Source organism: Protopterus annectens, chromosome 8.part0 (genome assembly GCF_019279795.1).
Source record: "Protopterus annectens isolate FY-2018-M chromosome 8.part0, PAN1.0, whole genome shotgun sequence".
NCBI lineage: Eukaryota > Metazoa > Chordata > Ceratodontiformes > Protopteridae > Protopterus > Protopterus annectens.
This window is the reverse complement of record NC_056741.1, coordinates 635,351,139-635,423,227: the sequence shown is the minus strand read 5'-3', so window position 1 is coordinate 635,423,227 and position 72,089 is coordinate 635,351,139.

Sequence of the window (72,089 nt, the reverse complement as noted above, 5' to 3'; positions counted from 1 at the left end):
ATGGCAGTGTGGTATACGTATATATGCATATGTATCACTATCTGTATATGTGTAGACATATAATGCTCTGTATATGCATATATCTGGGTGTATATATGCATATCTATGTACATATACATACCCATCTATATATGTCAATATGTACATATGTAATTATCTATATAGATATCTGGATAATCATATGTACATATATTTTCACCATATGTTCTGAACATGGATTGCAGCCCTACCTCAGCCCCTATAGTCCCAACTTCATAGTGCAAGGTGATGTCAGGTATGTATAGCAGGTATATTTGTAGACTATTGCTGCTGTAATAGGGATTGTCATCACAGACATGGTGTGTGTGGGAGGTCACATCTTTTCACATGTGCACCATTGGTTATTGACAGACATCCTAAGGACATCATAGTACAGTACCGCTGCAAGCATGTAATACTCCTGTGGAGCACAGCAGAGATTTTGGCCAATATATGTGGACATTCTGACACACTCTGGACACAGTCCAGATGTATACACAGAACCCCTTAGTGCAGAACATGTGGACTAAGCCTGACAATATGGATGTTAACAGCCATGTAGATGGGTATAACACATAATGACTAGTATACATTCGCCCCATAGGTTATGCACTCACACACCCCTGTCTGTCCTGACACATAATAACTGCTGGTACAGAGGTGCCATGGCCACATACTACCCAGTAGATATTGACATACATCTGTACAGCATCCCACTGCTCTGTGTGACATACATGACTGTTAAAGGAGGCTTGGCAGCAGTACATCTGGCAAGTATCTGGACATGACATCTCACTGGGTAAGTACACTAAGCTGCTAGGCATGTAACAAAGCACTGTGCAGGCTGCAGGCAGACTGGCTCAACACTGGCCTACATCTCCTATGAGGGAATGCACATGTACCTGCATATATAGCAGGCTCTACAGGCATGTCACAGCACAGGGTAAGATACGCCTGTGCGAAAGTGCATAACCACAACCAATGTGAACACAGCCACAGCCACATATGGTAAGGTAGCATAATATTACAGTATATGGACTATCTGTTCAACACCATCCTCATATGTGTCACTCACACACTAACCCTACATATATTGGGCCGCGACACGGTATGGTCTAATGCCTGTCTGTGGTATGGGACATGTGTGTGTATGGTCCAACAAACATGTAAGCCAATACGGTAACATACAGTTGAGCAGCATATAACATCAGATAGAATGGGACCTAGAATGATGACATCTACCACAGTCTGTACACAGGCCAAAGTACATATTAACAATACACATACTGTCGACATTCACCATAAGTACACAGATCTCAGTACTGTACAAACAAGCACAGAATGTCCAGGTTATGTCATCAAATATAATCCCTACTGTACATAACATGTGTAGCAGTCTGCTACCTCACTGGCTTGCTATCAGATATGATGACACTAATTATGGTGTACAGCACATATGCACCTCTTAATGCATGGCATATGTACAACGGTTGACAGAGTTGTGGCTGGAAGTACATAAACAGGGCCAGTATTGACATGTTGCTGTGATAACCTCATACATTTACTGTTGTAACAGGGGTTGTTGCAATATATGTCCTATGAGGGATATGAAGTCAGTAACTGTCACGGCTTTCACCATCTACAGACTGCAATCCTCACACTACCTTCTTCACTTCACAGATAGATGTTCTGTGGGCAACACATGACACCAAAGGCACCACACACTGCTCAGTCTGCAGATGACCCTACAGGTGGGGAGCCCTCATAAACATGGAACTGAAATGGCAGGTATTAAAACATGTAGGACGGCCATATCCGCACACACCCTGCTAAACCAACATAAGTCCAAATGCAGTATAGCAGCACTTACAGTCTGTAGTCAGGTCAGGCACATCCCCCTCCTGTGTGTTGGTCTGTTTCCACAGTATTTGTTGTCAGAGGTAAATCCCCAATCTATCTGAGATGCTGTTTGCCAAACAACAGATCGAGTTCCTGCTCACAGTGAATGAAAAGGCCCAACACCAACATGATGTTCCTAGATATTGAAGTGTGTTTCCATGCAATTGGCTATGGGAATGTTACCACAGCTGTTCCACATGCGATCACTTAGGGGAAGGCTGCAATTCATGCAGAGGCCATCAGCTGATCATGAGCATCACTTAAAATACACATGCTTCTGCCTAAGCAAAACAGGTGTAGGTCTCCACATCCACCAGTGAGGGAGTGAGAGAGGCAGACAGAGGCAACGACAAGTCAGGGAGGGGTGGGAGAGTAAAACTTAAGCATGTTTGTGTCACACACCTACCAGCACAGGGTATCAACCCCTGACAACTATGTAGTGCTATCACAGTTCTATGCAGTTATTGGATGCACCACATAGGTTACCTGTTGTGGAACCCTCAGAACATGTATGTGATGGTGAGTGACATCTGCAACAGGGATATGGTAGCTATATGGTAGGTGTAGTACACGTGCCTGTCCACACGAACAGGTGCCAGTGTCAACACAGCCACACTCTCAGAGATGCACACACATTGACACACTTGGCAGGGCCAGGTCTACAACCCATCAATAGTGAGATTGCCACAACACATTACTGTGCAGGTATTACATGCACCACATAGGTCATACAGAGCTTATATGGGCAAAGGGTATGGGGAGGTGTCTGACATCAGACAGCATGCTTCAGTATGCCAATGGGGGTTGTAGTGAGTGTGAATGTGATCATACGCATCATACAACACACACGCACACACACACAAACACACAGGGTGCCAGTACTGGCATGCATGGGTGCATTTCTGCACAGGTGTGTGATGGTCGACTGTGCCAGATGGCTATACAAGGCTAGGTGATGTGTATACCTTGGCATCAGGCCACATGACAATGGTCTGCATTGTGGCTGAGGGATGTGGTTTCTGCATTTGCCCACACAGGTGAGTATTGTATCCACCATCCAGTCACCTGGGTAACTATTGCATGTGGCCAATGCTGTGCATCACTTGCCATGTATGTGTTCCTTAGTCCATGACATGGAAGGTGTCTGGAATGTGCACACCTCCCACATGCATGTACAGTGACATGTGGAGCTGTACCTGGGGTGTCTGGCCCATGTTGTGTACACAGATTATCAGCAGATGTGCCAGACATGGCCACCTGTGGTGGGAACTGGTAATGGACAGCAGGTTTACCTTCCACATACATTGATAGCATGCTAACAGCATTCTCTGGTGTCAGTGGCATCTGTCCATACAGGGCATGTTTTCAGGCATGGTATGTCCTTTGTAGATCACATTTGATGGTACCACAGGTGTTGCAGGTGTCCAGTGGGGAACATGGGGAAGGTGCACTGTCTGCATTTACATGCCTATTGGACAGATGGACAGGGTGCCATGCCATCTGTAGTCCACTGCAGTCACTCCATAGTTACTATTGGTGGCCAGTATGCAGTGTACTACCCACATATTGGCTGTTGCCTAGGCAAGTGTGTGTGTGTGTGTATGAGACATGGGTTGAGAGTGCACTCTGGGTAATACTGGGGTTGCTAACTGCTATTGCCTGGCCTTGATGTCACATGTATGGGTATGGATTTGCACCCCATCCTCTTGGCTATTTCACATCTATTATCCCTGTATGGTGGACATTGTGATATATACTAGGGCCACCATATAAGAAATTTGCAAAACCCACTCCACATTGGACCCAAGTGTCACACATTCACACCCACCTCCACACAGGATACAAGTTACAAACACACACATGCACACACACCTGCCATGTCTGGGATTAGAACCCCTACCTAATTTATTACACTACAGCACTACCCAGTTATAGTACATGCCACAGAGATAACTGGAGTACTCCTTCTGCAAAGGTGCATATCACATTGGATGACATCAGCAGGATTGCCAAAGTAGGACATTCAAATTGTAGTGAGTGTGGCTAGGCTAAAATGCATTGTGTCCTACACAGACAGTGACACACACACAAAACATCCACAACCAACATGTGTGGGTATAGAACCCCTAGCAGAGGTCTATATCACATTACAGCATGGAGTATAGGATGCACCACAGGGATTACTGGAGAACTCCTTCCCCAAAGGTGTATTTCACATTGGATGACATCAGCAGGATTGCCAAAGTAGGGCATTCGAATTGTATGGAGTGTAGCTACCCTAAAAAAGCATTATTCTCTACACAGACAGACACACGCACAAACACACACACAGATAAACACATACTTACCAAGTCTGGGATTAGAACTCCTACCTAACTAATTTATCATACTACAGCAGTACACAGTTATAGGATGTGCTACGGAGATTGCCAGGCTACAACCTTCCCAGAAGTGTATTTCTAGGTGGATGACATCAACAGCCTTTCCAAAATAGAGCATTTCAATTATATGGAGTGTGACCACCATAAAAAGCAATGCTCTCTACACACACACACACACACACACACACACACACACACACACACACACACACACACACACACACACACACACACACACACACACACACACACACACACACACACACACACACACACACACACACACAGTTGCCAAGGCTGGGATTAGAACTCCTACCTAACTATTTTATCACACTACAGCAGTAAGTAGTTATGGCATGCACTACAGAGATTACTGGGCTACAACCTTCCCAGAGATGTATTTCTAGGTGGATGGCATCAGCAGCCTTACCAAAGTAGAGCATTTCAATTGTAGGGAGTGTGACTACCCTAAAAAGCATTGCTCTCTACACAGACAGGGACATACACACACACACACACACACACACACACACACACAGTTGCCAAGGCTTGGATTAGAACTCCTCCCTAACTAGTTTATCACACTACAGCAGTATGCAGTTATGGGATGCGCCACAGAAATTACTGGGCTACAACTCTCCCAAAGGTGTATTTCACAGTGGATGACCTCGACAAGCTTGTCATAGTAGGGCTATGGGGAGGGCAGCGTGTGTGTATGGGCCATAACCCATTCATCTAGAGGTTGACACGTCACATGCAGGCACACACAGGGTCATATTTCACAGGTACGTGTATACAGCTGCTAGATGACTACTTCCTTGTACAGTCATGTTGCACAGCTAGCACGTGTATCACATAGTCTGTAATGCTGACAGATACTGGTGGCTAGTATCTGCAGTGAGTGACATCTGAACTTCATGTGATTGGGGCCCTTTGGCTGTGTTCTGGCAGGGACAGGCCTGGATAGCTCCTTGTCACAGTCATCCTCTTCCACACATCTATGTACGTCTACCTTTGGCTTATTATAGTGTGTTGTCCTTACATATATGTCTGTATTCCTATCCACTGTGTGTGCAAGGTTTGAGTGGTGCATACTGACGAGTGTCTGCACTAACAACTGCAACTTCCAGATATGTCTGGTCCACTGGTGTTTGCAGACATGGTCTTCATGTGTTCAAGTGTGTGAGCATGCCCAGTGTGCCCATCTGTATTTAATGTGTGGATCAAGTCCAGGTAGTTTGTACTGTAGTGCTGACCTTTGTGTTGTACACCAACAGGTAGCATGCTGTTTCTGCAGGGTATCTATCGAGCATTTGACATTGACTGTTACTCCATTTCTGCATAGGATGGGGGTTCACCTGATTATTTCTACATTTCTACACAGGATTGGTGGGGCACACCTGACTGTTACTACATTTCTACATAGGATGGGGGGCACACCTGACTATTTCTACATTTCTACACAGGATTGGGGGGGGCACACCTGACTGTTATTACAGTACTACGTAGGATGGTGGGGGCACACTTGTCAATTTCTAAATTTATACACCTGACTGTTATTATGTTACTATGTAGGGTGGGGGGGCACACCTGTCTATTTCTAGATTTCTACACAGAATTGGGGGGCACACCTGACTGTTCTTATAGGTTCATAGGTTCATAGGTTCATACTAGGCTATCTGCCCTAGGGCATTTATAAGCCTAGCCAGAGTTGTGTGGCTTTCACCACCCCTTAGGTTGAAGAATACTATACCCATTAGTTTGCCGTGAATCTGTCCAGCAGTGATACAGAGATGATCCCCGAGGTAAACCTACGATCTCCCATCCACTGGTCAAGATTCCTCTTGAACAGAGCCAGCGAGGTGCTCTGTCTCACATGGACCGGGATTCTGTTCCACAGCATAGGGAGTCTCTGGGTGATGAATCTGTCCCTCCAGCACGTCCTATTTATATCCGTGTTGAGGTTTAAGTCTCTTGCTCTTGTGGCTCTGGTGGATTTGGATTTTTTGAGGTGGAGCATGTCCAATAATTTCGGGTTGGACATGGCCTTGTATGTCAGGCACAGGTCACCTCTGAGCAGACGGTATGCGACTGAATAGAGCTGGAGTTTCTTCAGTCGGGCAGCATATGGCATATTTTGAGCCTTTATCCTTTTGGTGAGGAACTTTTGGGGTCTTTCCAATTGCTGCAGGTGTCGGGTAAGATACATTCGAATGGGGCATTGTACTCAATCATTGGTCTGATAAGTGAAGAGTACAGGGGAACAATGACCTCCCTTGATCTGGATGTGAATCCCTTCATAATCAGGTGGGCAATGTAGAAGGTCCTCCTAACCACTTTGGCAATGTGAGTGTCAAAAAAAAGGTTACTGTCAACTTGGGTCCCCAGGTCCCTGATAACCTCTTCTGTGCTTAATGGATTGCCACCTATGTGGTAACTTGGGGTTACCTTGTTTTTACCAAAGGGTATGACTATACATTTTTTGGCGTTTAGCTTAAGGCCATAGCTCTGGCACCAGTTATCCATTTCTATGAGACCTCTCTGAAGGATATCTGTGTCTGATGGATTTTCAACTATGCAGTCATCTGCAAACTTTGTCAGCCACAATCTTCCTATGTTTGCCTTCACTTCTGAAAAGTAGATGCCGAACAAGAGGGGGCCCAGGACTGAGCCCTGTGGGACACCGCTTGTGACCGGCTTGGAGTCTGACATGGCACCAGCAACTCTAACCCCGTGGGTTCTGTCCTTGAGCCAGTTTGCAACCCATCTTGTGACATATGGGTTTACATTTAAGCTGATGAGCTTTTCTATGATACCCGAGTGGGGTATTGTGTCGAAAGCTTTTGCAAGGTCAAGGTAAGCTGTGTGAACTGCCTTACCCTCATCAATGGCCTTGGTGACTGTTTCAAAAAAGTCGACCAAGTTCAAGAGGCATGATCTGCCCTTGACAATGCCGAATTGGGTAGGATCCAATGTCTGTAGGTCCCCTATGTCTTTATTTATGAGTTTCATTATGATCCTCTCCATAGCTTTGCAGACCAGGCTTGTTAAGCTTATGGGGTAATTACCAGGGTCCGTAGAAGCACCGCCTTTGTGGAGTGGGACCACAGTTGCCATCGCCACTCTTTGGAGTGCGTATCCTGTGGTAAGGCTAAGATTAAACAGCAGCCTTATGTGTGGGTTTAGTTCCTCATTGAGTTCATGTAGCACACAGCCGGGGACACCATCCAGTTCCATTGATGCTGTGTTTTTAGCTTTAGAGAGCAGCTCTCACCTGGGCATTTGAGATGATTGGGAGGCTACACTCTGCTGGGATAGATATTTCTCCTTTTGGGGGAGGGAGGAGAAATTTTCACTGAACCTGTCTGCCAGTATGTTTGCAATGTCTGTGGGTTCAGTGATTTTTGTATCATTTTGGACTAATTCTGAGCATATCTGGGAGTTTCCATCCAGATTTATAACATAGCTAAAGAAGGCCTTATGATTGTCTTTTGAGTCCTTGGCGATTTTTCTCTCAAAGTTGGCCTTGGATGATTTTATGAGTGATCGTAGTTTTTTACTAGTATTGATCAGAGATGTCTTCCCTTTTAGGGATTTTGCTCTATCTTGTAGTAGCTTTCTCCTCTTGTTGTAAAGTTTGTTTATGGCTGGGGTCCACCAGATCGGCTTGCCTTTGGTGGAAAGGGTCTTGATTTTATTTGGGATTGCTTGATCCATGCAATCCTGGAGGTGCTCAGAAAGCATTTGTAAGGGATTCAGCAGCGTGGGTTGTGGTTTCCAATGGCTCAGGGGCCTTGAAGGATACCACACCAGTCTTAAGAAGTGTGAAGTTGGCTTTTGAGAAGTTCTTCACTGTGGTCTTTTGTTGGGGTGGCGGGATGTGGATCTCCAGTGAGATTAGTTTATGGTCTGATCTCACCAATGAGGGATATACTTCGGTGTGGAGCATTTTGTCCCCATGTTTGTGATGATCAGGTCTAGTATATTTTCACCTCTTGTGGGAATGGTGACAAGTTGTTCCATAGCATTTGAGTTTATGAACTCCAGGAACCTTTGGGCTAGGGTATTGGGGCTTGAGTAATGTTCCCAGTCTATGTTTGGGTAGTTGAAGTCACCAAATATGATGGTGTTTGGAGAGACATTTATACTCTCCAGTGTCTTCAGGAAGGCTGTGGGGTTCCTGAGTTTGAGAGGGTGGCCTGTAACATGCTACAAACTGTAGAGCAGTTTTCCCTATGGTTAATTGCACCTGAAAGGTCTCTGATGCTTTGTGAGTTGCCACCAGCCTGGAGGTGTGGGTATCCTTGATGAATATGGATACACCCCCTCCTTTTGTGGTACGGTCCGGGTTTTGGGGCGGAGCATGATATGAGGTAAAACCTGATAGTGCGGGTGCTCTCAGGAGCCTTGAACCAGGTTTCAGTCACAGCACAGACATTGATGTTCTCCATACTGAGGAGGGCTTCGAGGGCGTGCATCTTGAGATTTAGACTTCTGGCATTGAGCAGCATTAACCTTAGTTTTTTTCCATTATTGTTTTCTAAGGCGGTGGGTTTAGAATTTAAGCCTAGTCTAAAAAAGGCACTATGGGGGTGGCAAGAGCCTTTGCCAATATCCGGAAACCCAGGGGTGACAGGTGCAAGCCGTCCCTTGTGAAGCAGTGTGGCTTGTCAAGCATGTCATTCCAGGCAGACAGACATTGGATCCCCTTAGAATGACACCAGAAATTAAGCCAATTATTAAAACTGATCATTTTGTCTCTGTAGTGTGGCATCATTCTTGGCGAAGGTAGGATACTGCTCAGGGTCAGGGTCATACCAGCCTGGGCTACATAATCTGAGAGCTCCTTTATGTCTCTTTTCATGTAGTCCAGGGAGGTACGTCTCAGGTCATTCACACCGGCATGGACAATGACTGAGTCATACTTGTACTTGCTGTGGAGTGACCTGAGTGCTTGTGTTATGTGGCGGATTCTAGCGCCCGACAAGCAGCTTACTGTGACCCTCTCCTTGTTCAGTCTGGTGAGTGGGACGTCAATGTGTCTGACTATGGAGTCACCTATGACAAGTGTGTCTGGCATTGTGTTTGGCCTTAAGGGCTGTGACTGATTTGCACACTGACTTTGTGATCTATGTGTTGCTTGTGTTATGTCATGAGGTGGCAGTTGTTTGGGTGTCTGCTTTGGAGGCCTCTGCTGTTTTGGTAGATTTTTGATCAGTGCCTCCGAGTATGTCTTTGTATGTTTATGTGTTTGATTTGTAGTTGTGATAGTTCTATGTGAGACTGGGTTTATGGTGTGTGTGGTTACCTTCTCCTCCTGTCTGGTTTTGCCAGTCCTGAGTTGAGAGAGCTCAGCCTCCAGTTTGGCTATATAGTTGCATCTCTTGCATGTATTTGTGTTTTGTGGGAGGAGGAGAGGGTTGTCTGTGTACATGAGGCAATTGTAACATTGCCTCAATATTCAGATTCACCAGCTGAGCAGGAGAGGACGCTAGCAACTGACCCTTTGACATGCTAGAAGAAATGAAAAAGTTTGCTGTGTAACTGAGTCAGAAAGGACCTATAGGGAAGTGGGTACTCAAGGGGGTTTTAAGCTAGTGAAGTACTTTGTATAATATAGAAGTGCTTTACCTGACTAAAAAATGCTTTAGGAACAAGTGCTGAGCTTTACAGATAGAGAATAGACTGTTTAGATTACAAGTAGAGCAGTTCTAAGGGAAAAATGAAGAGCAGACTTTACGGAGCCAGAAATAGTTTAACCTTGTTTAACCGGCGCTGCCCAATGGTGCTCGTGCCAACTCCGCGCTAAATGCAGAAAAGGCAATAAGTCAGTAGTACAGGCTAGCACACTTTAGTGGGCAGCCAAACAATTAAATTAAACAGCAAACAAACACTTTTCGACTTGAATTACACTAATTTCGACTAAAATGTACTTTTAAGTGCAGATAATAACAAATGCAGTAAATAACTATGAAAACAGTTAAAGCTTGCTCTAGGTAAGCAGTAGAAGGTAAAACAAATATAAAAAACAGCAGGATACTTAATCAGGAAAGCAGTCGCTTTTTTCAGTTCTCTGTAGCCAGGAAGACTCAACAGGACCACGTGGAGCTGTGTCTGAGCAATATGGCTTCAAAAAAATGCCAGAGGCAGATTTTAACCAGGGAACTTCAAAAGAGCTAGAAATGGTCCAAAATGACCAATTACTACAGCTTCTTGTGCTGAGGTCACTTCCCTCAAGGACAGGTAGGCTATTCAAGGCTATCCATTCCCACTGGTGAGCTAAGAAACATCCTTCTATCCAAGTAAGGCAATGGACAACACAGGAACTACAACACAGCCCAGGATACAGCAAGGCCTGTAAACTGGTCTAACTAGTTTAGGAGAGGCAGGAAACAAGGAATATTTTTTTTTTGTTGTTTTTAAATAGAAACACACAGAAATGCAGAAAAGGCAATAAGTCAGTAGTACAGGCTAGCACACTTTAGTGGGCAGCCAAACAATTAAATTAAACAGCAAACAAACACTTTTCGACTTGAATTAGACTAATTTCGACTAAAATGTACTTTTAAGTGCAGATAATAAAAAATGCAGTAAATAACTATGAAAACAGTTAAAGCTTGCTCTAGGTAAGCAGTAGAAGGTAAAACAAATATAAAACACAGCAGGATACTTAATCAGGAAAGCAGTCTCTTTTTTCAGTTCTCTGTAGCCAGGAAGACTCAACAGGACCACGTGGAGCTGTGTCTGAGCAATATGGCTTCAAAAAAATGCCAGAGGCAGATTTTAACCAGGGAACTTCAAAAGAGCTAGAAATGGTCCAAAACAAAAAAAAAAGGATGGGGGGGCACACCTGACACTTGTACACATTTGCTAGGACTGTACTGGTATGTCGGGTACTCCATTTTATTCTGTAGTCTTACCTATCATGCTGACTAGAGGCATACCAGTGTACTGCAGATCTTAGCTTTTATTTACCTACATATTAATTTCTGACTTCCTACCCTTTAGAACTGACAGCCCACTGCCTGACCTGCTGTAGTCTGTCTGTGTAGGCTTGGGGAAGGAGGTTACCTATAGGCCTAATTCAGAGGTTATAGCACAGCCTTTGTATGTGTTTGTCTACACCTGTCCTGCTGGCTGTGACTGTTGTTGGGTGTGTGAACCCCCCTGACTGGCATGTGTGAGTCACTTACCTTGTGGGTGTCCCAGTACTGAGGGTGGTGCTGCAAGGCTGCCTATGTCGGATGCACATAGTACACTCCCTACACATGGTTAAGCACAGGTAGTGTAATGTTTGGCATCCCTTTTACTGTATGTGAGAGTCAGAGAGAGGTGTTATTCCCTGGGTCTCTCCTGTGTCAGTGTATGTGCTATGAGTTGCCTCTTTGCCAAGTCCAGGGCATACTGGCCATGCATCTTTCTGCCTACTGGGGCAGGCTCAGGTTGTTCCTCCTCTGAGTCATTATGTGCCTGTGCAGGCCTTGGCAATGGTGGAGGGGCTGTGTGGCCCTGCCCCATGCTGTTCCTGCTGCAGCTGTTTCCGCAGGATCATATTGTGTAGCATGGCACATACAAGGACAATTTGGGTACATGTAGCTGGTGAGTACTGCAAGACCCCACATGATGTGTCCAGGCGCCAGAAATGTGACTTGATCATCCCAAAAACATGCTCTACTACAAATTCTGGTCTATGCATGTGCCTCATTATGGAGTTCTTTTTCGGGTGTGTGTGCATTTCTAATGGGTGTCATCAACCACAGCTCCAGTGTGTATCCAGCATCCCTCACTAGGTGACCGTCAGGGATGTCCCCACTGGCAAATCTCTGGTACAGCTGCGTCAGATGCCAGCTGTGGAAATCGTGATAGCTTCCAGGGCAGCCAGCACAAACATTCATTATTATGCCCTGGGCATCACACATGACCTGGTAGTTGATGGAGGGGAAGCCCTTGTGGTTGATGTAGATCCTACCCCGCTCACCAGGTGGTGCTTTAATGCATATGCACATGCAGTCTATAGCACCCACTGCCTTAGGGTATTCTGCTATTTTGTGGAACAGTTGCATATTGCTGGCCAACACCTCACGGGTTTTGGGGAAATATACGTGCTCACCTACATGTGCTGTTATGGCATCCAGGAACTGGTGGAGTACCCTGGATGCTGATGCCTGTGAAATCCCCATCATATCCCCAGTTGGCCTTTGGAAGGTACCTGTAGCTAATATTCATAGGCCTACACATACCTTGGTATCCACTGGGATGGGTTCCTCTCTGTTAGTTTTGTGCGTCAGGTGTGGCCGGCACAGCTCAACAATTTGCTGTAGGAGGTCCCTGTCCACCTTATAGCGCTTTACTATCTCTAGCTCATGTAGCCCCTGGTAGGTTACCCTGGGTCTGTACACTCTTCTTCATCTCCTCACTGTGGGTTGGTCGACAGCATTCACATCCTCACCACCTGCAGCCTCTTCCACAAGTTGTTGTATGATAGCTATTGCAGCCCCTATCATTTTGCTGTTTTGAGTGTTAAAAGTTCCCTGCTTGTTTACACTGGTGGTGGAGAGTGTGGAAAAAACAGAGGGGAAGGTGTTTGCATAGTTTATAGTAGTGTTCTGGTCTGGGCTGGTCTGCTGCCTGTGTAATTGGCTGATTCTGATACATTTCACCTGCCAGATATTCTAGTTCTCCTTGATTACCTTCCTACTGCTGTTTTCCCTTCTCATTGCCTTCCTGTTTAAACCCGGGGGTGCGCCGCGCAAACAGAGTGCACAAATGTGCACACTACTGCTATTTCCTGGTTTAACATATTTTTTCTGCCTTTAAAACCTGGTGCGTGGTGCTCACACATGCTTAGGCAATGTAAAGAGTGCTAGGCAGGATTAGACACAACCCCAAGCTTAGCTGTGCTAAGCTAGGAGCAAACCTGAGCCACAGGGCTCTAATCTGCTTACAATATACCTGACACACACACCGCCCATGATGTCACCTAACTCCTAGGCTTGCACCAAGCTATTCCTACTCTTACACTATTGGGACCTGACTCACATGCTGGGGAAAACTGGAATTCACTCATTCCCCCCAATTGCATAGGATTGCCTGCTAATGCATAGTTACATGTCTCACACTGAGCCTCCCCCCTTGGCAACCACTACTCACTGGCCATGTTGTCTTCTTCCTGCCATTGACTTGCATGGCAGAATACTGATTTTAGTTAGAATGCTTAATTTAGGTTTATTTTGTTATCACCCCGATCCCATTTGCCCGCCACTGTCCTACTTAAACAGCCGAGATTGGCTAAAAAAAAAAGTTGATTTTTGTATTTTTTTTCACTGTCTGTAATGCCAGTGGCCTTATACTTGGCCATCGGCATGCTTACTACATGATATGCATCCTTTATTTGGATTTGTCACAGCTCCATTTTGGATTTTGCAGAAATGTACTTGGTTACTAACCGAGTACATTTCTGCAGATTGCACTAGTCCTGCACGGCCGGTTGCAAGCTTCCTGGATTACAAAATCACCTCATTTGCATAGATTTCTCGTGCAAATGGGGGTGATTTGCATACAGGGGCTTAGTCCGTGCAGGATTAGTGCAGGAGCGCTCGTGCACGCCCCTGCAAGCTGTTCCTGGATCACACGGCAGACATATTGCCTGCTAGAGCTCCTGCACTGATCTTGCACACCATGCAAGGTATAGAGAATCCGGGTCGATGTTTATTAGATTTGCGTTTTTTTAATATTTTGATTATCCCCTACTTTTCAAATTTTTATGAACTGAAATATGTCTTTAATCTAGTTAGAAATTGGAACTTTGCTCACTTATGGTTATAAATTTCAGCTGCTTTACATAGATGTCTGAAATACAGCTTTTACATGTTGCTTGACAAGATGGCAAGGTGATAGTAGGGATGGGATGCAGATGGTCTTTTTAACATTCTAGCCAGTGAATCTTTTTAAGCTAGGTTTAGGCAGGCTTCTTTTAATGTCAGAGGGGTTGAACCATCAGCTTGGAGAGCTAGACCTGAAGCTACTTTTGGGAAATCTTGGAGAATAAGGTGTGCAAGATTCACAAATTAGCAGATGGGTAAGGAGGACAGATGAAATAAATGGGTATAGAAACACTACATGGAGCATAGGAAACTGCTCCCATCCAATAAAAGAAAAAAAAATAATATTCATTAAATCAACAGACTACATTTCACAGGAAATAAGATTGAAAATAATGTGCATAAACTAAAGATGAGAGATTTGCAAGAAATCAGTGCTGACCACAAGGCCTGGGGTGGAATCAGGTAATAGCAATATCACTTCACAGGAAAGTTAATGCTAAAGGAAAGGGGTTATATTGAAACAGCAAACTGAGAATCTTAAGGTGACACTAGAGAACATCTATGTACCAGATGATAATAGCCATATATTCTCCAGAAAATTGTTTGATTCCTGGTGATTTTTTTTCCACAGGAACATATGCATACCCTCAGGGAGATTTTAATGTTACATTAGATACACAGACAGATTGTGTGCTGAAAAATAAAACAGGATAACAAGGCAACAAATGCTGCAGGAGATCAAAGCAGATGGCTGGAAAGGCATATATAGACATTGTATTGTATCTAGTGTTGCATATGTTTTCTCTAGAAATGAGTTACTGGAAGGTAACAAGCTCAGTTATTTTTGATTTCTGAGATGGATATTAGCTTTGATAGAATCATTAATATTCAGGAGCGATATATTTCAAAATGTGCCCCAGTGCAGTCAGACATGGTACTGCACCATGAGGTATGTAAGTTCAGACACTGGAAATGTTAACAGTATAAGTGAACATCAAAACAGAAAGTTCACCTAGAAAATATTAGTAGAGTAATGCAAGATAACAAGCCAGGTACAGAGGAGGCAGGAAATCTATGATGGGCCAGTATGAAGGCAGCACCTGGGGTACAGACAACTGCATAGTAGGGTAAAATGAAACAAGAACCACAAAATCATGTATTGCAGAAAGAATGGATTACCACCTGCTATGCCCTGGTTACAAACACAGTGGTCTGTAAGCTTTCTGCTTATTTGTTCCCCATTTTAAAGCATCCTTCATAAGCAAGCTGAAAAGCAAATAAAATATTTTGGCTTGAGTCTTGTCTTTAAAGGCAGAAATGAAAAGTGCTATCAATATTTTAGAAATAGCATATAAATGAAAAACAGCCTGCAGCGTAAAATAACATTAGCAATTATTTTATTTGGTAGAGCAATCATCATCATCATCACCAACCTCTTTTTTCCCATTTTCTACATGGGGTCTTGGTGTTGTGTCACTTGTTGCCATCTTTCCCTATTCAAAGTCACCCTCCTACCTTCTTCAACACTCATGTCTGACTATTGAAGGTCTTCTCTCAAACAATCTCTCCACTTCTTTGCTGGATGCCCTTGTTTCCTCTTGCCTTCTTCCTGTCTGTCCCAAATCTTCTTCACCAGATTGTATTCTTTCCTGCACATGTGCCAAATGACCATAATCTGTCCTCTTTGACCTTTTCTGCAATTGGAGCTACTTTGCCTTCTGCTTTTATGTCCTCATTTCTCCATCTGTCCCACAGTGTGCATCCTACCACCTGTCTCAGGCACTTCATCTCCATTACCTCTAGCTTCCTCCACTGTTCTGCATTTATTGCCTAGGTTTCTTTACTATACAGTAGTACTGGTTGCACCACTGCTTTTTACACCTTACTTTTAAGCTTCTTTGGCATTCTTCTGTCATATACTACCTCTAACACTCTCTGCCAGTTGTTGTCCCAACTGATATCGCCATTCTAAAGACATGCTTCTGGAGCATTTCTCCCCGGGCCTCCGCTGAAAACAGGATCTGTGGAACCTAGACGGACTTTCCCGGTCAACAAATGTTAAATAAAAAATAAATAAAATAAAAACAGTTGACTACAACCCCTCTGATTCTAGTTTTGACCTGTTTATTCAGATTTCCCTTCTCCTCAACCACCCCTTCCCAATACTTGAAAGTATTAGCCTGCTCCACTGTTTTCCCTTCTATCTCAATTTTCAGCTTCTACTGATTCTCCACATTTGCTGCCATTACAACTGTCTTATCTGTACCCAGTTTCATCCCATGTACCCTCAGTTTTGCATTCCATTCCCCTAACCTTTGCTGAAGATTTTGCTCAGAGTCTGCCTGTAATGTCACAACACTGTCATACAGCAGCTTTGCTGACATGTTCCCTTCTTGCTAATGATGTCCATCACCAGTATGAAGAGCAGTGGGTTCAGAGCTGAACCCTAATGCACACGCATCCCACTGGGAACCCATCTCTGAGACTGTACACTGTTCATACTTGAGTCATTGGATCCTTGTACATAGTCTGCACTAAGTCTACCAATGTTTATGGGAATCTGAACTACCCCAGAACTGCCCAAATCAGCTTTCTTGGGACCTTGTCATATGCTTTCTCCAGTTCTAGGAATGCCCAGGTGTATTTTTTTCTCATTAGTTATGAAAATAAAATCGCCACTGATTCTAAAGACAACCACAAAGCATTCTACAGCTATGTCAAGAATCTCAATGGCAACACTCAGATCTGCTCTGAGTTACAGCATAATGGCACTAGATATACAGAACCAACTGATACCGCCAACATCCTGCCAGATAGATTCAGTGCAAGCTTTACACCCCCCACCCTCCATAGGGCCCATCTCTATATCGGAAGAGTGCAAGGCCCCTGTAATCATGGACGCACAAGTAAAAACTGCACTCTCCAAAGCCAAGAACACACCATCCATGGGACAAGACAACATTCCAGGCTGCATCCTGCATGAACTACAGAACGAACTGGCACCCCACCTAAATACCATGTTCAGTCATAGCCTCACTTCAGGCTTTGTGCCTACTGAATTGCGCACAGCGATGGTTATCCCACTCCACAAAGGGGGTGCCACAACAGACCCTGGGAACTACCACCCCATTAGCCTGATGAGCCTAGTATGCAAGGCCATGGAACATATCATCTTGGAGCTTATAAACAAAGACATAGGTAACCTCCAAACTCTGGACCCCAGTCAGTTTGGGTTTGTAAAAGGTAGATCATGTCTCCTAAACCTGATTGACTTCTTTGAAGCAGTCACCAGAGCCGTGGATGCGGGTAAGGTGGTGCACACAGCCTATCTTGACCTTGCATTGGCTTTTGACACCATCCCCCACTCTGGAATTATAGATATACTCACTAGACTGGGCATAAATACCTATGTCACAAGATGGGTGGCCAACTTGCTTACTGACATAACCCACACAGTGAAAGTAGACAACTCCAAATCCGACTTCAGACCAGTGTCAAGTGGAGTACCACAGGGTTCAGTCCTGGGTCCTTTCCTGTTTGGCATCTGCTTCTCAGAAGTCCAGGCTAATACAGCGGGTCTTTGGCTAATGAAGTTCACAGATGACTGCAAACTAGGTACCATAATAGAATTGCCTAATGATGTGGACATTCTACAAAGGGGCCTCACTGAGACTGATGCTTGGTGTCAAAGTCATGGCCTCAAGCTCAATGCCAAGAAGTGCATTTTCATCCTCTTTGGGAAAACACTGTACCCATGAACTACCACATAGGCGGTAGCCTACTAAACACCAAATGTGTGATAAGACACCTTGGGACACAGGTGGACAGTAGCCTCTCCTTTGATAATCACATCACTACAGTAATCAGGACATCCTTCTACACGGCAAGCCTCATCACAAAGGGGTTCTCCTCCAGAAAAAAAGAGGTCATTGTTCCTCTCTACTCATCCCTCATCAGACCCATTATAGAGTACAATGCCCTGTTTGGCATGTACCTCACAAGACACCTACAACAACTAGAAAGGCCACAAAAATACCTCACTAAGAGGATTACCGGCCTCAAACATATGCCATATGCAGACCGTCTCAAAAAACTCCAGCTCTACTCCATCGCATATTGCCTACTCAGAGACAGTCTCTGTCTAACATACAAAGCCATGTGAAACCAGATCTGTTAGACATGCTACACTTAAAGAAATACTAATTTCTAAGCCACATGCTCCAGGGACCTAAACCTTGTCCACCACAATAAACAGAACATGCTGGAGGGATAGATTCCTGTCCCAGAGACTTCCCATGCTCTGGAACAAACTACCCATTCGTGTCAAACAAAGCTCCTCATTGGCCTTCTTTAAGACAAATCTTGACAATTGGATGGGAAATAGGAAATTCACACCGGGGATCACTTCTGTGGCTCTGCTCCACAGGGGCACAGGAAAATAAATTTCTTGGGTAGCAAAAGCCAGGGAACTTTTTTGGCTAGGCCTATGTAGGCCCTAGGGCCAATAGCCTAGTACCAACCTATGAACCTATTTCTAAATTTTTTTCAAGTATCAGTCTCACAACAAACATCAGGTTGGTTGTGCTGCATCCTGATCTGAATCCAAACTGCTCATTTCCCATCTTACTTCCTACTACTCTGCATATCCATTTATCAGTCATCCTCTCAGGAACTTTCATGCAGTGTGGTAGGAGTTTGATACCTCTGTACTGCCCACAGCTGTGAATGCCCCCTTTGTTCTTTAACACTGGCACTAGAATGCTTATTCTCCAATCATCTGGGATACATCTTTGTCTCCATACTGCTATGAGTACCCTCTGGAGCCATTTTACCACTATCTTAGCAACTATAAATCTGCAATATTTTCACCTGGGAATGTAGCTTGCTTTTATGTGGCTCATTTGAGCAGTATGTAAGATGTTCAGTTCATTTCCACTATGAATGGATGAAGTTCAACTCACTGATGGTAGGAATCTCCGAACTGCATTCCTTTAAAATATTCATCCATTCATCCACAACGTCTTTTTCCTATTTTTCACATGGGGTAGAGGTGTCACCTTAACAGTGACAATCATCTACAGCCAAGGTTCACACTGCCTCGTGTTTAGCTCTGCCATGGTTATTCTTCCATGCCATACACTGACACACACATATATGCCTACTCTATGGTTGCATCAACTCGAACAAATTCAAACTTTCCCCAGAAAAATGCAATTCTACTGGTACAACTCATCAGCAGTGATTTCCTGAGGAGGAGCTTCAATCTTTGGGGGGTCGAATTTCAGGCAAATGATGCTTGAGAAATCAAACGTCATCCACCCATAGGTTAGCCATTCAGGCCCTCACATACAAATTACAAATGTCACAGTGCTATAGTCTTTCTTCTAAGACAGAAATCTTTTAGTGTCATCATGCAGCAGAAGGGCCAAGCAGGTTATAAGGTCAGTGAAAAGAATGCTGGAGTTAAAACATTTGATTTTCATTTATAAAAGCATTTAATGATGCATATTGTAACAACACATATCCTATTATAGTATTTATTATGTATTTAACATTTGCTGACCTGGAAAGTCCACCTAGAGCAGAGCCTATTTTTAGTGGAGGCCTGGGAAGAAATGCTGGATGCATGTTTTTGGAATGTGGGAGAAAACCCATGCAAATGCAGGGAGGGCAAGCAGACTCCACACAGAAGGGACCCCAGCTGAGAATCAAACCAAAGAACCTCTTGCTGTGAGGTGACAACATTATCTGTTGCACCACTGTGCCATCCAGATATATAAAATATAGTATAACATAGATGTATCATATATAGAGCAGGCATGAGTATTTGTTTGTGATGGCATCTGCTCAGTCAAACAAAATATATTGAATAGGTCTGAATTCCTAAAAGAAGTGAAATAGCATTACCTTTCCCTAGAAAGAACGTATGTGAACATCTTCCAAGGAAAGAAATGTTCCTCTGAATTACAAAGCAAGGCATTAAGCCTTTAGTCATATATCTCATTTGCAATGTTATTCTTTTTTAATTTTGTGTTCTTACTTTTCTCATCAAACAAAATGCCAAGGTTGTATACTTTTAACACATTTCACAATCCTTTCTCTGAGAATTTCCCTGTTATACTGCCTGGCTACACACACACACACACACACACACACACACACACACACACACACACACACACACACACACACACACACACACACACACACACACACACACACACACACACATCATCCACAAAACAACATTAACGAAACCCAACAGTGTGGCATTTCACACATTTTGGATTTATTCTGTCTCCAGAAGCCTTCCAATAACCATAGACCCTGATCATAAAAAGCAAAACCCAATTAGGTAGAAAAGCAGAGGTGGCCTGAGAGAAAAGTACAGTTTTGTACCTACCATAAATGTAGATGTTCGAGTGTATACCCTGCTGCAGTCATTACACTTGTGTTATCCTGCCGTCAGGCGGTCCCGCAGTCGGCCTGAATTCCAAAGTCTTGGTCCGGCGTTGGTTGCTGTCGCTTCTTCCCTGACGTCAGTGCACCAGGGGTAAATAAGAGGCATCCAACGCTATTTTCTACAGTTTTTCTTGTCCCAGATGTCAGGTGCCCCCCCAAAAGGTGGTCAGTGGATAGTATCAATAATAAAAAGTTTAGCACAACAAAATATCCCTCCAGCTATAAGCAAATACACCACAAAGGTTGTAACAGATTTTAAGGTATTGAAAGGTTTTAGTTAGGTCAGAGGGGATGGAGGGAGGGTAACCTGGACTGCAGCAGGGTATACACTCGAACATCTACATTTATGGTAGGTACAAAACTGTACTATGTTCATCGTGTTACCCTGCTGCAGTCATCACACCTGGGTAGAATCCCAAAGCTAAACATGGGAGGTGGAGTCAAACAGGGTTAGAGGAGGCTAGAAGGCCCTGCAAAACTGCAGTGGTGAAGGCAGCTCTAGTCTTAGAGTAAAGTGGTAAGTGATAATGTTTGGTGAAGGTGTGTACTGAACTCCAAATTGCAGCTTCCAGAATATCCTTGGTTGGCACCCCCCTGAGGAAGGCTGTAGATGTAGCTGTTGCCCTGGTAGAGTGGGGCCTTATGCTAGCAGGAACTGGTTTTCCATGGTGGGTGTAGCAAAAACGTATGCAATGTCCTATCCATTTGGAAATGGTCTGTTTTGAGATAGCCTTTCCTTGTGATGCTGTAGCATAGGATACAAAAAGCTGGTCAGATTTTCTGAAAACCTTAGTGTTATCCAAATAGTAATGTAGCTGCCTGTGAATGTCCAAGGAATGCAGGAGATTTTTTCTCCTTTGTTCTGTGGATTTGGAAAGAAGGTGGGTAAATGGATGGTTTGATTTAAAGCCACACTGGATACCACCTTAGGCATAAAGGAGGGGTTAGTTCATAGAGAAACTATGTCTTGATGAAAAATGAGGAAAGGCTCTACTGCCATTAGTGCCTGAAGCTCTGAGACTCTTCTCACTGAAGTAATTGCTAGCAGCAGGGCAGTCTTCCATGATATAAACTTTAAGTCAGCTGAGAAAGCTGGCTCAAAAGGAGGTAGCGTAAGTTTTTCCTGAACAAAATTGAGGTCCGAAGTAGGTGTTGGTGCTCTCCTGGGAGGCCTAATGTTTTTGGCCCCTCTGAGAAACTGCCTTAGGAGTGGATGTGAACATAAGGGAGGATCCGTGTTGTAGTGAGCTGAAATAGCTGAGGCGTGGATTTTAATAGATGAAAAAGAAAGCCCTTTGTGTAACATCTCAGTTAAATTTTGCAGAATCTGAGGTATGTCCGGCTGAAGGGTATTTTGGCCTTTAGCTTGGTTCCAGGTACAAAACCTTTTCCATTTGTCTGAGTAGGCTTTCCTGGTGCTGGGCCTCCTGGCCTCCAGAATAACATTCATAACAGCTTGTGAAAAAGGAGCTGGCTGGTTGCTTAGGTGATTTGCCATGCAGCCAAGTTTAAGGTTTTGAGCTGGCTGTGTAGAATATGACTGTCTTGCTGTGTGAGCAGATGAGTAATCTGTGGTAAAATCCATGGTGGGCCCTGGGCCATATTCCTTAATAGTGGGTACCAGTGCTGGCATGGCCAGTCTGGGGCAATGAGTATCATTCGGGGTCTCTCCATCCTGACTTTCAGCAGCACCTTTGTGAGAAGGGGTAATGGAGGGAAGGCATATACTGTCAGCATTTTCCAACTGAATGAGAGTGCGTCCACTTTCCAAGCTTGATGGTGAAAAGTCCTTGTGCAAAATTTTGTTAGCTGATAGTTTTGGGGGCTGGCAAACAGGTCTATGTCTGGGAGCCCCCATTTTTGAGTTATCATTGCAAATACTTGTGGATCCAGTTTCCACTCGTGGGGATCCATGATGTTTCTGCTTAGGTAGTCTGCCAATGTGTTCTTTTTTCCTGGCAGGAATTGAGCTTGCAATTGAACTTGGTAAGCCAGTGCTGTGTTCCACAATATCATTGCTTGCCTGCATAGAGGGTAGGAGTGTGTACCCCCTTGTTTGTTTATGTACCACAATTACTGTGGTGTTCTCTGTCCTTATGATAAGCTGTCCTGAATGTAAGAGGTCCTTGAAGGCTGACAGAGCATTTTGTACAGCTAGCATTTCTTTTTGATTGATGTGCAGATTCCTTTGATCTGCAGTCCATATGCCTTGAACGCACCGTCCTGCCATGTGTGCCCCCCAGGTATAGTCCAATGCATCTGTTGTCATAGTTTGCCTGGCTGGGGGTAAGGTGAAAGGCTGACCCTTGTTGAGGTGACATGCCTGTGACCACCACAGAAACTCCTGTTGAAGGCAGGGAATGAGAGGTATCATTGTTTCCAAGCTGTGGCTGTGTTAAGTCCATACACTTTTTAGGTACCATTGTAATTTCCTCATATGCAGTTTTGAAAATGGTATTAGTAGTATGCAAGATGCCATGGAGCCCAAGGCCTACAGAATTTTTCTTGCAGGGAGTTGAGTCTTTGTTGCCATTGTTCTGAAGTATTGAGTTAATTGTAGTTGTGTGTCTGGCATCAGATAAGCCATATGGGCCATTGTATTCAAGCTGGCACCCAGGAATGTCATATTTTGTGAGGGCACTAGTTTTGATTGCTTTTCGTTTACTGTGTACCCTAGGCAACTTAGAAGGTGTTTTACAAAAGCCAGGTGTTGTAAGAGAATGTCCTTGCTTTCTGCTTGGATGAGGCAGTTGTCCAGGTATGGGTATATTTGAATTCCTCTTTGTCTGCAGTATGCAATTACTGGTGCCAGGCATTTTGTGAAGACTCTGGGTGCAGTAGATAAGCCAAATGGCAGTGCAGAGAATTGGTAATGGGTTGAACCTGCAATGAAACGGAAGTACCTTCTGCAATTTTGTCTGATAGGGACATGCAGGTATGCCTCCTTGAGGTCCAATGTTACTAGTCAAGCTTTCTTGCCCAACATGGGAAGAAGCTGCTGTAGTGTTAGCATGTTGAATTTGGGTACTTGCAAGAAGGTGTTTAGAATAGAAAGGTCCAGAATGGGTCTCCAAGCATTGTCCTTTCTGGGGACTAGAAAGAGCCTTGAGTAAAATCCTTTGCCTTGCTCCTGTGTAGTTACCAGTTGAATGGCTCTCATGTCCATGAGAGCTGTAATTTGTTTTTGCACCTCTGCCCATTGATTTTGTGGCAGGTTTGGCATTCCTTTTATCCTTGGCAAGGTGTGAAAATGGAATCTGTATCCTTGTGAGATAATGTCTAGGACCCATTTGTCCTTTGTGACGATGCACCAATTGTCTGCAAAAAGTGCTAATTTTCCTCCCAAGGGAGCTGCCAAGAGAGTTTTGCTTGGCAGTTTGAGGTTTAAGTCATTGTGTTTGCCTTCTAGTAGTTTGGGACCTGTCTTCTCCTCCCTTTTGTGTTGCAGTGCCCCATTGGTGAGGTTTGTAAGGGATTTGTGCTTGTCCTCTGCCCCTTGGGCGCCTGTATTTACCCCTTTGTGGTCTGTCAGAAGCTGGAAAGGACCAATTGTTTGTTGGCCAATTTCTGCTGAAGCGTGGGGGCTGTACCTGTAAGAAATCTTTGACCGTCTGCATAGATTTTGCCTTATACTCCATTTTCTTTAAAATCTCCTCCCTCTGCTTTAACCCCAAATAAGACATTCTGCTGTAAGGGTGCATCTAGTAACTTTGCTTTAACATGATCAGGCAGAGATTGTTCCTTTAACCAAGCATGCCTACGTATAACAGACCCAGTAACAGCTGCTCTAGAGGAAGCTTCCAAGGCATCAAAACCACATTGTAAAGTATGTTTGCTCACCTGTTTAGCTGCATGCAACAGATCCTGCATTTCCTTGAATTCAGACTGTTGAGGGTGCGTGCCCATCTTTTGTTTTATTTGAGACATTAGGAATTGCTGGTATTTAAGCATGTGAAATTGACAATTTAGTGCTCTCATAGCTAGAGTAGCTGAGGTGTAAACCTTCTTCCCCCACCTATCTAGTGCTCTGGAGTCCCTTTCAAAGAGTACAGGATTTTTAGCCATAGAAGCCTTAGCCCCTTTGGGACCCTGGGAGATTGTCTCTGGATCAGCAACAGGGCTTTTGTATAGGAATTTGTGTGAGTCAGGCACTCTATAGTATCTATCTGGTTTGGCTGGAGTAGGAGGCAGAGAATCTGGATTTAGACTAGATTCTAAGAAAACATCATCCACAATGTCTAAAACTGGGGGGATAGCAAGTGGTCTGTGCTGGGGGAGTAAAAGAAACTCTTGGAGCCTTTTCTTTGTGTCGGAGTAGTCCTGACCTTCCCAGTGGAAATGTTCCCTCATGGTATGTAAGGTTTCCCCAAAGGAATAGTCTTCAGGGGGAGAAGCTGAGGGAATGAAGTCTTCAGCATCAGAATCTTCATAAGGGGGAAAGGAGTAATCCTGTTTCTCAGAGGAGCCTGAGGAAACAGACACTTGATCAGAGGAGGCATAATCCTCCTCTTGTCTAGGCCTTTTGTCGGGGGGGGGTTGGGAACCCCTGATCAAAGAAATCAAATCTTCAGCCATTTTAAGCATCTGTTTCTTAGGCATGGGGCCTTGAACTGGAGACTGAAGTGTAGTCTTTTTTGGTTTTAGAGGAGTCTTAAGATTAGCATAAGATTTTATGGTGAGAGTAGTCGGTCTGAAGACACCTTCAGAAACCAAAGGTGTTTCTACAGCACCGGCTTCTCCTTCTGCAATGTCGTCGGTAGGGCCTAAAGAAAATGGCTGCGTCGGCCTAGAACTCTCTGCTGGAGAATCCGAAGCGGTCTGGGGATCCAATTCAGCGGTAGCCAGGGGCTGTGTAGGCACCTCACTGAAAACCAGAGAACCGGCGACCGGCCCAGCCGAGGCCTCGGAGTCTGGCTTGTATCTAGGCTGCCTGTCTTTATCTTTGTGTTTTTTATGCACGCTGGTAGTCGGTTGCTCCGACGGCATAGTGTAATTAAATTTCCTACCGAAGTAGTGTCGTGAGAAATCAAAGCGTCGCTTTATAGTTCGCTTATTGAACCTAGCACAAAACCGACAACCAGTGACATCATGGTCTGGGCCTAGGCAAGGTATACGAAAAGAATGAAAGTCCTTATGAGGTATTTGCTTCCCACAAGAAATGCAATTGTTAACTTTTTCTGACATCGGACTGAGGCAAGAAAAGGTTCCCCAATGGGGTACTTAGCTTTGAAGACTTCGGACTGAAACTCGATTCGAAAATCTCAGGTGTCGGCCGACCGGCACTTGCGAACTGCTTCTGCTTCGGGCACTGCGCAGCAAGAAAAACTGAAGAAAATGGCATTGGATGCCTCTTATATACCCCTGGCGCACTGACATCAGGGAAGAAGTGACAGCAACCGACGCCGGACCAAGACTTTGGAATTTAGGCTGACTGCTGGACTGCCTGACGGCAGGATAACGCAAGTGCGATGACTGCAGCAGGGTAACACGATGAACATCAGAGATGCAACAACCTACTCTGAATTTGAGCATAAATGCAGTCAATTGTGCATATGTTTTGTAGGTGTTACTGTTTTCTGGCTTCCATTTTGCAGATCAAACTGATGACTTCTGCTGTCCATTTGTAAGGCATAAAGACCAAAACACAGATGTAAGCATATGGAGATCAATCAAAAGGGACAGCAGGGAAACTTTGAATCTAATATTTACAGGATCATAAAGGAGGACTACTACTATGCTATAATTTGTTATATAGTGCCACAGAAAACTTCAGTATGATCAGACCTTTTGGCACTGTGCTTTATAATGTTTGCATGGCACTTCCTGGAAGATGGGAAAGCGAGAAGAGAAGGAGTGCTATCTTCCTTTTATAACTTGGGCTATTCTTGTCAAGACAAAAAAAAAACGTACAATAACTGAGTGTGTGTGAATTCATCAATCTTCAACAGAAAAACCCTACCTGCAGGGCAGGCCTTAAGTACACTAATCCCTGCTTATCTTAGCATGAAAATACTGCTGTTATTTCCATGGTAACACTAATAGGATTCTTTTCGTCCTGGAATTTTGATACACGCAGAGAAGTACACAAACAGAAACATACATAAACAATTAACAATGATAAATGAAATTGAAGAAGCTAATACAATAATTTATACTACTACTCTTTTCATGAATTGTTTTCAGCCACACTGGACAGCTAAAAAATCAAGTGCAACTTGTGTCTTATTAAGGAAGCAAATCAGCACAGTGTGTGTGCTAATGTGCACATGTGCATCTATCCATAATATATATGTACAAACACACACACACACACATATATATATATATATATATATATATATATATATATATATATATATATATATATATATATATATATATATATATATATATATATATATATACATATATGTATATTTATACACACACACACACACACACATATAAGGGGGTGTTCAGAAGGAAGAGTAACACAACCTTGCTAATTGTGTGACATGGCCCAATAGGAATCGGGCATTTGTAAGATAAGGCATAGCATGGACCTGCGAGGGACAGTACTGCATAATGAGGCTGTTTATTTCTATAAAGGACAGTCACCACAAAACTGAGTAGACTATGCTATGATAGACCACATGAACCTGTGCTACTGGTATGCGGGTTGCGTGCTGAATGTGATGCACTTTCAGATGTGCAGTGAAGTGCCACATGCATGTAACACAGCCACAACTGAGAGCCATTACAAGAACCTGTTTTATAGAGGAGAAGAAAACTGAGTGATACAAGAGCCTGAAAGGGGGAAAATGAGCAGAGGAATGCAAAAACTGAGAATGGGAAGGGAAATGTGGTACAGAGTGGGGGAAGGAGGGTAGTCTTTGTTATGGGAAAAGTGCCTTTTTTGCAGAGGAAGACGGATGCAAGGCAAAGATGTGGGTTGGACAAAAGGAAAGTATAGAGTACGGCTGTGTGGACAGCACACAGACATTTAAAGACAAATACTGGCAAGGAAGGTAGTAATAAAAAGGGGGGATGAAAAGAAAGATGCAGGTAGACAGAGGATTGACATCTGGTAATGGAGAGAACTGGATAACAAACAGGGAAGTGAGAGTGACACATGAAAGGGAATACTATGACTGGAAATAGGGTGGGGTGAGTACTGCCTGCCATGCTAACTCAATGAAGAAGCCACTCAGAAGTCAGACGTCTCTGTGGCTGACATTATGTTCAGGTTCTGCCACTAGTGACTCAATGAATGTGGCTGGGGAGGCTATGTGACTCTGCCATTTGCAACAGTGTGCCAATCTGGATATCGAATATCTGTCCATCTCAGTCCTTACCAGGTGCCACATCTCCCACCAGGTGGACCAGAAGGGCCCCTGTATGCCACTCCCCAGTGAGGACCCTATGAAATCCATGAAAGAAGCAACATCATAGGCCACCAGTAAACCTTTCATGTCACCCTCTACAAGACTGCTTTTATCACCCTACAAGGAGGGCAATCTGTGGACTGCTCAGCATTTGTTGCAACAATTTGTGCAGGCAATGGTGGCCTTTCCCACATCACATCCTATTCTATGTCTGATGTTACAGGAAAAATAACATAAATGGTGAGAAACAAAGCAAGCCAATAAATAAACAGAGAGAAAGAGAGCAGGACACAGAAGCAATGGTCAGTAGATTGTGGTATACTTTATTAAGACAGGCTGTGGAAGGAGAAATAGTTGGCAGAGTAATGTTTATATAAATGCCTGGGGAGCACCTATGTTAAGACAGGGGATAACACTAGTAGATATGACTGGCTGTGCCTTTGTCACAGATTATGGATGGTAACCAGTGGTATGTGTAATGGACAATGAAGCAAGAAAAAAATAATCAAACCAAACACATTGAACTGTCAGTGTAGTGGAAAACTGGAACTAAATAATGCAGGGTGTGTGTCACAAGTTTGTATGGTACCAGAAATAATATATCTAAAACTGACAATACAAATAGATAATTACTAAGTGCCATAATGGAAAACTGAAAGTATCACAGCAGCTGCAGTGCAGTTCTCATACCCATGCTGTTTCAGGAGTAAACAGCATAGTGAAGGACAGTGACACAGCTACAAATGCATTACAAAATGGAAGTCTGAGAATGGCAATAAAGAACTATTCAAGGATAATCACTTATCTACAGACCAAGGATTACTTTAATAATGAACTACAACAAAGGAGAAAAACAGCCTTACTGCAGTGGTACACTCAGGGTTATTACAACTGGCACACATATGGCAAAAGTTGCAATAATTGACACAGTTAAGAACATTAGTACAGCTGTAAATCTATGCAGAACCATAGAGCAGTCCAGCTGTAAATGTATATAGAACTATACAGAAGTCCTTCAAGCAGTGAAAAAGTATGCAATGGTTAGCTTCTAAACTACTTTAATGCACATCTGTCCAGCACTATCATAAGCAGGAGAAGCAGTGATACAGGTCTGGCCATAATACAGTGCACTTACCCCGATGCCAGAAGAGTCTAGTCTATCACATGTATATTTTGTAATTTCCTCCAGTGTTGCAAAACACACACACAAATAAACCCACTTTTTTGCCAAATAAAACTCACTGTTGAGCACAATGTAATTATGGACATCAGAAAGAGCCTATAGATATAAATGAAGGCCTGTTGTATGAAGAATGAGCAGAAATGAAACCTTACAGTACTAATACACATGTATCTCTCCATAAACTCTTCTTTCCATTTGTGGATAATTTCTAGGCAGCCTGCCTTCTGATCATTATAAGTGCTAGCACTTCTCATCAGATCTGGTGTTGCCTGTGGTGCATGTGCCATTTGTGCAGAATGATTTTAGTCTCCCTGTTAGATTATGCAGGTTTCTTGCCACACAGATCCCAGAAAGGCCATGTCCACTCATATGGTCAACTCCATAAGTGAAAATGAAAGCTGGAGAATAATGCTGCATATTGTGGATGGCACATGATATACATCAATAGGAAATACTGTAGCACAATGTTTTCTTATGACAATGCAATGTACTTGGTCAGTAACCCAGGGCAGTGTGACAGTTGTGAGGCTAGTCTCCCCAGGACCATACACCTAACGTGACCTACATTCTTGAGCACATGATAGGACACTGGGTTATGTTTGGGCAATGTGATGAGCATAACCTAGCTACAAAGTTGTTTGCCCCTTAATGGATTGATGTGCACATGCAGAAGGCATACTGGGCATTATAGCATGGAACTGGGCTGTGAATACACTGCAATACTGGTGTGATTCAAAGAACATCAATCTTGTCTTGAGCATACCCACTATTCTATGAGACCCTTAGTAGTGCCATGAATAGCATGGTATCCATACTGTGAAAGTCCATGCTACAGACTTGGATAGTGCATATATGATAGTGCAGACAACTAACATAAAGTGGAATCAATAATATGCAGGAGTACTGGAAATGTATGCATTGCTTGGACAACTACAGTATATAACCACTATACAAGCTGTCTAACCATACTGATTGCTGTGTACTAACACTACAATAACCCTGGCAGGGATATGGCAGACTGCACTGGAGGGTAGCTTGGCCAACACAGTTATGGTATAGAGAATGGGCAGGAAATGTTGTATTGTTGGCATGGTCCATCCAAACAGCAAGACCATAGAGAACTGGCAGAGCAGTCACTGTTCCTGTGGTGAGCTTAGTATTCTTCCATGCCTACCTGCACAAGCACAACAGGCTATTGCACAAACCATGGGAAATAGACATGACAGCTCACATATCAATAGGGTCTGGGGATCCAATGAAGAATATGCTGGGCTTGGAACCAAATGAGCAAAGGCTATGCTGTAAGCACTGCAGCAAGAGGTAGGTATGTGGACAACATGCCCATGCTCTGGCACAGTATCACAACAGTTATGTCATAGAAATGCACAAAAGTGTACACACCACAGGGTGGTGATGGGGCACTGAGATGCTGTGCGTTATCCAACATGGACAGCCCTGTATGCATACACTGATTTACATTTGTTCCCATGGATATACTGGAACTGTCATAGCACTGTAAGAATGGCAGTGCACAGAAAAATTTACAACACAGAACAATGGTGTTCTGCTGATGCCAGCCCTAACCACCCATAGCAGTATAATATTGGAGAAGGATAAGTCACATAAGTCCTTCAGGGATCAGTGCTTTCAGGAAATGATGCTGCAAATAAATACTCCTCAAAATGACATATGCTCTAGGCTGGAGAGGCCATAGTGGCAGCCAGCCACCTGACCTGACCATACAGCAGGTATGCAGCAATATTCCTTCAGAATATGCTATGGCCTCCCATGAAGCACATGGCTCTACAGATCCAGGGACAGATAGTACACCTAGGCAGCACTGCAACCCTGAAAACTCCAGCTCCATAGGATCACCTGACACACCCACAACACTTTTGCTGTGTACAGGCTTACTGCAGGTACCACTCATTAGCCTTCTATCTATGCTAGCATTGTTGTCCCCATGACACTATGCCCTTTACATAAAAATGATAATCAAGACGGTTGCCTACCCAACTCCTGTCTCTTGTTTTATGGCAATGTCTGGTGCACAGCATGGTCAGCCAATGCACTATACTTAATAGTCTGGGTGTGTAAATTCATGCATCACTTTTGTTATGTGTTTGTCTTGTCTTAGTCTACAGATGTGAACCAGATGCTGCCTCCTTGCCAGTGCCATGTCATTTTGTGTCCATCTCTGCCTTATACGGAGACCTACTATAGCCATGTCCTCTTCTGACTCCTTGCTTGTCTCCTCAACTCCTCCTCCAGTGCTTATCCCCAAGTGTTGGCCAGTGTTTTGGTCATCACTTGCTACAACTGTTTACATGGCTGTATGCCATGTAGCATGGCACACACCACATATAGCATTCTACACATTTCAGGGCTGTACTGCACTGCATTGTCAGATGTAGGAAAGTAGCAGAAGCAAGACTTCAGCACTCCGAGCATATGTTAACAGTGCTCCATTTCTTTACCAGTGTGGTGTTGTATGCCCTCTCTGCCTCTGTCTAGAGCTACAGATGGCATTATCACCCTTGATCCCAAGGCATATTTGACATCACTTGTAACACACACAACAGCAAGCACCACTATGTGCAGCCTTCTACTTATATTTATGTGACAGGATCATCACGGAGTCCAGGACTGGCAATGTGAGCACTTAGTAACTGGATGACCTTGTGGATGGTCCCTATGCACAAAAATTTAAAATAAGTGACATGACTGTCAGATGTAGGAATCATGGGACCTACTAGTTGGTGTACAGGCACATTATATATAATACTCTGTGTACTGCACATCACTTGACAGTTGATGGAATGGAAATCCTTCCAGCTGATGTATCAGATACCTAAAGGAGCAGGTGACACATTGAAGGTAATGTGGGTGAAATCAAGTGGCATCCAGGACCTTAGGGATATGGGATACATAGTAGAATGTCCATACAGTGGTGGCTCCTTTCTCTGCTGTCCTTTGGAATCTCATTGGTTCTGCCACATGCATCAGCATTAAGTCTAGAAACTAGTGAAGGATCCCTGAGGCTAAGGCCAGCAAAACTGCAGTGTGCCTTCAGCCGGATACTGAATGGTCCCTGTAGCAAAATGGTTAATGCTACACAGACCTTGGTGTCAACTAAGATAGGCATTCTGTGCAACCCACCTTGATCTCATTTGAAGACAGCACCAGTCAACTTGATAGCAGTCAACTATGTCCCGGTTATGGAGATGATACTACATTAGCTGCTGATGGACCATTCTGTGATAATGGTGACAAGCAACATTGCAGACACTGGTTGCCAAAGCAGCCTCTAACACTTACCAAGCTGTTAAAGTAGATGCCACTCCTAGCATCTTCGAATGAGTAATTAACCTGTTCTCCAGGAAATGCTGGTATACAAAAAACAGTTCTCCATTGCTCATTCCACTATTTATAAACATTTTAATTGTGCCACTGTATTTACTGTTATCAACTGCATATGCAATAGCTCTCACTAGCATCTTGACACTCATTTGCATGTTATTATGTTGCCATTTTCATGCAAAGCATACAGCATTATTTTTCGTGCTATAGTGATGAAGCTACATGTGTCTCTGAATTGGTTCCCACCCTGTGTGTCTTAACTCACTGCAGTATATTGTTTAACACAATATGCAAACAATTCTTTTTTTTTTTTTTCAAAACAGGTTTATTGTTTTAACATACAAGAGAAATATCATAACAATTTTATACAAGTAATTAAAAATAGATATGATTATAACATTCAACAAAACAACTAAAGTATTTACAAAGACATCCACTACAATCAGATCAATTAATTAAACTAAAATACCATGCTATTGAAATTAGGATTTTTTTAACAAATTTTGTAAATTATCCCATACAATATAATAAGATGTTTTTCTAGTAGTTCTTGACCTAATTGTGTTTATTTCCATATGGCACACTATATTCATAACATTTTTAAATTCATTGAACGAAGGAGGTGTATCTGAAATCCAATTTCTGGTTATTATTTTCCTAGCCACTGCTAGAATAGACCATAACAAGGGAAGCTTAACCTTTTTAACACTTTGAGGTACAGGTGTGTTGAATAATATAAGCGATTTAGAAATAATGAAATTATCTGTAAAACGAGCCTGCAAAAATTCATTAATTGACTTCCAGTATTCTTTCAATTTTATACAGTCATAAAATATATGAGCCCAGTCAGCATTAATTTCTACATTACATCTCTTACATATATTATCTTTATTATTTATTTTATTCATCATCAAAGGTGTATAAAAAGATCTATGTAAAAATTTCCATGTATAAAGTCTCCAGACAATGGAAGACGTAGTTCTATAGGCAGATTCCAATATATATTGTTTATCTTGTTGATTTGGTGGGTCCCCATTAATAGAAGTGAAATAATTCCAGTATGTATCTACACTGTAAAAAGTTTCTTGTCTGATAATTTTATGTATGTATGAAAGTTTACCTTTATCAGAAACTTTATGTTGTAAATTTAATATCAAGTAATCAATCAGTGTTGGAATAGATTCTTTAACTGTTATAGACATTAGATCTATTTTATTAATGAGATGTTGTCTAAAGGTCTGAACCTCTAACCAGCAAGTTTCTCTTAGATCAAATTCTTGTTTTAAGAAATCTAGATTTTTAACTTTATTATCAGATATCAACTGATACCAGTACTTTAGATCATTATCTATAGCTAAATGAGTTCCTTCAGAAGTAGATGACAAAAGCATACCCTGAGTATACATTATAGGAATATAATAAAATTCCATTCCCTATACTCAGGGTGCATGAATATAAAGTTACGATAGCTAATAATAATATTTAATGGGTAACAAACCATATGTTTAGGTGTAATAGGTGAAGTACAAAATTCCTTTAGTAACCATAACATGGAGTTATTTACAATCATATTTTTATGTGTTAAGGAGATTTTCATGAAGTGCATACTAATTAGCTCCCAATAATCTTTCCATTTTGCGACATATGACTGATCTATTAATAAAGTAATAACTTTTACAATAGAAGAGATAGTATATAAATTAAAGTCTGGAAAAGAAATACCCCTTGAGACCAGCTATTAGTATGTTTCTTTAATGCAATCCTAGGTCTATTAGGTGCCCATAGGAAATTTAACATTAGTGTATTCAGTTTCTTGATAATTATTTTTGTAGGTGGAAGTATTATTGATTGTATTAAGTATAAAATCTTGGGGAATATTATCATTTTAATAATTGTAAGTCTCTCCTCCATAGTAAAAACATATTATTCCAGGTATTAAAAATATTTTGTATATTAAGAAAACAGGTATTATAATTATTATATATAATAGATTTAATATCTTTAGATAGTATTATACCTAAATAAGTTATCTGACCTGAATTGGATACATATTTAGTAAAATCACTAATGAGAATATTTTTTCATGTATATATAGGTAGTATTTTAGTTTTTTCTTCATTGAATATTAAACCAGAAATACTTTTAAAATTCATCATTTTATCAAATAGAGACTGCATAGAAGAATTAGATCCTGCTGATGTAATTAGAACATCATCTGCAAAAAGTTGAATTTTGGATGTTGTATTTTCATCTATTTCAAAACCCTCTATGTCAGTACTGTTTCTGATCAAATTAGCCCAAGGCTCCATTACTAAAGTGAATAATAGTGGAGAAAGTGGACATCCTTGTTTTGTACCTTTAAAATGGGTATTTTTGTGAAACATATGTTCCTACCTTAATATAAGCCAATGTTCCTTTGTATAAATGCTCAATTAGATTTACAAATGCATCTGAGAAGTTTGTGCACTTCAGTAAGGTAAACAGATAGTCCCAACTTACTGAATCAAATGCTGAACTTATATCAAGACTAATAAGTGTTAAATCTTTCTTTTTCCTATTTGCAAAATCAATTAATGTTAAAGTTCTTCTTATATTATCAAAAGTATTTCTATTTACAATGAAGCCTGTCTGATCTATATCTATAATGCCGGGATGATTGCCTTCAATCTATCAGCAAAATACTCATAAACATTTTATAATCAACATTAAGTAATGAGATGGGCCAATATGAAGTACATCTAGTTGGATCTTTATTAGGTTTTAAAATTGGCGAAATAAATGTATATTGCCAAGATGGGGGGGGTTATTAACTCAGTTTGGGCCAAAATAAAAACCTTATGTATTAATGAATATGTACTTTTAGAAAGGATTTTATATATCTCTGGTATAATACCATCATTACCCGGTGCTTTGTTTGATTTAAGCTTATTTATTTGTGTAATAACCTCTGTATATGAAATACTTTTGTCCAATAGTTTAATTTGTTGTTTATTAAGCTTTTTATTCATGTTTGTGGTTATAAACTCCTTTATTTTATCTTTAGGTTCCATGTTAATGTTATTATGGTTAATTTTGTGAAAGTGATTTCTAAATTCATCTAGTATTTCTGGTATACTAGAAACATTCTTCTTTTCCTTAGAGAAAAGATTTCTTTGATATGGTTTTGTTTATTCAACCTTTTTGTTTTATTTTTAAGTCTATGTAAGTATTTGGGGCTTATTGAATAAGACAAAAACTTGTATTTCTCTAAAGTTATTTTAACTTTATGAGTTAAAATTTCTTTGTATTTCTCATTTAGTTTGTTTATTTCTTCAATAACTTTCTTGTCCATAATATTTTCTTTATTATTATGTTTATGAGTCTAATTTACTTTGAATATCTAACAATTCCTTATCCCAAGATTTCCTTTTATTATTATACCATCTGATACTTTGTCCATATAGATATGATTTTAAGGCATCCCAAACATAGGCAATGGAGACTTCAGGAGTATTATTTATGTCTAAAAAATGTTTTACTTCTGAAAGTATATATTCTTTATAGTCTTTTAGTTGAGTTAAGTATGCTGGTATCCTTTTGATCTGAACATTATGAGTATTTTTATCATGAATTCAAAAACAATTGAATTATGATCAGATATAGGACATGAAATGATTTTGGAATTAATTAAATCTGTTACCATCTGGTTAGAAATAAAGACCCTATCTATTTTGAATAAGTTTTGTATCTGTTAGAAAAAAGGTGTATGGTAATGATTTTGAATCTATCTGATTATTAATATCATTCAAATGATAAGAATTAGCAAAATCATTTAAATGTTTTGCATTAGATGTAATTCTTCTTTTTCCTATAGTGGTAGTATCACTTTCATGTAGTATACAATTAAAGTCACCAGCTAAAATAATATCTCCTATAGAGAATGATATGATCTTATCAAGATGACGTTTCACTGTATTAATACCAATTCCAGGTATCCAATATACATTAATTAAAGTGTAAGTCTTCCCATTAATTTGTATTGTAACCATACAAAACATTCCTTTGTCATCCTGATAAGACTTAATGGTTTTAGGAATGGGCATACTTTTATTCCATAAAATAGCCACTCCTCTTTTTTTCTGAGTGTGCTCTGAACTAACCAATACTGTATATTTGTTTGTGGCTAGTTTATCAATATCTTTTTCAAGAGATGGGTTTCTTGCAGGAAGACTAAGTTGGCCTTATGTAAATTAATGTATCTTATTAGGCTTGCCCTTTTACACGGATTATTCAATCCATTAATGTTTAAAAAAATTCATTTTAAAGATGTCATTTGGCATTTTTAAAACTTAAGAATCTTATGATCAAAATAACAAATAACAACATAAGTAATGTTACATCTCCTCCTTTAGGTGTACCTTTAAATATAGCTGTATTTATTGAATCTCTAATGGGATTTTGTATAGGATTCAATTTTGTTTGTAGTGACAATGAGTGTACAAAATATATTGTGGATGTCAAAACTATATACATATAACAATGAACAAGTGAAAATAATGTAAGGATTAAACCTTGCATCCAGCATGGAGTTAAAAACTCCAACTTAGAGTAGTATTTACCACTCAATTTAACCCCCTACCCTAAGCAGCAGTACCTCAGCTACCACCTTATCAATTTAATACTGGTTATATTTAACTTAAATTAACAGCTTTCAATTCAATTATCTAGCAAGACAAGACTACACATTTGATAAAACAGCATCATATAAACTAAAATAAACTTTTTTTTTTAAAAAACTATTCATACTACTATATACATCTATGTAATATAATACACTTGTATTCAAATAGCATTAAAATAATCTTGATATTAGGAACCAAGAGGAGAGAGAGAAATAAAAGACGTGAAAGAGGGAGAGAGAGTGAAAGAAAGAGGGAGAGAAAAAAAAAAAGGAAGGCATAGTTACATATTAATTTATTCAAAGTATGTAAAAATAAGTTCTAACATTCATTTAAATCAAAAACTTTGGCTAATATGGTTCAGACATTACATATATTAAGATGCATCTATTTTCTGTCATGTAAATGCAGTCAACAGCTTCCAAAAAAACCTTGAATTGCTTGTATATGAGCATTTTACTCATACTCATTATTGTCAATAGAATAAAATATTATATTTATAGAAATTGTTATAAATCATACTGCATAATTATGCAAATTCTCAGAAACACTTGCATTATTGTAAAAAGCCATCTGTATTTTGTATGTCTATACTACTGCTTTAAAATATATCACATGACAATTTCTTCCAGAATAGAGTTATAAAGTTATTTATGCTTGTCAATCAGATGAATTAAATGAGTTATAGTAATGTATATGTTTGGAACATAAGTTTTTAACACAGATTAGTATGCTGCAGTCAAGCAGATTTTCAAAAACACTTGAATAAATGTTTCATTTTCTATGCCTTCTAAAATAAGACATTTACTTACTACAAGAAACTGCATCATTTAAAATCATTATAACTGACATATTTTATGAATTATAACATAGATATTTAAGTAATTATATAAAATAACTCACATTTAAATGTTAAAGAGTTAATTTTCCTTCACATAGTCGCATTTGCATCAGTTCTACTTCCTGGTAGAGTGTTCTTCCTGAATCTGCGATGTGTCAGTGTGATATCTGGGTCAAAGGTCAAATTGACTGCTTTCAGCTTCTCTGTGAGAATTCTGAGAGTTGAAGCTTTTAAAACAACTCAAGGACACTGTTCATGAGGTAGCACACATCCCAGATTGTCTCCCTTAACATTTTGGCGGGAAACTTGTTAAAAACTAGTGACAAACATTCATTTAGCAGTGTAAATGCATCAAAACATGACAAAACCATTGCGATGTATTTTACAGGTTATTACAGCCTCTATGTAAGTGAAATTAAGCCCAAAGTTATTAATAAGTAATACAACTCAATATTTTTGTCCCAAATCAATTTTTATGCAAATCTTATTATTTACTGTGTCTATATGATCAAAAACATTTCTATATATTAATATGAAAAAAAAAATAAAGAGAGAGAATAAAGAAAAGAAAAAGAGAGTAGAAAATAAAAGAGTGTAAAGCAGAAATAAAAAAATGTAAGATAAAGCTATAAGAAGTATATACAATGGAATATTACTTACTGTTTATATTAATAGAGTTAAAAATAAAACATATTATTTACTATTATTTAGTTCTAATTATTATTAGTTAAAGCATGACAGATTATTTACAAACAAGCATAAGCAGTATAATCAAGAAAGTATAATTAGGAATAGCATTTGAAGAACATATAAACTTTTTACAAGGAATAAATATGTTATTATTCCATTTATCATATTTTCATTACTCTTCTCTCCCTGCCTTCCCCCACCCTTTACCCACTACATAATCTAAATAGAATGTCATTGTTTAAACAAAGAAAAGAAGAAAAGGAGAAAAAAAAAAAAAGAGAAAAAAAATGTATCAAATTACTGACCTTACTTCTCTTTTTCAGAAAGAGAAACAAATTGAATAATAGCTTGTTATTAGTTCCTCAGATATTTTGACTGGTTATGAAACAAAACATTTCTTTGCACACAGAGAATAACTTTGATTACATCTTTTTCAGAATATTTGTGACTTTCTGGAAATGCAGGAACTATATTTAAAAAGATTAATAATGAAGTAAAATGATGAGAGAAAAAAAGAAAAAAAAACATAGAACAAATCATTTGTTTTTTAGTCTCTTCTTCTTCTCTGAAGTCTTCCATGAAGTTTCAGTTGCCAGTCTCTTTAATGAAAGACTAGCCCATTCCATTTCCTCTATTTTATCCAAAATCTTATTTTTTTGATAAACAGTAAAGCAGAGTCTAAGTCATCAAAAATTTTAGGACCATCAGGAAGGAAGATTTTTAGCTTGGCAGGAAACAGAAGGTATGTTTTAAACTGTGCTTTTTAAGCTCCCTTATTAGTGGCAGAAAAACTTTTCTTTTAGCTATTACCAAGGAAGAATAGTCATTGTCAAAATGCACAGTTGTCTCATTAATCTTAACAGGAGCTTTAGCCCAAGCAGATTTAAGAACCATCTCTTTATCAAAGATGATAGAAATCTAACTATAACTGATCTAGGATAGTTTTGTTAGAGTTAGTATTAGCTATAGATCTATGTGCTCTTCGATACCAAAAGAGAATGCTTCTGGTAAGTCTAAAGTTTTAGGGAGCCATGTTGTTAAAAAAGAAGTAATATTGTTACCTTCAATATTTTCTGGCAGTCCAAAAATCCTAATGTTATTGCGCCTAGATCTATTTTCCAGGTCATCCAGCTTTGTTTGTAAATGTGTATTTTGTTTCAGCAGAAACTCAATGTTGATTTCCTCTTCTTGGATTCTATTTTCCATGTCATTCACAGCTTCTTCTATGCCTGTCATCTGGATCTTCTGTTGTTGCAGGTCTATATATATGTAACAAGTATATTTGTTTTGTAGTTTTTTCTATGAAGGTATCTATTTTAGTATCCATTTTATCCATCTTAGCAGTAAGTTGCTGGATTATAGTTATCAGAGACTGAAGTTCTTTCTTGATGCTGGAGTCTTAAGAATTTGTCTTACTGGAACTCATTTCAGACTGATAAACTGACAGGAAAATTTCCAAAGTGATTTCTGACAGGAATATTGTTAAAATTTCCTTTCTTTTTTAGATATAGTTCAAGAACTATATAAAACAAACATATTTAGAAAGAAAATTACTTCAAAAATTAATTTTTTAAGTAATTAATTCCTGTCAGTGTAATGAAATTGGTGGAGCTGAAGAAATCTGCTGCTATCCTGTGTTCATCCTTGGCCACCATGCAAACAATTCTTGATTACGCAAATATCTATCCATATCTATATCTATCTATTTACATCTGTTTATCTACACACACACACACACACACACACACACACACACACACACACACACACACACACACACACACACACACACACACACATTCAGTCTTGCACTGAGTTCTCATTCCCCACAGCACCAGATATTTCATTTAATTTGCCTCAGACTCCCCCTCCTCATATAGTGTATTTATAATTTTTTATTGTTATTTTTGTTTATATTCCTATAGGCACATAGGTGCATATGTGTATGACGGTTTGACACCCAATGACATAAGCCTTTTCCTAGCAATGCAAGTGGATCCCAGGTTTAAGGGTTTTAGAGATTATTTTTTTTTTTTTTTATGTTAATTATGATTTAATTGGCTAATGGCTCCATCTGTCCATCAGGGACAGGGTGACAATGGTGGAATTAATTTTATTTCCATCATCTGTCCAGGTTGGTTGCACTTGATGTATTAAGTGAAGGCCTCTACCAAAGAAAAGATAGGAAGCCTATTCTAGAGAATGTGGATTCTTTGTGATACATACCTCCCTTCTAACATGTCATATTTAATTTGTAAGCAAAGTTTAAATCCTTAGATCTATTTTTTCTGGTACTATCCATTTTGCATATATGGTTCTGAAGAAGTTTTTAGTTCAAAGATGAAAGCACTTAACCTGAATATAATCTTTTAACTTGAATGTAACATTTTTTGTTTTATTAAAGTGGTTGTACTAGTTGTTGCCATGGGCATTCTTTTGGAAGTTGTTTTAGTTAGTGGTGCATTTCTTCCAAAACCGAGCCTTTCAGTTATGCATTTATTATTTTGCAAATATGCAAAAGGTCACTCAGTGCAGGATACAATGATGTCTTGTATGCCAGGCATAAATCGCATCTCAGCAGTCTGTACGAAACAAAAGTATAGAGATAAGGCATTGAGGGGATCTGCAGACAAATTTGCATTTTCACCCTGTATTCTTTTTGTGAAGAACCTCTTTGGACATTCCAGTTGTTGCATGTGTCTGGTCAGGTACATACCAAAGGGGGCATTATACTCATTGATAGTGCTGATGAAGGCTGAGTACAGTGGCATGTTGACTTCCCTGGACCAAGAAGCCATGCCCTTACTTATAAGCTGAGTGACATAGAATGATTTTCTTATTAGCTTAGACATGTTTTTCGAAAGCCAGATTACTATCTACAGAAATCTCCAAATCCCCAAATACTGTGTCTAATTTTAGGGGTGTTTTAAAACTAAGGTAATTTCCCTGAATATTATCTGATGAAGTCTTGCTAAGAAGGCAAAAACACTTATCTTTTGTAATAAAAGCCATTTTGGAAATCACTGAGTTTTTGCTTTTCTAGTTTCCCTGGATGGCCATCTTGCAAAAATGTACTGTTATGCATTTCTTGGCACTGGGTTTTACGCCATGGCTTTGGAACCTGTCATTTAACTGTGTTAGACCTTCCTGTAGGATGTTACTGTCTTGGGGGGTTTCTATGATTGTTCAGAATCATCTGAAAACTTAGCAAGCCAGAGGCCCTTGACTTATAAAAATTAGATTCCAAAGAGGAACAGACCCAGCACAGACCCCTGGGGACTCCATTGTGACCAGCCTCTTTGTGAAAGTGGTCTGTCCAATCCTAACTTCCTGGGTCTTGTCTGTAAGTCAGCTGGCTGTCTAGTGAGTTACATAGGGGTTTATGCTTAATTCCATGAGTTTGTTTACAATGCCCAAGTGAGACACTGTATCAAATGCCTTAGCTAGTGCCAAGGTCGGCAGTGTGAACCATTTTGCCTTTATCCATTACCTTGGTGACCTTCTCAAAGAAGTTCACCAGGTTCAATAGGCATAACCTGACTCTGATAAAAAAAAAAAAACTGGATTGTATCCAGTGTCTAAAGGTTTCTTATGTCATTGTTAATCAGTTCCATGATAGTTCTTTCCATGGCTTTGCATATGAGACTAGTCAGATTAATCAGTCTGTAGTTCTTAAAATCCATTGATGGTCCACCCCTGCCCATAAAGATGGACATTACAGTCTTTTATTTGCATAGCACAAAGCCTGTGCAGAGGCTGGACTGTGGATGGACCGTGACACCAATGGCCCTGATAGGTCATATTTCAGGCTATTTAGAAGGCATCCTGGTATATTATCAAGACCCATCAAAGCTGTATACTTGGCCTTAGAGAATGCATCTAAGACCTACTTCCCATTCATTTCTATGGTTGTTGTTCTGTAAGCTTTTGGTGTAGGTATACAGTTACAATAGTGTTATATGGTTTTCTAAATGGAGGGAATAGTGATACTGGGGACTTAAATCACGTATCACTTTCAATGTCCTTCAATATACTTGCCAGAGTTTCCTAAGTACTTGGGGTTATTTTTTTATTTGTTGCTATTTTGTTCAGGAAGTACTGTGTTTTATCTATTTTTCTTAATATTAATTTATTTTACTTGATTTTAATGATTTTATACTCATTTTCTTGTGTTCTGAGTAGCAGATTTTTTCCCATTTTTTATAATCATTATTTTTCTTCATTTTTCTTATTGTTTTAGGTTTCATTTTGACACATTTATATGCCATGAGCAGTACAGTGGATATAAAAAGTTTACACACCCCTGTTAAAATGCCAGGTTTTTGTGATATAAAAAATGAGGCCACAATAAATCATTTAAAAACATTTTCCTACCTTTAATGTGACATATAACCTGTACAATTCAATTGAAAAACAAACAAATCTGTTTGAGGAAAAACATATAAAAAATAAAAAACATACAATACAGTGGTTGCATAAGTGTGCACACCCTTAAACTAATACATAGTTGTGTGTGCACACCCTTAAACTAATACTTTGTTGAAGCACCTTTTGATTTAATTACAGCATTCAGTCTTCTTGGGTACACACCTGCCATCAATTAAAGAGACTCTGATTATCCGCAAATAAAGTTCAGCTGTCCTTGTAGGATTGTCCTGACATTTACTCAGTTGCCTGCAACAGCAAAAGCCACGGTTTACAGACAGCTTACAAAGCATCAAAGGGATCACATTGTTGAAAGGTATCACTCAGGAGAAGGGTACAAAAACATTTCCTCAGCATTGGCTGTACCATGGAACACAGTGAAGACAGTCATCAAAAACTGGAGAAAATATTGGACAACAGTGACGTTGCAAAGAACTGGACGTCCCTCCAAAATTGATGAAAACACAAGATGAAAACTGGTCAGGGAGGCTGCCAAGAGACCTACAGCAACAGTGAAGGAGCTGCAGGAATTTCTGGCAAGTACTGGTTGTGTACTACATGTGACAACAATCTCCCATATTCTCCATATGTCTGGACTACGGGGTAGGGTTGCAAGACGGAAGCCTTTTCTAACACAGAAAAACATCCAGGTCCAGCTAAAATTTGCAAAACAATACATCAAGTCTCCCAAAAGCATGTGGGAAAATGTGTTATGGTCTGATAAGACCAAGGTTGAACTTTTTAGCCACAATTCCAAAAGGTACATTTGGCACAAAAACAACACTTTGGATCACTAAAAGAACACCATCCCCACTGTGAAGCATGGTGGTGACAATATCATGCTTTGGGGTTGCTTTTCTTCAGCTGGAACTGGGGCTTTAGTTAAGGTGGAGGGAATTATGACAAGTTCCAAATACCAGTCACTTTTGGCCCAAAACCTTCAGGTATCTGCTAGAAAGCTGAAGATGAACAGGAATTTCCCCTTTCAACATGACAATGACCCCAAGCATATATCCAAATCAACAAAAGAATGGCTTCACCAGAAGAAAATTAAAGTTTTGGAATGGCCCAGCCAGAGCCCAGACCTAAATCCAATAGAAAATATGTGGGGTGACGTGAAGAGGGCTGTGCACAAGAGATGCCCTCACAATCTGACAGATTTGGAATGCTTTTGCAAGGAAGAGTGGGCAAATATTGTCAAGTCAAGATGTACTGTACTGATAGACTTGTACCCAAGAAGACTGAATGCTATAATTAAATCAAAAGGTGCTTCAACAAAGCATTAGTTTAAGGGTGTGCACACACGCACACAAAGTATTAGTTTAAGGATATGCACACATATGCAGCCAGCGTATTGTATGTTTTTAATTTTTTTATATTTTTCCTCTAACAGATTTGTTTGTTTTTCAATTGAATTGTACAGGTTATAGGAAGCATCAAAGGTGGAGAAAGTTTTGAAATGATTTATTGTGGTTTCATTTTTTTATATCACAAAAACCTGGCATTTTAACAGGGGTGTGTAAACTTTTTATATCCAGTATATATCTACAGGTGATCAAGATTAGATTACCTTGAGAATCGGTTGTCCAATCACAAAACACCGAGGAACAGAACACCAATGGCTGTTTTCCATATGAAATCATTGCCAGTGGATTTAGAAGTGAGGATTCTCTGTGATTCCTTTGTTTTTGATATATTTATCCCCTTTTCACCTTTGTACAATCATGGAGTTGGTTTGTATAAGTTTGGGATGTATGGGGGAGTTGCCCCCAAAATGGAGGCTCCAGTGGCCTTTCAGCCTACATAATGTGCTTAGAGTTTCCATTTTCACCCATCTGGTATTTCAAGCATTTCTGTTTTGTCAATATGGTTCTCAAACCTCATGTCAATTGAGGCTTCATAGTGGATTTGTTTTGAGCTTGATTTAGGTGGGGAATGTTATGCAGGTTGTTGATTAAGGGTATATTCATAAATAAACAACACATTATATTAAGAAAAATAGTGAGGTGTGGACTGACATGCAGGAAGGAGACTTTTTAGAAGCATGCCAAGCTCAGCCATGATAGTGTAAAAACTAGAGCAGCATACATTGCACGCAAATGACTCCATAGATGTGCAAATGAGCATCAACATACCTGTGAGAGCTATTGTGCAATGAAATGATGAGCTTAAACATGACGGCATGATTCAGAAAAGTATAAAAAGTTGCAAAAAGGTACAGTGATCAGCTAATAGGGACAGCATAATTTCTTACTGAACATGTAAATCACACATGATAAAATGTAAGGAGTATTCGAGCACATGTATACTTCTTCTGCTAACATTGTGGGTGGGGGGAGAGACTATTCGAGCACATGTATACTTCTTCTGCTAACATTATTGGATATTGTGGGTGGGGGGAGGGACTAATTATATTTGTATCACTCTTGCTGTCCAAACGCAGCAACAACTGTACTAAACCTGAAAATTTTGTAATGGAATCAGCATTACAGTGAAGCCTAATAAGTAGTGTAACATTGTGTTAGCCAATGTCTCTATCACACTTGCATTTATTTTCTTTGAACAGGAGGTCTACCAGCATTTTCTTGAAAATCAGTAGATGTTCTATACACCTAGTGTTCTTTGGAAGAAATGTGTGTTTTGTGACAACCCATCAAAAAATAACTGAGTGAAAGCCATCAAGTGATCAGCATAGTTTTTTTTTTCTTTTAAAGAAGATACACTCCTCCCGCATCCAACAGGGCAGCAAGCTTTGCTTCTCACACATCTTAACTTAATATAATCATGTCTAAGTTCTCACCTGGGGCAAAGGCAAACCCTGACCATGCTAACCTCATTCAATGAATGCACATTTCAGTGAAGTGTATAGAACACTTGGCTATCTTGCCACTGAGTGACTACCACATTTAAAAGTGATAAGTAAGGGAAGCAGCACTGATTTTGAAAGCATTGAGGACAGTTATGATAGGCAGGTAGCAAAGTTTTAAGTGGGCATTTTTGTTAATTATTGAGATCAGTGAGAAATGCACAATCTAAGCTGCTGCACAAATGAGAGGAATGTGACAACTCCATGTGTAAATTCTCAGAACTGCAAATGCATGCAGTGGTTTCACTGAAAACACTGATTCAGCAAAAGCAAATCTGTTATTTTTCCACTGTTGTGAGATCATGGAGTTGGGGGTCTATATTAAATCAGCGAAAACTCACTTCAACAAGCAGCATTTCACTGGAAATGCCATTCATTGAATTCTCTCTTGTGGGGGGCTGCTAATTATATATACCAACTCAGAGATTGCACTACAGTGAGGAAAGGGCAAAATTTCTGATCTTCACTGTACCCCGGTCTCAGTATGAACAGTTCGACGAATAGCATGTTCGATGTATGCGCAACGAAAATGCTTTTCACTGAACTGAATTTTCAATGAATCAATAGAGACCAGGAGTTGGTATATATATAAGTTGGAGTGTATGGGGGTTCCCTCCACAAGGGGTACAAGATGGTTTTACCCACAGCAAAAAAAAAAACTTCTTTTCAGTTTGCTAAATCTGGAATTTGGCATAGCTTTTCCCCACATTTTGGATTCCAGTGTTTGTCCTTCAAAACGTCATCAGAAATCCAAAGGTGGAATTTGTGGATCGTAAAGACTATCGACAGCAGAATAAGCAGAAGCAGCCATGAACTTCTGACAAACTGCCTAAATGGAAACCCATAATAAAGAACTTTTAAGCATCTTTATCTGTGGTCATATAGTGCGCTGCAAGGTGCAGGAGCAAATTAGTGTTCAACTCAGACAAAGGTGAGCAGGAAAATGTTTGTATAACAAGTGAACCAGTCAATAATAATACATAGTGCATAAGGCTGAGTAACTTTGCAGGTACGTAAATCACTTAGTAAAACTCTTCATAATCACTTTAGTAAAACTGTCTTATGACAAGAGTCTACTAAGCAGTGTTGCCAGACGTCCCTATTTGAGCGGGACTGTCCCAAGATCAGCAGCCCAAGTCCCACACTGCTGGTTAAAATCCAGGTGAAACAGCCTCTGCTTTGTGATTTTTGATTGGCTCGTATACTGGCATATGAACCAATCAAAAATCATAAAGCGGAGCTACTTCTGATTAATGCAGAACTGCCTGCTGTTCCACATGAAATACCTTTTTTTTTTTTGGTCTTCAGTTAGCATGAAGGACGTTTAGAAATTTGACAACCCTGCTACTAAGTGAAAGTAACATCAACTGGAAAAAAACATTTTTGGAACAAGCTTCTACTGCTGTTAGAGTCTTGAAGGGATGACTACTTATACAATCAGGGGTTTAGGAAGTATATTTTCTTATCTATAGACCATTGTACATCAATACTGGTGAAGTCCTCTGGTTTCCACACAGATAACTTTTATTTTTTTCCACCATTTGCAAAGCTGTGCTGGTGACCGCTCAGTGCTCTTAATTGCAAGCCTTAATTGCAAGCACTACTGCCAAGAGACTGTACAGCTTGGGAAAGATTAGGTTTATTGCTAAAAACACATTATGATGCAAGAATAACATCAGTGAACAACAAATCTGAATGCCTGGATTTTCGTCTAGTCACTCTTCACATCTGCACTATGTGACCCTGAGTAAGTCACAGTCATTAAACCTTCTAACTTGATTTTGCATAGCAGAAAACAGCTTGGCATATTTTTTATGTTTAATGTTGCTCATTCCCTTTTATATGACATGAAGTTTCTGCCACCTTCTGGTGAGAGAGTAGAGAGTTCCATTTTCCAGTCAAAGTAATCCCAGTTCCTCTGTAAACTGTTTTTCCTGGGAAGCGTCATATGAGCTACTGTTTCTCACCCTTCCTGTCAGACAAGAAAGATACTAGTCCTCCAGAGTCTTACAAGCATCTTAATGATGCAATCCTTTGGATGCTTAGGAAAAATGTTCCCAAATTCAAGAAGATTTAAACATGTATGCATAGGGTTACACATATTATGTTATGATGAACCTTTATAACCAATATTTTGCCAAGGCAGATATTTAATACTCAATAGTTTCATTATTAAAGTACAGACTGAAAAAAAGCATAGCTTGCTTTCAAACTTTTAATGAAAACATAATAAAAACATTCCTTGATAACATTAGTGAAGTATAAGGTTATCATTAAAGGTGGACAAGCCTGGAGTTTGTGAAGAAGAGTTGAGCCAGAGCTGAGCCAAGGGTTTGGCTTGGCTCTTATTACCCACCAAGAGCTGAGCAAGAGCAGGTAATCGTAAAAGTAGCTCCATTAAAAATAACTGGAAGGTCAGAGCAAATTATTTGATTAAAAATATATTTATAGTTACAGCCAAATAGACGTTGGCATTGCCAGCATTCACTGAAATGAATGAATGCTGACAGTATGCTTGTCACCCTTCCTAACAGCTTACACCCAGCCATCCCCTTCGCCAAGCCCAAGCTAAAGGTCTGCTGATAATGAAAAATGTAAACAATTATTATAAGCCAAGCACAGAAATACAGCAGTTTGTATGCAGGAACAGGAATGTTATCATGGCTAGTAAAAATAAATTCATTTTTTTCACCTTGTGGTCTAATGATGAGTTAATGCACAGTAGTTTCACCACACTTTCCAAGAAATGGTCAAACAGACCCAAGGTAAACACTAGATACACTGCTTAAATGGAAGAACAAAAGCCTTGTGAAATGCTAGCTATTGTAAATTTTATGTAAGAAACAGTATTTCAGTTCTCTTAAGGCATCCCACAATAATAGTAAAAAGCAAACTGTATTCTTAATAACTTAAATATGTGGGTACAAAATAAATAAACTGTCCCAGTGGAGTATACCCTTTCTGAGAAGGTGCACCACCTCTGACTATAAAGTTGCTACAACATGTAATAATACTGGCAAACTTTGCTCTTTGATAGTTACTGCCATGCAACAAACCATATCAACCACAACTGCCCTTACCTCTCATGTATTTTTGCCTCCAAAGTGATAGCCCCTTTCTGTACACTAATATCTCACTGAGAAAACAATGAAAATAATATTTTGCTGTTTCAGCTTGCAACTGGTAAGCACATACACTGTCCCAAACAAGTCATAACACTCTTTTGCTAATAGGGATTATTTGACGACCTTGTACCTTCATGTACAAGACTCCTCCACACCCCTTCCTCAAAAAAGCAGCCCAGTTCTGTGCACATCTTTGATGCTTGATGGTGAGGAAAGTGAAAGAAAAAAGAAACAACTACTACAATAATGTTGAATTGCAACATGTTGCTCTTAAACGCATATACTCACCCCCAAACTTACACTAAGCAGCCCTCAGAGGTTCACAGCATCGAGCTATAATCAGGGAGAATTGAGAGACTGGAGCTTGTATCAGTACAAACAAAGAAACATAAAAGAATTCTGGCAATGCTGTCTTTAGCACTGGTAATACTTTACAAGCTCTCTTGAACGCTTTCTGTCACTGAAACAGGCTCCACTCTCCGTTGAAACATACAAGCACTCTGGAGTAAGGGAAATAATGCACCCTCATCCTAAAAATGAGCTGTGAACCATTTAAAAAACTATGAAACTATGAAACTATTAAAAAAGAATTGCCAAACTACTATGTCTAGCAATAGTCCTCTCCCATGATTAAGGTTTAAATCTTCTCCCTTTACACCACTGTAACATGTGGCATGATTTGCAGACAACCACACTGCTTAAATACACAGACTGGAACTAATGGAAAGCATTTTCAGCCTGCATATCTGGTCTGAATTAACACTTCAACAGTCATCAGCTACTCAAAAAAAAATTGAGGCCTGCCACTAATTCAGCTCTTTAACCTGATGGTTCATGAGTCAGAGACGAACTTATAGTCAGGCTCAAGACAAACTCTGACTTGCCTACCTCTATCATAAATGCCTTATATTAAATGCAGTGATATATATGCCCGTTTAATGTCTCAAAAGCCCAGCACTTGTGATGCATGTGATAATCACACCATCACCTACACCATCTTTTGGTTTCTGCTGCACTGGAGCAATGAAATTGGTATGGGGGCACATTCTAAAGTAAAGCAAAGCTGTCCCAACTAATTCTTGAACATATCTCATTGCCAGGAGTAGAGTGCAGCCTCATGCTTCATGACTGTCAAAATGCTATATAAAGAAATGAAAGAAAACAATGTTGGGGCTGCAGGCATGGACTTTCGTGTTCTGTTCTGGCATGAAGCAGTTAAGTTAACAGCTGCAACCCAAACCCCATTTGCTATGTGACATAATCTTTCTGTCCAGGCCTTTACAGAGATATATGCTGCACACATGTGCATGCGCACATGAACACACACACATGAGCGCACACACACACACACACACACACACACACACACACACACACACACACACACACACACACACACACACACACACACAAAACTTAGCTTCATATGTAGCTGTGTCTATTACACGACATACTGAAATGCTGATAAGTTAGGTCCAGTTCAGGATAATGTCTCATATTGCAGAAGTTTTCTGTTTTGTTTTCCATCTGCGTGTAAACACAGGTAGGATTTGCTGCTCTGAATGTGCCATAGTTGTTATAGCTTATGTTGCAATGCAGTATTCCACTCAAAGAATTAAATATGTGTACCGTCTAATGTTCAGCAATACTTTTTCAGATCTTACGATTCTTTTATACTCACTTGTTTAAAAAGTTATTTTTGTCATTATACATATTCATTAGGGCAGGGACAGCAAGTAGTTAAAATTTAAAATGCAGTAGCAAAAAAAAAGAAAACATTAACTGGCACAATACCCAAGGCATCCTTCCAAAAGGGCATAAACATTTTATAATCCTTGCAGTTAAACACTGGCAATAATCTCGTTTTATTTGTATTCCCTTTACAATGGCCCATTTAGAGCAGTAAGGCAAATACAACATCCTTAGAAACAATCATCCAGGTAGGGAATAACAACTAACAACTGAAAAACTAAAGCAGAGATTCAGAGAAAAGTTCACCAGTCTGGTAATTGCCCAGCAGAGGTCAATCAGTCACTGTGATGGTGAGAAAAAGTGATTTAGAGACAGCTATGACTGCAATAAGAAAGGCCTCATTGGCATATCTCTGAATCACACACTAGCACACAATAGTACTGTCAAATAAAACCAGGCTGGTGTTCTCACTTGCAGCCCATGCATCATGTTGGCAAAGGCACCCCTCCACATTCACACACACAAACAAATATTTACCTACACATACATACACACATCCACCCATTAACAAACAAGCTCGCTCACAAGTCAATTAGCATCACACAAACACTCACCCATTCAATCTTACACAGACATGATCCAACACACACACACACACACACACACACACACACACACATGTCTGTGTGTGTGTGTGTGTGTGTGTGTGTGTGTGTGTGTGTGTGTGTGTGTGTGTGTGTGTGTGTGTGTGTGTGTGTGTGTGTGTGTGTGTGTGTGTGTGTGTGTGTGTGTGTGCATGTACATTCATGCAGCTTCATTCATCCCCCTACAGACCAGCACACACATAGACACTTTTAACAGTTTCCCAAGCTATATCTTTGCTGAACTTAACTGCAATGTGAGTATTCTCATGAGAGTGAATGGGTGACCAATGTGTTTTTACTTCTTTATTTTATTTATTTAACATTTTTTTACTGGGAAAGTCCAACTGGGACAGAGCCCATTTTCTGCAGAGGCCCGGGGAGAAAAGCTCCAGACACATATCTTTGGAATGTAGGAGGAAACCAGAGCACCTGGAGCAAACCCATGAAAATGTAGGAAGGACATGCAGACTCGGCACAAAAGGTACCCCAGCCAAGAATCAAACCGGAGAACCTCTTGCTGTGAGGTGACAATGCCAACCGTTGCACCACTGCATCACCCTTATATGGTTCTCACATTTCCTTCAACAGTGAAATTTTATGTGGCCAAGTGAATTGGAAGCCACTGAGATTTCTGGAGAGATGGCATGGCTATTTATCATTAGCTGCTCTGCCAGACTGACCCATTATTATGCATCTCTGTCTGTTGGATCACCTTATATACTGAGGCCCCCACATACATCTCAACTATCCAGGTTTTCGCAGAACGCCCAAAGTTTTGGCTCATATTTTTGGTCTGCTAATCATAAAATTTGTGTTTTTCTGGCAAACCACTGGGATGATCTGACGAATGAAGTTACTAAATAATGGCATACATTTGAGTTTCACACTTCAACTCCTTCAGAAAATGTATGTTAAAACAAACTCTGTTAATCTAGCAATGTTCTAAGTTTGTAAGAGCAATATTTAAAATATGTCCCTATTTTTGGGCCTTCATCCCCCATATTGTCAGGCTTTGTCCAGATTTCTTGCACTAAGAGATTGAGAGGTATAGGCCCCCATGATGGGAAAACCTCAGCTGCAAGTTAGTCAAAGAATTGGAATAGCTTACCTCAATGGAGAAAAATGCTCAGGCTGATTTATCATGTGATCATATTGCCAAACAATCATAGGAAATACAAAATAATTAAGTCTTGTGAACATTTACGCCTTGCCAGTACCAACCCTCTGACTTGAACCTCCTCTCTCAAGGAGGGCTAGGCCAGTTAAGGCAAGGGTGAATTTGTGAATACCCTCCCATCACACAGTTCCCATATGAAGAAAGATAGTTTATCGCATTGTTTAATTTGCAGTGGGAGTTTATTCCCAAGGTGGGGAAGGTGCTGTGTAATGAACCTAGCCCTCCACCTTGTTTTCTTTACCTGCTGGTGAAAATTTAGATCCCCTATTCTGGTATTTGTATGATGATCCAATTTGTGGAGATACAAAAGATCCAGAATCACTGAGTCCCTAATGGCTCAGAAGATAAAGTTCTCTCCACTCAAGAGTATATTAGATACTGAAAAAAGGGAAAGTGCTTTCCAATCTTTCTGGAAGCTTAGGGGTTTTAAACCAATGATCTTAGGAGCCTTTGGGGTATTTCTAGTTATTTGATATTTCTGGTGAGGGGGCCTTGTTTTCAATAAATTGCCTAACCGGTACTGAATATAATGGGACAGTGACCTTTTTGAGTCTGGAAGATGTTCCCTTGGCAATTAGCTGCACTAAGTAGAAGGACTTCCTGACTACTGTTGTTACATGATGCTCAAAGGAGAGGAAATTAGCACCCCAAATACCAAGTTTTCAACAACATTCTCAGTCTGGAATGGGATATTATCTATGTTGTAAGCTGGGGAGGAATTTTTTTTACCAAATGCAGCAATGTTACAATTTTTAGCAGTTTATTTAAAACTATTGTTTGCATACCATGTGACAGAAGGTGACTTGACAATGTCACCCAGTTTACAGTCACTTGTAAACCTGGTTAGCTAGAGGTCTTGGTTTGGGGTCTGGAGGTCTGAAACATATATTTCAAGCAAAAGGGGGTCCCATCATGGAGCCATTTGTCACACCACTAGTTACCTTTATGCACTTTGATGAGATACCTGCCGCCCACACCATATGGATTCTGTCATTTAGCCATGGTAAGCCTTCCTGAATCCCAACCTAAGCGTTTTGAAATCAGCAAATAGCACAGTCTGAAACCTTTGAGAAGTATCTGAACATATGGAAACAAGAAGTGATGTGAGTAGAATTTAAACAAAAATACAGAACTGTGTAGGAGAAGGCAAATCAGCACAACATAGTGGAAACAGTAGAATGACAGCAAAACAATTGAACACTATTCCAAACTTACTCTCCACTGTTTCTACTTTTCTACCTCCCCGACTTTACCTACCAGTCTCATTTAATTTAGAGGTATTATGCTTTAGCTAAACTCTTTTCTTTTCTAAATACCTCCTCTAAACTGTCACCTGATAGCAAATAATGTTTTATATTGAACTGATACTTTAAGATTGTATGTTTATGTTTCTTCTCATATTTTCTGCACACTAATGATGACATAAATATATCATAATTGTCTAATGTTGTTTACATTTGAAATTAGCTTCTTTGAATATGCTTCTGTAATTTTTTGAACATTTGCATCTGTAATTTTTATTTCTAATTGTACTGCATAATGTTTTCGGAACTTTTCTCCAAAGTCCTCCACTGAAAAAGGGCTATTTTCAGCTCAGTCGGACTATTCCCAGTCAACAAATGTAAAATGAAAATAAATAATAAATGTAATATAAATAAATAAAAATAGATAAACATTTCAGAAAGCTTCTTTATGTATGTATTTATTTATTTATTAATTTGCAGTTCTTAACTAGGGTATAACACTGGAGTATGCAGACCTATTTTACATTTAGCCTCGTAAAAGTAGAGCATACGTTTGGAGACATTGTAATTAGACATTCGTGGTATAAACTTTTGACGATAAAGAGGTAGAGCTCAATAGTACTAACCATTGATATGTTTACAAAGAAAGAAGAAAATAAGCAAACATCTCATTCATTGTAGAATAAAATGACTACGTCACATATTTACAAGGTATCATAAGCAAATGTCTGCTAATAAAAATGAGCAAAATTTAGTAGATATCAAATATTTACAAGGTTTCAGCATAAATTCTTTTTTTTCTCACCAAAAGGTTTAGAAGCTTTTTATTATTTTAGTTACAGCACTTCATATGGAAGGAACAGACAGGCAGAAGCATAAGAAGCAATGTGAGGGGGAGCCAAATGATAGATAATATGAGGGAAGACGGACTGAAGTGATACAAGTAACAATATTGCTCTTTGTCAAAAATAAAAACACTGGAATCATAATACATAAACATGCAATTCAGAAAACAAAGTTGCACAAAATTAAACCCATACTCACACAACTGTTCCGCAGTTTAGTTGAGTAAAAAAGGCAGTACAGTAGTCACAGCTATAGCCAGGGTAGAACAAAGGGGGTGGTTGTCATGGGAATAGTCTGTGGGGGCAGCTTTTACCATTTGTTATGGATCTTCATCACTTGTTAGGTCTGACAATAAAGCCATCTCCTTCAAAATAAAATTGAAACCAGTGATGCTTTTAACCCAAGGTACCTTTAGAAATTTCTCTAAGAAACTACTTAGTCATAAGTCATACAATGGCAGACTTCAAATCACCACCAATCTCAGTCAGCTCCACTCAATACATGGAAATGCACCCTGCAATACTATACCAGCATGTAAACAGCTGCACAGATGCAGCTGTACTCGGTAGGAACAATCATAGTGCAAACCTCAGAAACAAACCCCCTTGGTAGAGCCTTAATATCAATAATTTTTACAATAAAAGGAAGGTAAAAAAGTAAAAACACTAATGCCCAGAATGATAGAGCCCTCATCATAAAAATAAACACACTTGGGAGCTTATTAAAATCTACCAAAGCTATGTTTATGCTAAAATAGCTATCCAAGCCGATGACAATTACAAGATCTTAAGTAATAAAATGTGATGAGGCTAAGAAGTCATTTGAACTGTAGGCTAGAGACTGCCTTCTCTGCCAGGGATTGATATCAGTCTATTCACAAAGAGAAAGAGATAAGGGAATCCTAAGTGAAGGACCTGCTCTGGTGGAGTTTTTAGTTCAATCTAGAGCAGAAGCTGCAGTTAAAAAGTGATAGTTAGTAGGGCATATAAAATAATCAATCGGAGAAGATTAAAAAAGATTGAGAAGAGAGAGATAAGCAATTTACAAGTGAACAATGGGAGGACATAGGTACAGCTCCAAAGTATGCAACAAAGTCCAGAAGGTTTAGGATTTTTGCTTAGAAGTATTTGCAGAGGTATTTTTATACCCCAGCAGACTTCAAATAATTTTTTTTTCAAGTAGATGACAAATGATGAAGGTGTGATGAGGAAGAAAGAGGTAACTGGAAAGATATGCTTTGAGAGTGTAATGAGTTGGCAGATTTTCAAAATTCCCTACAGAGTATTCTGTCAGAAATATTGGGTGAGCAAATTGCTGTAACCAAGGAAATTATTCTTTAGAGCTGGGATACAGGATCTGGATTTCCTCGACATAGTAAGGCCTTGTTAATTTTAATTCTGGTGGCTGCCAAAAAATAAACAATTACTAGAAAATGGAAATCAAAGTTGTAACCAACTATATTTGAAGCACTGAATAATGTAACAGAGATAAAAGAACTAGAAGTAAGATCTTTAGAAAATGGAAGGAGCAAATTACATACAGATAACTGGAAACCGTGGGAACAATAAATGCAGAATAATGTTCAGAAGGAGGAGGAGTGAGGTTTACAGGAAGACAGGAATTGAGTGATATATGGAATGATGGACTGATGATAGTTACTGAGACAATTCTGAACTGTACATTACTGTAATAAATGTCTTGAAAATCATAGTGGTTGGAATGATGGTCCTTTATTTTTTGTCACAGAAACCAAAACTTTTACTGATACATTGGTTTCAAATTAAAAAAAAAATGTTAGAAATATATAACAGATGATTTAACTTTTAAAAGGTTTATTTCCCAAACATGAAGCATTACCATATGAAAGAGGAAAACACTTTCCAATTACAAACTATATATTTTATAGTCATGTTATACATAAAACAAAAAACAGTATTGGTATACCCCTGCAACATGGGGTACATTCTTCTGTGGATGTTGTAGTTATGCAGTGATTAGAGAGCTTGAAAAAAATCAGCGAGAAAAAGGGTTCAGTTATACTCCGTTTTTTATGTGATACAACTGGCATTATTTATACTTTAGGATGTCCCTGTAGCATGATGTATATAGAACAGATTAGTGAGAGATTTAAAACTAGAATACAGGAACATATTTGTGACATCAGGTATAACAAAGAGGCTAGTTCTGCAGCATGCCTGTTTTTTCAGTACCATAATAGTGATTGTTTGAGTCTATTGTTTTGCAACAAGCAATTTTTATTAATAAGGAAGGATGAACTATTACCAAGCATTTGTTATATAAAAAACAGCATTTATTTTAAATTTTAATGCTTTTCAACCTTACAAACTTAATAATTAATGTGTTTTGAATAAGTGTTTTGCTGTCATTGTTTTTAGTAGTTGATTGAAGTATTAAAAGTTTATCTGTTCTTATTTTTCATTGGTTTGGCTGGTACAGTTTTCAATTTAAGCTGCATGTAAAGTTATGGTATTTTGTTCTCCTGGGCGGCAGTAGCTGAAGTATTAGAGAGCTATTTATATTTTAATAAAAGTTGTGAAACTTGCATTTCATTTTTATTATAATTCCTACTTCCATTTCTGGATGAAATAATAAACAAAATTCTATTCCATTGAATGGGCAGCCATCAGCCCCACTTTTCATTTAAAAAATATATATTATATATAAAAAGACATTATGAAACTACTAACCAAGTAAAACAGCAGATCAAGGACAACATTTAACAAGTTAAGTCCAGCTTTTAAAATTACATCTGTCTGCCTTTCTGAAATTTAAAAACACATACATTTAAAATCAACTTTCGTTCTCAGATATAGTTCCTACTATGTTCAGAAATACCATTTTAGTACCTCCACCTAAACACTTACAGACAAATAACAAATCTCTCTCATCTCATCAAAATATCTGAAAATAAATTATATTAAAAATGCTGACATTATAAATAAATATGGACTGCTATGTAACCAGCAACATGGATTTTGTAATAAATTACTTTAGTGCTATAACAGCTGTATAGTCAGTAAGAAATGCCATTTTCCAGGATAATCTCAATCAATGCTGGTAAATTTGTGGGCTTGGCCAATGCATTTCAAGCAGTCGTACTCTTCTGCTAAATAAACTTAGTAGGTTCAACTATAGCATGAATATACTTGACCTGGATACAAATTGTGAGTTGAACAAGTTTACAGAGCTGGTGTTCCACAGTATACTTTATAAAAGATGAAAGTTTAGTCTGGATACAACACTTTATACACATTAAAATATCAAAGTCAACAAACTAAAGAGTGATAACATTTACCTTTTAAAGAACACTTTCAAAATAATAAGAGGTAGCCATTGTCTTCAGATGGCACACATTTGTTGGGTGGGTTGCAAACAGGCTCACAGATTGACAACATGCAGTCAAAGTAGGAGACTCTACCTCTACCAGTAGACCTGTCACCAGTGGGGTCTCACAAGGGTCAGTGCTGGGCCCCCTGTTGTTTGATATATACTTCTCAAAAGTCCAGGCCAAAACAGAGGTGCTGTAGCTAACCAAGTTTGTGGATGAATGCAAATTAGGTGGTATCACTGAATCCCCTAGCTATGTCAGTGTACTCCAAAAGGGGCTTACACAGACCAGTGATTAGTGCCAAAGCCATGGTCTTAAACTAAATGCTAAAAAATGCAACATCATTCCCTTCCTGAAAAGCAATATCCATATCCCTTCTGATTACAAAATAAACAATAATACCCTAAATACCAATTCAATTTATTTTCAACACCTGCTTAATATCTAGTGCTTGTATGACACGCTACCTAGCCAGGATACCCAGCAGCCATACTCCCTTCTCTATTCCCTAAATATCTATACATATGTTTTTTTTTCTCACTCTTGTGCTGTCTCCTGTAATTTATCTACAGTGGCACTCGTAAACCCTTTACCTTTTATCCCTGCTCCCTTGTGTCTGTTGCATTACAATATATGACCACTAGATGGCAGCCTAAACTAGGATAGCCCCTTGTACATCTATCCTTCCCTACTTATTTTTTTGTTCCTTTGAAATAAGAGCTCTGTCTCAGGATTGAGTATTTCCCTCCTGCCCTATCTTTCCACTTACCTTCTTCTTTCCACTAGCCTTGCTCTCTGCAACCACTTACTTTCTTGACATTCTTTTCTCCTTTCTCTGCCTGTCCTTCCCAACTAAGGCACAAAGTAATTAGCGGTTTGCTGATTGTTTCTCTCTCTTCCCTGACTTTCTCGGTTGCCTGTCTGAACCCGCTCCATTCACCCTCACTCACTCCCTACCCTACCCCCAATTCCCACCCACCTCCAGTGGTCCTAGCTATATACTTCCTGTAACCCCACCCCTTCACAGATTTTATCCTATCACACACAACTTCTACTTAATAGCCCTACCCCTTTTACTCAAAGTCCCTAATTAGATAATTGCTATTCCTGGAATACTCTCTCATCTCTCCCCACCCCTTCCTAATTTGCTTATATTCTACAGCTTCTCTCTTACAGCCACCTTAATCTCACAAATATTGTATACAACTTCCCTCTTACAACCTATTTTATTTTACTTAACTGTACACCTCCTCCCTCTACCTACTCTTCCTCTTTAAGCACTCCCTCCTTTCCCCCACCTGTAATTTACTTACTATACTCCTTTTGTAAATATACCCAAACTCCTTAACCTCATACCCTTATGGCCCTAACACAAAGATCTATGTTCACTAACCTACTACTCTTAACTTCAACTCTTACTTCTCTCACAATACCATACACATTAACCTTGTTTGAATACTCCTCTCTTCCTGAACACCACCATCACTACCAGCAAACTCTACCAATTTCCCCCATAAACAACCACAGTAACATTACCTCCTCTTCTATCTATATATTACCTAAATACCATAGAGCTTCCCATGTTACTTACTTCCATATAAAAAAATGCCCAAACTATTTCTACAAATTCCTTAAGTTTATACAATATCCTCACCAACACCCCCTATTAGATGGTGATATTCATCCTAATCCAGGCCCCAATACTGACATTCACAGTAACCTACACAACCAAACAACTCCTCTGATCACTACTTTAAATAGACCCTCTAACTCCCTCCTAATAGCTCACCTTAACATCCGTAGCATTAACAATAAAATTACCCACCTACATGCACTCTTAGATGTGCACTCATTTGATATTCTCTGTATTACAGAAACATGGCTAAAGCCCTCAACTTTGGACCAAGAGATTACCCCTCCTGGATATAATATCTTGAGACTTGACCGTAAAACCAAAAAAGGTGGAGGTGTAGCCATTCTATATAAATCTGAACTCCAAGTTTCTTCTTTCAATGTGCTCCTACCATCAGATACCAATTCAGAAACTCTTAGTGCCAAACTTCAAATAAACAACTCCAAATCTATCTATCTAATCTGCACATATCTCCCCCCTGGAAACAATATCAACACTCTTGAAAACTTACTTAGTTACCTCTCTACCCACCTACCTCAGGAAACCATTGTATTAGGTGATGTTAATATAGACTGGGCTACCTGCAGTTCCCTTAATCCTCCCAATCATATAAATCTTTATGGATTCTCACAAATCATAACCACTCCTACTAGAATCCATAAGCCAAGCAGCAAGGAAACCACTCTAGACTGGATACATATAAACAGCCACCATGATACTTATAAACCAGGTACCCTTCCTGATGATATTAGTGACCACATGCTAACCTATATTATTAAACAAAGAATCCATAGCCCTACTACTAATAATTTTAAAACCTCATGTTCCAAAAGATTTTTTAACCAAGAGAGCTTCCAAAATGAACTGAAATCATGTGACTGGTCACCTATGTATCATCTTTCACTTGATGATGCAGTGACCTACTTTAACACGAGATTCCTTCAGATCCTAGATTACCACGCCCCCTATCGTTCTTCCCGAATAAGGACCAAAATTGCCCCCTGGCTCACTAAAGAAACTAGGCAAAAAATCCTATTCAGAAATAAAATTTGGGCCAAATGGAGAAACTCCAAATGTCCATCAGATCACCTTTACTATAAACAGGTAAGAAATGCAACCAAGAAAGATATTCTCAAAGACAAAAAACACTATTACCTTCACCTCCAACAAACTCATCAGCAAAAACCACAAAAATTCTGGTCTGGCATTAACAAACTTCTTCAGCCAGGCCACTCTAAAACTCCTGCCCCAACAGGTTTCAACCAAAATAACTCCAACCAAATTCCTGATTCCTTTAATAACTACTTCACTGAAGCCATTCAGACCCTAGCCAATACTTTACCACCTATTACCACATCCCCATTAAATACCACAAAGCCTCCATCTCCTACCTTTCAAATACAACCAATACCTACATCACTCATTTGCAAATTCCTTCAAAAACTAAAATCTTGCACCCCTTCTGCTGACTGTCTTCCAGCTGAATACCTGCAAATAGCAGCAAAAGCTATTGCATATCCTATCTCCATCCTTATAAATAGAACAATTTCAGAAAGCAAAATCCCCTCCATTTGGAAAGTATCCCACATCATCCCTCTACATAAGGGTGGGTCATCTACTGAACTCTCTAACTTTACTGTCTCCAATTGCTAAGATAATGGAAAAGTGCATACACAAACAACTACTTACCCACCTTCTCCAAAATAATCTACTTGCCAACTGCCAACATGGCTTCAGGCCTTTCCATAGCACAACAACTGCCCTTCTGTCCTTTTCTGACTCCATAAACAAAAACCGTAACAATAACACTTTTTCCTCTGCATTATTTATTGACCTTTCAAAAGCCTTTGATATGGTCAACCATACTATCCTTATAGACATTCTAAAAGCCCAATCTCTTGACCCGCATGCATTAAATTGGTTTAAATCCTATCTGGAAAACAGACAACAAGCAGTATTGTGGGATAATAATCTTTCAAAATCCCTTCCTGTGAACACTGGAGTACCCCAAGGCTCTATTTTAGGGCCTCTACATTTCTCATTGTTTATCAATGACCTACATACCAATATTCCTCAAGCCACCTGCATACAATATGCAGATGACTCCACTTTAATTTGCTCAGCTAAGTCCATAACCTCTCTGCAGTCTCTCACCCAAACAGTATTTAACAGTGTTGAAAATTGGTTTATGCAACACTGCCTCCTCCTGAACCCCAAAAAAACAAAGTTATTACTCTTTGCTCCATCTCATAAATCACCTCAACTGCACTTCACATTAACCTCCAACAATGCTACCAACATAGCCCCAGACACTCTTCTAGGAGTAATAATAGATAATAACCTTACTTTTGATGATCACATTAACTCAACTATAAAGACAATCAACAAAAAATTAGGCACTCTTTGCAGAATCAAACCTTTTCTTTCCCCTTCAGCCAGAATAACTATTGCCCAGACCCACCTTATGTCTACCCTGTTCTATGCTTCAGCAATATATACCAATCTATCAAAAAACAATCTCACCAAACTTTCCACCAGTTACAATAACATAGCCAGATTTGCCACTGGCACCACCTTTAGAACTCACCACTGTCTTAACCTAAAACAACTGGGATGGCTAGAACTGCAGAACCAACTACTTTATCAACAAATTGTTATCACCCAAAAAATCCTTTACCACCCAAAAAATACCCCATCCTCACTAACCTGATTTCACCCTACAAAAATCTTGCTATGCTACACTCATCGAATAAGCTTCTAGCTTCCTCTATTAAATCAAATAACAAAGCAGGAGATTCACTTTTCACCAACACAGTAGGGAAAATCTGGAACCAGCTTCCTACTGAACTTTCCTCCCTTGCTTCCACTATTCTGTTTAAAAAGCATCTGAAAGAATATCTTATAATTCACTGGCTATGTCCCTGCTCCAACCCAGACTGATATCTCTTTCACCTCCTGCTCTCTCTATACTTTTCTACTCTTCTGTCTTATCTCACCTATCTCTATTTCAAAAAAAAAAAAAAAAAAAACCTGTTTTTGGTTTACCGTATTTAATCTTAGCTTAAAGCTACTAACCTACTCTGTAAACATTTTTTTCTACCTATCTAGCTAATACACTATGTAGCTAATGTACTGTAATTCCACTTGACTATTACTATATATTGTATTATTTACTCTCTGCAGATGCTTGGAGCTTTTCTCCCCGGGCCACTACTGAAAATGGACATGTATCCAGTTAGACTAGCCCGGTCAACAAATGTAAAATAAATAAATAAATAAATAAATAAATAAATAGTGAGAAACCTGGGAACACAAGTTGACGGCAACCTTAACTTTGACCACCATGCAACTACTGTCTTGAGGAAAGCATTCTACGTTGCTCACCTGATTAGCAAAGGCATATCCTCAAGAGGAAAAGAAATTATAACTCCCCTGTACTCATCCCTCATCAGTCCTATTACTGAATATAACACTTCCTATTGTATGTACCATACCAAACACCTGCTGTAACTTGAGAGACTTCAGCGATTTCTAACTAAGAAAATTCATGATCTCCAGCACTTGCCTTATAGAGACAGACTGAAGTTGCTATCACTGTACTCAGTAGTGTATAGACTACTGAGAGGTGACTTAAGTCTGGCTTATAGGGTTATTTCTGACCCAAACCTAATGGAAATGTTACACATCCATAAGTCAAATAGGACTAGAGTCACCCGTTTTGGGGACCTTAATCTTGCTTGCAACATAAATAGGACCTGCTGGAAAGACAGATACATCTCTCAGAGGTTGTCACTCTTCTAGAATAGTCTTTCAGTCCACATCAAGCAGAGCAACTCCATGATCCTGTTTAAGCACAACCTGGACAACTGGATGGGAAACCATAAATTTCTACCAGGGATTACCCCTGCTTCTCTCCTGGACATGGGTGGCCTTCATAGAAAAATCTTGGACATAGAAGATCTTTCATCTAGTATTAGGATTTAATGGCTAGGCTTGTAAAGACCCTCGGATCAATAGCCTTGTAACATCCTATGAGCCTATGATTCTATTTGGTTAGCTGATTACAGTACAATTTCAAAGCTGCAGTTGCAACTGCTGTTTCTGTTTTTATCCACATTTCTAGTTTTGCATTAAAACTCAGTTTAAAAACAAAGAATGCTCTTGTTAGGTTATATCTATTTAAAAAGCATATGGTCTCAAGTTTTAAAATTATAGTTATCACAGTGTTTATTCCTGTCAGCATATTGTTTCATTTTAGACTTCTTTCATGTGTCATGGCTTTCATATGGTACGGTTATCACAAGTGTTGCATTTTGGGAGACTACAAACAGTCTGTTATGGTATGGTTACCACATGTTCTGTTTTAGGTAAACGGATGTTTGTATCTAAATTCAATTTTTTAAATATCTGTGCAGAAAAAAAAGATATTGTGTCACACCATGAGATACTGTCATTTTCTTTTGAGAAAATCTTTATATATTGTTTGCATATGATCCCTGTGTTGACATAAATCTTTCAAATAGCCCATTTGTTTCCATAAAGGTATTACTTTACCATGTTTAAAGTTCATAGATTAATAAAGTCAGTGAAGTTTTATTCACTGAAAGGTGAACAATGATCCATTTTCACAATATTATATAAGCCACATAAAGAAAGTTCTATAAGATTAAAAAGTATAGAATTTGCTGATCTGCAAGTGACTTAGTCTATGACCAAGTAGGTACTCTGAAAATCAGTTATGACAAATACTGTAAGTGTTAACCAGTAAAAAAAGACCGTAAGATTGGCACTAAATTCTGTCTATGGTTTTGCTGACATTTTTGATATCTAAATAAATGTAACTATCTTGTTCTGTATGCTTGTTTGGCAATTTGCACATCACTGAATCATGGGGTTGTATTCACAGTCCAGTAGTTTGCATGTACATAATGGTTATGAGCAAAAAGTGCTGATACACTTATATGCAAAAAAGCTAAGTGCATTTGAGATAAATAAGGGAAAATGAATGTATTTTGAAGAACATGCCCACTTACTTCAAAAGCATGAAGTATTTAAAGTCAAGGGTTAAGCAGATCCAAAACACTTTGTGAAAAGCATAAACTTTGTATTATTTTGTAGTATTTTATATATATTTGGATATTAGGGACAGACGTGGCTATAAGTAGTCACATTTAAAATACATGCGGCAAGCTGCAGACAGTGCAGCCTTTATTACTGATATTTTAAAAAATAAAAGAGTTTAATATATTTCATATAGGGATGTGCTTATACAGACACTCTGATAGTTTCATTAAAGAACAGACAGGGGAAGATAGGAAAGTTTGAAAAAGGGGAGACACAACAAAGAGGTGAACACAGAAGGGGAAAATATAAAGGGGGTTGTGCTAGAGGAGGTGGAAGATGAGGGGCACAATGTTTTTGTTGGGAATCATTCTTCCAACTTTTTTCAAATATTTTTGTATGAAAGGGTAATACATAAGAGGGTGTAGGTGAAAGGATAAGGGAAGAAGGGCTCATGCACCTCCAGGAATCCCAGCCCACAGAGCCTCAAATATTTCCACTGCCAGATGGCGGGCCAGTAGAGGACCCCAGTGTTGGGGGGGTAAGAGGCCTGTGGTGGTGGGGTGGTCAGTACCAGCTGGAACAATTTGTCTTCTACACACTGCAGTGAAAATTCAACTGGCTGAATCCTCTAAACAACTACCTCTTTGTAGTACATCCTCAGCCAAGTTCCAAAATCCCAGTTCTATGAGGCCTTCCAGGCTTCCATATGCTGGGGTGCATGCAAGATTGGTGCCACTACTCCTACCCTGCCAGGAGGTCCCTAGATGGGCATAACGTGAATGATCCCTAACCTGTGAGGTATATGTTTGAGTCACTCCAAGGGATTTTGTAGCTGTAGAAAAATGAACACAATTGGGAAAAATAAAATAATAAAGGATAAAGGAATGCATGCATAAAATAATAAAAACAGACAAAAAAGGGATGGGGAGAAACAACATAGAAATTATGCTCAATACAATCACATACCAAGTTACAGTATCAAATGTCTTACAAACATTTCTCTTTTTATAAATTTTTATTGAAGTGAAAAGAATATGTGGAGTCTTTATTCATACTTTTCTTTCAAAGTGTACTGGATATGCTTATGCAAACTTTGGGATGGAATGTTATGGGAAATGTTTATGCATACTTTTGGGAAGAAATGTTATAGGAAGTGCTTATATGTAGCTGTGTACTGCACAAACAGAATAATCACATTTTTGCCTTAATATATTAGTTTGAAATACTACATTAATGACAACTTATAAAATCAATCATATGCCTAAATACTGTACTTATATCAGTCTTATTTGCAGTAATGCACCAAATGCAATCTATTCCTACAAATATGTATCAGTGATCTGCTTATGAACATTAATAATATTCATTTCTTTACTTGTATACTAATATCTCCGACACTCTTGCTTGCAGTAGTGTGAGTGCAATTAGTTCTTCATTTACTCTGATCTATAAGTAAATTCAATAAATACTGTAATAAAATCAGTTAAAGACAGAAGTGCAGAAGTACTAAAGTTATCCCCTGATATCTGTCTCTTGCTCGCTTGCCTTAATGCACTAAATGCACTGCTTTGTTTCAAATAATTCTGTATGGCTTACAATTAATTATCCCCCCCTCTCTCTATGTATATATATATATATATATATATATATATATATATATATATATATATATATATATATATATACATATATATAATTGAAATCAGTTAAACACAGAATTTGTATAAATTCCTGCCACCACTCCTGCTGTCTCCTGTTATAGGAGACCTGTGCTTCAGCTATATAGAGAAGAAATGAGACAATTTTTATCTGTATTTCACATTTTTATCATTTACATATAAGTATGCCATTATTATTTCTAAACAGGTGTATTCATAGACATTTTGATAAATTGAATTCATTGTTTTATTTGCTCAAACATAATACTGTCTGAATGTTCATAATTTGCTAATCTACCTTTTACTGTCATTAATAAACAAAGTAAATAGCTTTAGTAGTTTTTTTTTGGTAAATATTCATGCTTTGCATATAACAGACTCTGAATTTCACTCAGCATGAATATAAAGACACACAGAACAATGTTGAAAATTATGGAAGATTTTATTTTCTAAGCTGTTCAAAAGTGTGTGCTTGATAGTTTTGTTTTCCTGAACAATTTTAAGCATATAAAGAGATACCACTTTTTTCCAGTTGGTGCCTTTAGTGCACACCTCACCCTTTTTCAGGTGCAACTCCTTTAGAAGGTAAAGCATAATTTTGGTCTCTGTATCAGACTAGCTTGGGACACAACTTTGTGCTTTAACAGGTGCTGCCACTAATAGGAGTTCCAGTACCAGAAAGAAAAAAGTATGAGCAGGGGTATAGTTCAAGATTTTAGAACCACTCCCTCTCAGGTGTGACACTACCTTAACCAAACACAGAAAACCAGCAGGGGCATTGCAGTACTTACTGTTATTATTGGAAAGTTTGGTTTAGAGACATGTTTTGTTTTAATGCAATACATTTTAATTTGACTTACATTGTCCATAAAAAATGCAAAAAGCATTTCCATTATGTAGCAGTTATAATTGGTAGTGTTGGTGTACCTTCCCTTAGCTATCGTTTTGAAAGTATAAAAGCTGAATGTTATACTTTCCTTCACTGTAGCATTGAGGATACCTTTTTTTGGAAGGGGTACGTAAATGCATCTATCTATGTGGGTGATGAGTGTTTTTTATAAGCTTTTTAGTAGGCAGAAGTGACAAAATGTGTCAGAGGAGATCAGATGGGCCAGGATTACACTGTATTGCCATGCTAACTGTAATGCATAAGACTCAATTTTGTTTTATATTAATATTATTACATATCAGCCTAACTAAGCATATCTGTGCATTCCTGTTACTTGCTAGGAAAGGTGTGGGTATGGTGCAGACAGCTGCAGACTCCACAGTTGTTTGAAGCATGTTCACAGGAATCTGAATCGGGATTCATGAGCATCCAAGGGCATTTTACATCCAATAGTGGCTTTACACATTTGAGCACCACTGTGATTTATACAGTTGAATGCAAAAGAGTCTAATTTTGCTTTCAAAATGAGTAAATAGACCTGCTTTTATGTGGAAAGTTGAATATCACCATATTAACTTGTATTATTTAAGTTAGGCTGTAAATGTCTTGGGAAACCACTCAATGAAAGGAAATAACAAAAATATTCTAAACATAATAAAAAGCACTTGCAAATAGGTGGCAGTATTGAGTTAAATTAAGGAAATGTTACTTTTACTAACATCACGTGCATGTTATGTTATAATGGGTATTAATGAATATTGTAAACCTGTCATTTGGAAGTGGCAATTCAGTACAACAACATTGTAAATGGTCAATGATCACTGAAGAAAATCCTTACTTTGCTGTCATGCAGTTATTATGCATGCATGGTAGAAATGCACACATTAAGTTGTGAAGTAGGGCAGTTGCATAGATGCTTTCTGGGTGCAACATACACGTGTCTATACTGGGGGATTTCTGACTGTCAATGATGAAGGAAAAATAATATGAATACAATGACAATGGTAGGGGGAAGGGAAGGATGACTCTGTTAAAGAAGTGTTTGCTTTATTTATGTGAATGTACTGCAACTGATGCTATACATGACCTCACCTGGCTGGATTGGTTTAATTTGTATGTTATATTGCCAATTAGGCTTTATACTTCTAGCTATTGATAACCTGCCTTTGGCCTGGGTTATGGTTGAAAAGGGTCCTCAGATCAGTACACTTACTAGCAAGCAAGTTAAATAATTAAATAACTAAATGAATGAATGAACAAATAAATAAATAGTCAAATATATAAATTTATAAATTATTAGGCTGCCATGTCTCCAAGACGCATGGTGGATATCTTCTGAAATACAATACTGGTGTGTTCAGAATTCATGAAAAGAATCACATGCATGACTGCACAGCAGTTGCATAGAACATGGGGAAGTGTGCAGTGCGCATATAACCAAAGGGTTTGTGGTACCCAAATTTGTTTTGAGGGGGGGCATGCACACATGGTCATTACTGTGTGCTTTGAGTAATGATTATGTCCACAACGGTGTATGACTGTGGCCTTTTTTTTTAATATGCAGTAATGATTTAATATGCAGTAATGATGCAAAACAAAGCATCAAGGCAGAGAAAGAATAACTTCAGCCATAAGGAAAATCACTTCCTCATGGCAGTCTTTAGGAAATATCGGAAATGTCTGTTTGGTAAAGGGGGCCCAAAAAAGCTGGGAGTACTCAAGCCTGGAATCAAGTTGTCCTCAACATTAATGCAATGTGTGGCAGGAATGGAACATTAAGCCACTGTAAGAAGAAGGCAGATGATATGATAGAACATGCTAGAAGCAAAGCAAGGCAGAATGGAATTGTCTGTACCAGTACTGGGGGTAGACTTCCAATAATTTAAGCAATTAACACCAGACAGAAAATACTTCTCTCTACTCATGGGGATGAGTATGACACAGATGACTATGGCACTGGAATAATCAGAGGTGGTGTGAACAATGGCTATCACCAAAGTCTGCAGCATCAACACATATTTGCTCAGGAATTTAAAAACAGTACCAAATATTAATGTAGAGAACTGAATGCTGACCAGGAATTATTATATTAAAGACATGATAATTAATGCTAATAGGTGAACCTTCAACATCTGCACAGAATGACAATGAAGGTAATTTGCATGAAATGACAATGGAGGCAGCATGCACAGAATGACAATGAAGGCAATGTGCACAGAATGACAATGAAGGCAGTGTGCATGGAGCGACAATGAAGGCAGTGTGCATGGTATGACAATAAAGGCAGTGTGCATGGTATGACAATGAAGGCAGTGTGCATGGAATGGCAATGAAGGCAGTGTGCATGGTATGACAATGAAGACAGTGTGCACAGAGTGGAAATGAAGGCAGTATGTATGGTATGACAATGAAGGTAGTGTGCATGGAATGACAATGAATGCAGTGTGCACAGAATGAGAATGAAGGCAGTGTGCACAGAGTGACAATGAATGCAGTGTGCACGGAATGACAATAAAGGCGGTGTGCATGGAATGACAATGAAAGCAGTGTGCATGGTATGACACTGAAGGCAGTGTGCACAGAATGATAATGAAGGCAGTGTGCATGGTATGAAAATGAAGGCAGTGCACATGGTATAGCAATGAAGGTAGTATTTACAGAATGGCAATGAAGGCAGTATAGTGACAATAAAGGCAGTGTGCACAGAGTGACAATAAAGGCTGTGTGCATGGTATGACAATGAAGACAGTGTGCATGGAATGACAATGAATGCAGTGTGCACAGAATGAGAATGAAGACAGTGTGCACAGAGTGACAATGAAGGCAGTATGCACAGAGTGCAATGAAGGCAATATGCATGGAATGACAATGAATGCAGTGTGCACAGAATGACAATGAAGGCAGTGTGCATGTTATGACAATGAAGGCAGTGTGCACGGAATGACAATGAATGCAGTGTGCACAGAATGAGAATGAAGCCAGTGTACATGGAACAAGAATGAAGGCAGTGTGCATGGAATGACAATGAAAGAAGTGTGTATGTTAGGTGTTCCCCACATCCCCTTAATAAGCATATGGTAGAGTATGCTATTTCTTTATTAGTAATGTTTTCAAATATTTTTAATATGGTCAGCAGCAGGGAAAAAAACAACTCCACTATACCAGTACATTTGGAGGATATCAGCAGCAGAATGCTGTTGAAGATGATGATGATAGAATAACTATATATATGAGGCAGCCTGAGGAGAGTGGCACATAGACCCCAAGTTTAATGACAGAATCTCACACCCCACAACATGTAAGTAACTCTGCAGGAAGTGACAACTCATAACAAAATCAAGCACATGCATATTGAAATTAGGCATGTACAGTGGGCCAACTATGCACCTCTACACCAGTATTTCCAAACCCCAATGAACACTTTAATGATGATGATGGCAGGCATTCAGAGGTAGCAGTGCCCAACACCTTTTTAAAGAGGAGACAGGTGCTTACATAATTTTACAGCTACCCCAGGAAACACAAAAGGTAGCAAAGGTGCCATGACACTGTTGGTGCTCAGAGCATTGCCACAGAGACTCAGCTGGGAATGGTCAGAGCTATGCAGGGTATGTGTGAGAGTTTTCAACACTATCTCAAGATGGCAAAGAGTAGGGATAATGCTGTGATTACACTAATACATAGTAGGGTGGCACACCAAGCATCCATGGCCGCCTACATTCGTAAACTAGTTAGGACTTACCAGACTCAAGTAAGACTTACTCTTGGAAGGGGAAGAGGATGGGGTACTGTCCAGACCCATGGGGCAGATCATATGAGACTCCAAGAACTTCTCAAGAAAGTATTGTAACTAGTCGGGGGGAGACAATCACAGCAGATGTCATACAGGCCACAATATTGTTCATCTACACATAGCAGAACCACTTAATCAAGGTACTGATCACATTCCTGAAGCACTGTCAGCTCTGTGTCTGCAGGGTCACTTGCATCAATTAGGTCATGGCCTCGAACCAACTCATCATAAAGCTCTCGTGACAGCCCCTCTTCAAAATCACTTCCACTGTCACCCAGCCTATCTTTAGGAGATGTATATTATTCTCTTGATCTTAAGTTAAGATTAACTTTGACAGTTGCGTTACTTACAATTTTGCCTTCATAAAGACTGTTGAATGGTTGAACTATAATGGGAAGAACATATAAAAAAATGTGGATGGTTGGAATACTTTACAACTGTACGCATTACGTCTTTGTAATAACACTGCTTAGAAACTCATGGATCTATGGAAAGAAATCTGTATGACACAGCATGACATTGTGGTCATTAATACCATTGTTTTATGCATTAACATCCCAATATCTGACAGTTACCTACATTTGAACACAGTCATGAAAAAATTACACATTTAAATGAGTATCCTGCCATTTTAAAAAAAAAACTTTTCTGCGATGTCACCCTCACCTCTGCAGAAATGATAATTTTTTGTCTCTGAAGTTACAAATTATTATGTATAATAAAATAAAAATAATCTGATGAGCAGTACCTCAGCAAACAACTTACTTTAATCTGTTAATATAAAAAATATATACATTTTTTCATTCAAATGCAATGCATGAAGTCATCAAATATTGAAATAATTGATTTTTCTAATTATACCAACTGAAGACATTCAGTACATACATACTTATGTACAACAATAACATGAGTAACTGTTATGAAAAAAAAAATAAATATATATATATATATATATATATATATATATATATATATGTGTGTGTATACACACACATACACACACA